Source organism: Carettochelys insculpta, chromosome 24 (assembly GCF_033958435.1).
Source record: "Carettochelys insculpta isolate YL-2023 chromosome 24, ASM3395843v1, whole genome shotgun sequence".
NCBI classification, from domain to species: domain Eukaryota; kingdom Metazoa; phylum Chordata; order Testudines; family Carettochelyidae; genus Carettochelys; species Carettochelys insculpta.
In genome coordinates, this window is record NC_134160.1 from 9,479,702 (window position 1) to 9,541,282 (window position 61,581).

Here is a 61,581-nt window from a genome sequence, read left to right on the forward strand (position 1 = left end):
ACAAGGAACCCTGGATTTTATTTTTTACTTGTTTTGTCATCCTTGGCCAATTACTTAACTTCATTGTCTCTCAAATGAGTGTATTTCCATGTCTCAAAGATGTGTTTTATGGCTTACTGTTTCTAAAATATCTGGAAATTTCTGAAGATGCAACACATTTCCGGAAAAGGTGTACTGTTGTGTGGTGATAACGCATTGGGCCAAAACCTTAGCTAGGATAAATTGGCATAAATTCAAGGGTGCTTTGCTGATTTATACCAACTGGAAATAGCCCCCTGGTCATCTTGAGCAGGCTTACAGTGATGTCACTGTCTTTCTTGCATGTATTAGTAACATTCCAACACTGAAAAGTTGATGATGCTTTTTTGGGGGTTTATGTAAGAAAAAAGATCATCGTGCCCTGCTAGAACTACAGACTCCAGAACACTTTAAAATGTTTGCATACCAAAGCAGGAGTACTACTCTGTTCACTAATGTGTACCCTAAAATGTTAGTCTGTTTTGGAATAATATTTAGCATTTACCTTCTTTGTGAATCACTTAATTGTCTCTGAAGAGTTTTTCAAGGGATAAAAGTTGAGAAATCAACTTAAAGCATGAGTTAATAGATCATACACTTGAACTGTTGATTTCACAAAGTTTCTTTGCACTGATTGCCACTTTAAAGGCTTGGGGTACCTATAAGATCCCCACATGGTGCTTAGCCTTGTGGTGGGGAAGCTGAGTGTTTTATTGGTTAACACTGAATGATAGTTCTTGAGGTCTGTGGTTTTTGTGTGACTTTTTTTTTGTCTGTGTTATTTTGGATCTCTGTCGTGAAACCTTTGATAAATTGAACTATTGTAACAGCTACAAAATAATTCACCAGCATGACACAAAGGTCAAGATATTCATCAGCACTTCAGAAAGAAAAAAACTTTCTAATCTTTCTTTAAAATTGTAAAATATATTTTATGAAGAATTTATAAAGGGAGAAAATTATTGTGTAATTTATTAAGTTCATGACTGTTTTGAAATAAAATATGAATTTAAATTAAACCTTTGGAGACTTTCTAGAGATTTTTCTTCCTGGTCAGTGTCATTGGGTCATATCTTTAACTATTAGCTAAGCTACAGACTTCTTTGCCAGTTCAGTCACTTGAGTGCCAGAAACGGACTATTTAATGGTATCAGTTTCTTAGTATATAAAATTTTCTTAAATAAATTAGTGCTTATGTGATGTGCTAGATTGTCTTTGAGGCCCTGAAGTCTCTTCTCTATTTAGTATTGACACATAATATCAATGTTTATTTTAAACCATTTAAGATTCTGTGGTCTTACTGGTCACAGCTGTGCAAAACGATGGAGGGCTCAAATAATGGATCTTGAGATTTGTGTTTCCACAGGTACAAAGCTTTAACTTTTTTTTTTTTTTCAAATTGTCACTGTCAAAGTGTGCAAAGTAAAGTGCTTTAAAACTCTAGTCACATCTTAAGCAACATTTCTTATCTTTACCTATGGATAATGTTTCATTATTGAAGGTAACAATTTTTTCATGGGCTTGTGTATGTATGGTGAAATGATTGTCTACTGAGATGTACTGATTAAAAATGCAATCCTTCCAAACCATCTCCATTCATGGAGGAATAGCAGCAATAGTAACAATACACATTTCATTTTGGTTCCCTTCAATGTGCCATAAATCTGACAGCAAGGATTGATGAGACATAAAAATCAAGAGCCACTTTTCTTACCTGTAGAGAGGGGTCATGTGTGTTCAGTTCTGGCACTCTGGTGAATCTGTTTATGAAAATCTAAGTTAGGATGGTCTTATGCATATTTTTTTAACCACTAAGAAGTGGTCTGAAATCCCCCAAAATATTCTTGCCACTCAATGCCTTCAAGGCACAGTATAATCATTGCCACCCTGGGCTGTCTTTGGAGTCTCTGGTAACAAGTGTGTCTGTCAGTCTTTTATTAGGCTTTTGAGCTTGTCCCAGCAAACTCTCTTGACAGAGATGGCTCATTCCTTTTGGGTTGCTGACATCTATCCCATTAGAACAGTGGCTCTCAAACTGGAGGTTCATGACCTGTCAGGCTGGTAAGATTATTACAGGGGGTTAAGCTCCTCTTCATCTCAGCTTTTGTAAGTGTTAAATATGAAAGGGGCTATCACCACAAAAACTTGAGACCCTCTGTGTAAAAATGACCATTGTACTGTTAACTTAGTCACATACACACCAGGGTGGGGAGAGGGCTCATCCAAGGGGGATGCTGCACTGAAATAGTCAGGATTCAGCCAGGAAGACACTACTCACTGTTCTGAGCATGTGCGCAAAGGGTCACTAGCCTAGCAATGACTTCTTATAATATGAACCTCAGCGCAGAGGATTGGAGGAAAGCATTGAAGAAAGCTGCTAACTGGCATGTCTCCTTTCTCAAGTATAAAGTGTGTGCACAATGTCCAGATAGAACCTTATTTCTTAAACTAGCCTGGTTTTAAGTGGGGAGGCTTTATTTCTGGGTCCAAATCAGAAGGCAACATAGGTTGCTTAGACAGATCCTGGAGCCTGTTAGATGTAATTGCTTGTTTGTTTGTTTTTCCCGAAAAGGGTTTGAAATGAAACTGACTTCATAGCACACTGTGATCATTAGTTAGGGCTTCTAGACATGACAGTAATGCTAATAATTATGCAAAATCTTAGTAGTGATGAGTGAACATACCATATAAAACACTCCATGATTAACTTTAAAAAATTAAAGAAAAACTAAAATTAAATTCACTCCCCTTCCACACGCACTGTACATTGACTGTTTGTTAGTACAAAGTCCATCTTTGAGCTTGTGCAGTCTGTGTAATGAACATGGGAGACTTGACTTTTGAACTGTTTTTTTCCTCTTTCCTACCAGGGACTGGTGTTTTATGCTTGTTTGTCCCACAAAAAGGGGAAGTACAACTGGAACGACATGAGTAATATATAGAATAGCACAAGCAGTAAACTTTAAATTCTCCTTACTTGACTTAATTCCCCATCCCTCCAGCAAAGAAATCTTTCATCTTTGCTAATGCACTTAAATCGCAACCTATGGTTCCTCATCTATTCCAGTGGGGAAAAAGACCAGGTTCCCTGCTGTGGAAGACTAACATCAGTAAGCTAGCTCCCCATCCCTGCCCCTTTTAAAATATACATTTTACTACAGGCTAAAATTGATATAATTCAAGGCAAAAGTGTCACCGTTCCTTGACAGACTTTTATGTATACACATTTATTTTCAGAGTGGTAATTTTAAACTAAATTCCTATCTCGCAAATGAAATACAATGCTAAATATACATCAATCCCAGATACACATTACGGGTTAATATTTTTAAAACAAATTAGAGGACAGATCTCTCCGGCCTAGCAACTAGCCACAATGAGGGCCACACTTTCAATAAGTCAACGCAACTGCTTTATTTCTCTCGTGCTGCAATGTGTTGAGCTGTCGTCTCATCTCGCTCGGATAGCATTTGTTGCCCGGGTGCTGCCCTTTTGGGTTGTGACCTTTGCTTGTTTTTGTTTTGCTTCCTGTGTTTGTTTTAAAGAATGCTCTTGTCTGTGCCCCAGCCAATTGGCGCTTCTCCCGAAACTGCAGCGTAATGATAGACGTTTCTTTTGTGGTTTAGATAAAATCCTGTTGGAGGAAACCTGCAGTAACTCGGCCCCGCCTCTTGGAACAGTGCCCTCTCTTTTAAAGACAGCAACGAAGGGTCCTGGGGCACCTTATAGGCTAACAGAAAAGTTTTGAGCATGAGCTTTCGTGAGCACAGACTCACTTCATCAGATGCATCCGATGAAGTGAGTCTGTGCTCATGAAAGCTCATGCTCAAAACTTTTCTGTTAGCCTATAAGGTGCCCCAGGACCCTTCGTTGCTGTTGCAGATCCAGACTAACACAGCTACCCCTCCGATACTCTCTTTTAAAGTGCTTCATTTCCCCTCCACACGCACTTTACATTGACTGTTTGTTAGTCCAAGGTCTGTTTGAGCTTGTGCAGTCTGCGTAATGAATATGAGAGATGACTTTTGAACTGTTTTTTTTTTTTCTCTTTCCTACTAAGGACTGGTGTTTTATGCTTGTTCATGCTAATTAACTTCTTTCTAAACTCCTCCTGAAGAGATGTCAGAGGGTAATGAACAAGTTCTAGAATACAAAGGACACTGTTTCAAGGTAAACTAGCAAGAGATGTTTAAACACAAACATTTTTAACAGGGCCCCACAGCTCGTGGGTGTTGCTGGCAAATTTCCTTTTCAGTCATTGAGTGAGCAGCTGATGCCAAGTACTTGTTAGTCATATAGGTACAGTCCCACCTGTTAAAGGGGATTTGTTATATTGGATGTCAAAAGAATGCCTGTGGGTGAATATGAAGAAAATATATTAGAATATTAATACACAGCTCGTACAAAGCTTTCCACCTGTAAACCTCAAAGTGCTTTATGAAAGAGATCAAGGTCATTATCCCCATTTTAGAGATGGGTAAATCAAGGTAAAGAGGTGAAGTTGCTTGCCCAAGGTCATCCAGCTGGCCAGTGCTCGAGACCAGAATAAGAACACTGATCTTCAGAATTGCAGTTGTCTGTCCTGTGGACCTGGGGTGTGCAAACTGGTGTGTGCACCCCCTCACGGGGGTGTGAAATTTTGTAAGGGGGCCCAGCATGATCAGCTGCTGAGTCCCAGGCTCATCTATCTCGTTAAGATGTTGAAATATATTACTGTTTTTATATCTGTGTAGTAGTCAGCGTAGTAGCATCCTTCAGTCTACGTAGACTATGGATTGCGCCCTTCGTAGTTCCATTTGGGATCATCATTTGCAGCGTCAACTGTGACTGTGAAGACCCACACGAGAGTGACAGTCCTTGCTGCATCTGTTGCATGCGTAATGGGTGTCTGGCAGGTCCTTACTGTGCTTTCTGTGGGCTTGCTTCTCCTCTGCTAGCTGTCTGATCCTCATCTCGCCCTTCTGAAGGCCCTTGTGTACTTCCTGCCTCCATCTGCTGCAATCGTCTGCCAGCTCCTCCCAACTGTCCGGCTCCATGTCTACCTCCCTGAGGTCCCTCTTGCAAACATCTTTGTAGCACAACTGGGGGCGTCCGGGAGGTCTTTTGCCAGAGGCTAGCTCTCCATACAGGACGTCTTTTGGGATCCTTCCATCATTCATCCTGTGTACGTGGCCAAGCCAGCGGAGCCGCCGCTGCCTGAGAACGGTGTGCATGGTTGGGATTCCAGCTTGCTCAAGTACGTCAGCATTGGACTCTCTCTGTCCTTCCATGATATTCCAAGGATGCGCCTGAGGCAGCGCAAGTGGAAGACGTTCAGCCTCTTTTCCTGGCGGGCGTACAGGGTCCAAGACTCGCTGCCATAAAGGAGGGTGCTGAGGATGCAGGCTCTGTAGACTTGCATTTTGGTGTGGGTGTACAACTTGGTGTTATTCCACACTCTCTTGCTGAGTCTGGACAGAATTGTGGCTGCTTTTCCAATCCTCCTATTTAGCTCAGTCTCTAATGACAGGGTGTCAGTGATGGTGGACCCGAGGTAAATGAACTCATGGATGATCTCTAACGAATAGTTGTCAATGCTGATTGATGGAGGGTCAGCAACGTCCTGAGCAAGTACATTTGTCTTCTTTAGGCTGATGGTAAGCCCGAAGTCCTTGCACACTTTGGAGAACCAATCCAGCAGTTTCTGAAGCTGGTCTTCTGTGTGTGACACAACAGCAGTGTCATCTGCGAACAGCAAATCTCTGAGGACTTCCCGCACCTTGGATTTAGCTTTCAGCCTTGCAAGATTAAACAGTTTCCCATCAGATCTTGTGTGCAAAAAGATGCCCTCTGTTGAGGATCCAAAGGTGTGCTTCAGGAGGAGCGCGAAGAAGATCCTGAACGATGTCGGAGCAAGCACACATCCTTGTTTGACGCCACTCCTGGTGCTGAAAACATCCAATAATGTGCCATCATATTGGATGGTTCCTCTCATGTCTTCGTGGAAAGACTGGATCATCTTGAGTAACTGTGGCGGACAGCCTATCTTGTGGAGCATTTTGAACAGTCCATCCCTGCTGACCAAGTTGAAGGCCTTGGTCAGGTCGATGAAGGCTATGTAGAGTGGCTTCCTCTGCTCCCTGCATTTCTCCTGCAGCTGCCTTAGAGAGAAGACCATGTCAACAGTAGATCTCTCTGCGCAGAATCCGCACTGTGATTTGGGGTACACCCTCTCAGCAATCTTCTGGAGGCTGCCAGGGATGACGCGAGCGAACAGTTTACCAGTGATGCTTAGGAGGGAGATTCCATGGTAATTGTTGCAGTCTCTTCAGTCTCCTTTGTTCTTATACAAGGTTACGATGTTAGCGTCGTGCATATCCTGTGGAACCTCTCCCTCTCTCCAGCACAGGCACAATAGCTCATGTAGGGGTTCCAGGAGTGTGTCCGCGGCACACTTGATTACCTCTGGTGGTAGACCATCCTGGCCCAGGGCCTTTCCTACTGCAATGCTGTCGATGGATTTCTTCAGTTCATCCACAGTTGGTTCCTCGTCCAGTTTGTCCATTCCTGGTAGGAGCTTGACGGCATTGAGGGCTGTATCGGCCACAATGTTCTCGCGTGAGTACAGCTTGGAGTAGTGCTCGACCCAGCACTCCATCTGTTTGGCTTTGTCAGTGATGACTTCACCAGATTTGGATTTCAGAGGTGCCATCTTGTTCTGGGTGGGTCCTAATGCCTTCTTGATGCTCTCGTACATTCCCCTGAGATTACCACAGTCAGCACTGGTCTGGATGCTGCTGCATAGCTCGAGCCAGTAGTTGTTGGCACAGCGCCTGGCCATCTGCTGTACTGTTTTTCTGACCGTCCTGAGTGCTTGCAGGGTACTCTGGCTCGGCGAGTGTTTGTATTCCAGGAGTGCAGCGCACTTCTTTTCGATGGCTGGGATCATCTCATTGGAGTTATCTGTGTATTCACATTGATACACCAGTTCATAAAAAAACTATATTCTGCAGACTTTTCTTACATGTGCCAAAAGATTTTTTTTCCCCTATGAACATAATTGAAATTTCCATCGGTTTGAATTCCACTAGACAGGTAGAGGAGGGGGATGCTAATTGGAGAGATGAAAAGCGGGGCCTGCAGGAAAAAGTTTGCTCGCCCCTGCTTTAGACTGCATTGCCTCGGACTGGCTAGCAAAGTGCTGACTAAAACAGAAGGTAACTGTAAGGAATATTATGCATGACAAACAGTTGTGCCAGCTTTCATATTTACCCAGTTCAACTAACATGCTCTGTTGGTTGTAACTTGGACCTTTCAAATCCTGTGCTATGGGGAATGGCCACCAGGTGGCACATTAGAATCAGGATTTTTGCTAGAAGCTGCCTGGGTTTGAAATTGCTTCAGTGTTTAGTATTGGTGGGGGTGAGATCTCGTGATTTTCCCCCTATATGTCGCTTTATCTGGCCTCACTCCTTCTCCTTGCTAACTCCACCCTGACCCCTGGCTCTCTCCCTGACCAGCCTGGGCCAGGATTACCTGGGCAGCGGATGGGAGGCAGATAGCAGTGGCCGCCCGAGGGGATCACCTTCCCCCTACACCCTGCTGCACAGCTCTCTGCCGTGCCCTCCTGATCCACTGCACCCTGCTTCCCTGTGGGGCTCAGCAGGCCAGGAGGGAGCACTGTAGCACTGGGGGGGAAGTTGAGCCCCTGTGGCTGTTGCTGCTGTCATCTGCCCCTGCCACCTGCCCAGGTAACCCTCCCCATCCTATCCACAGCATGGGTGGGGTGACTGCTGCTGGGCCCCCAAAAGCACTGGGCTTGGGGAGGTCACCCCACCTCATGCTACGGCTCTATCTGGGGCGGTGGTTTATTGAAGTGGAGTCCTGTTCAGGGGGAGTTCCAGGGAGATCTCCCAGCAGAAGGGACTTTCATGGATTAAAAGACACAGGCGGAACTGCGCTTAGAAACAGACAACGTGTTAGACGCCGGCTGGCCACTCGCTGCGGCTTCGGAACGCTCTTGAAAACACTTAATCCAGAGGAGCGGTTTTGTCCCCCCAGCCCGGAGCTCTGGCTTCGCCCTCTTTCCAGCAGCCGGTGGCTTCGTGTCACTCTCCTGCCGGTCTTATCGGGCTCACTACAGGCAGAGTCAGCAGTGGTTTTGTTCTCTCTCTTGCAATTTGATGCATACTGTATTCGGGGTGCTGGGGCAATTTTTAGGGTGGGGGATGCTGAGCTGTGCCCCCCTTTGCCGCTGCACACACCCCTCACCACCCTAGGCTGAGGCCACAGCTGAGAGTGGCTCCAGAGCCCCAGCTGGTGGCCAGGAGTGGAGACTGGAGCCTGCGGGTGGGCCAGGACTGCAGGTGGCAGCCTGCAGCTTGGGCATACTGCAGCACAGCCTGCACCTATAACTGTATTCTACAAGCCATTCTACCAGCGGGCAAAAATCTGATGTGGCCTTCTCCAGTGGAAAACATGTTGAATAGGCAGGAGTCCTTGTGATCGTCATCCAGCTCTGGTCAGGAAGGACTAGGAAGAACATAGCAATAAAAACACTGGAGCTCTGGTTGTGTACCAAGCCAGGGGGTTGTGTACCCCTGGGCTATGCAGAGGTCTTTCAGGGGGTAGATCAAGTCATCTAGTTGAGTGTTGCTCAATCTGGTGATAGCAGCTCCCGGTGGGATGTCAATCGGGGGATTGCCGGTGCAGGGTCGTCATTAGGGGCTGGCAGCAGGACAGTTGCCTGGGACCCCACAAAGCTCTGTTTCCAAGCTTCAGCCCTGTTCCCTGAGACGCTGTTGACAGACAAGGCTCACAGGCTGTAGGGCGACCATAGCTCCCTGTCCAAATACACAGGAAGATATAGGGGAGGGGGAGGTCTCCCAAGCCCTGGGGAGCCGGGAAGGAGGCAATAGCTGCTGGTGCTCCCCAAGCCCTGGGAAAGCAGCAGCAGCAGCAGATGTTGCCCCCCAGCCCCAGGGAAGCCACGGCCACCTGGAGCCCCTGGGAAGCTGCAGCCACTGGGATACCCTCCCCCTCCAGCCCCGGGGAAGCTGCAGCTGCCGGCACTCCCCAAGGCCCAGGAAAGCTGCAGCAGCTGCCCCCTCACCCCAGCCCCCAGGGAACCAGGGGCCCCATGGACACTGCAGCTGCTGGCACCCACCCAAGCCCTGGGGAAGCCACAGCTGAGAACTCTTGGAAAAGGTCCCTTTTAAAAAAAAGTCAGGATGCCTTTTGGTGTCCCAAATACAGGACCATCTTGCCTAATACAGGTGGGATGGTCACCCTACTCCCAGGTGAGCAGCAGGCTGAAGTATCTCCCGGAAAGGCCAGCACAATATTTATATTCCAATTGGTTTATTTTATAATCTTATGGTAAACAGGAGAAAGTCAGCAGGGCGTCAGTCCTACTGCACTGGGACATTGTATTTTCACAATTGGTTTGGAAAGCAAAGTTGTTTTAAGTCAGGTGAAACTTGGGGCAGCAAGACAAATGAGACTCCTGAAAGGGTTACAGTTATCTGAAAAGATTCAGAGCCAAGTGTTCCTTGCACAGTTGCTCAGACTGGTGGAGACTTACAGGCCAGGAGTTTGCCAGTATAGCTGCAGCCCTGAAAAGTCACCTCCCCATGGCCCTTGCGCGACATCGCTCTGAACACAAATGACAGACGTGGATGTCTATTTTAAGGGCACATGTTGTAAAATGACAAAATCGTCCACTCAGATGTTATAAGCGTGTCCTCTTCTGATCTCTAGGGCAAAAATGCTGTTGCCTTAGAAGTGCCAGCTCTCTCTCTGGGCAAGAGAAAGTTTGAAAGCTTTTCTTAAGTGTAGTGTGTTAATTAAGCTACAGGAAGAAAAGTTGTGTTCATTTTCATCAATGCAGCAAGCTGAGAACTCCTAAGAGATCCCATCCTTGGGAACTGGAAGAGAATGGGTCAATTCAGTTGCCGGCGATCTTCCAGGAAGGACCAATTGTCTCATTTTCACAGAATTGCAGGATGCCGGGGCTGGAAGGGACCTCAGAGGGTGATTGAGTCCAGCCCCCCCGCCCGAAGCAGGATCAACCCCAACTAACTCATTCCAGCCAGGGCTTGGTCAAGCTAGGACTTAGCAACCTCGTGGGATGGAGATTCCACCACCTCTCTAGGCAACGCATTCCAGTGCTTCACTCCATTGCTAATGAAATAGTTTTTCCTAATATCCACCCAGACTTCCCGCACTGTAACTTTGGGTACATCCGCCCTGTCATTGGCCGTGACTGCAGCCCACAGAGATCGACTTGTACTATTTTCACCCACACTACCAGGGTTTACAATAGCAGTGTGGAGGCGGCAGCATGGGCTGGCTACATGAGCACGTACCGGGGGGTGCTGGGGCCCTTGGACCGCCTGCTCCGAAGCCCAGGCAACTGCATCTACGCAGCTTTTTACCTATGCTCCTGGGTCTGCCCCACAAAAGCGCATTGCCTCATAAATGAATTTGTTAGTCTCTAAGGAGCTACGCACTAACACAGCTCCACCCCTCTGCTACTGGGAGTCTGTGAACACACGCTGCAGACACAACTCCTGCCGTGGAGAGGTTGCCTTTGCGGCGAGGGTCTGCTGTGCTGCTGGAGGTGCCGGCAGGCCAGGCAGCAGGATTGTTTCTGAGCAGGAAAGATTTCCCTTTTTGCAGGAGCTGGCGGGTAGGTCCAGGTACAATTCTCTCTCTCTAGTAAACACATTCTGCTGCCCTTCCCTGCAGTCTTGACTGGATGTTATACTCTGCAGTTCCTACCCCGCATGCTTCCAGAGGGTAGCCCAGGGATCAGCAACCCCCGGCACGGGTGCCAAGAGCATCACGTGAGCTGATTGTCATCAGCACATGATGTGGGAGCTCAGCCTCGCCCCTCCTCCCCCATGCAGCTGGCAGCTGGCTCAAAGCCAGGCCACGTGTGGATTACCAAAAGACCAGCCAACGCTACCACCCACCACCTCAATGGGAAAGCTCTGCATATTCATTTATGTATTAATGAAGCTGTTGTAAGTAGGACTATTCGTGACCTTAGAAAGTATCACTGGCACTCAGCATTGGCCTGCTAAACCCACGGTTGTGAGCTCAGTCCTTGAGGGGGCCATTTAGGGATGGGGGGGCCGAAAAAAAAAAAAAAAGGGATGGTGCTTGGTCCTGCCAACAGGCCAGGGACTGGACTTGATGACCTCCCAAGGTCCCATCCAGCTTTATGAAATTTCTATCTCCATATTTGTATCACTCAGACTGGACATAGAGGTCAAAAGGTCAAGTTTCGGCTCTCCGCCTTGGAAAGGTTGCTGACCCTGGTGTAGCCGTTCAAATTATTTCTTTCCTGATCATCTGGGGTACACTAGAACTGCTTCAAGTCCCTAATGGTCTTGTTGGACTTTTCCATTCTTCTTCCTTTCCAGATAATAAGATGCTTTGCTTTAGGGTTATAGGCATGTGGATATTTGTGTTTACATTTACGTACAAATGTTCGGATGTATAATTGTCAGCACTGCCAACCACAAGTGTTTCTTGTGTTGGGCCCACCAAAAATCATAATCTTCCAGTATAACAAAGGTTGAAGTCTTCTGATTTACTCCCTCACTTTTCAGTCTTTAGCATCCACATTTGGAAGCATTTTTCCTGCAAATGTGAAGCCTGGTGAGCTTTTTTAAGCCTCCATTCTCCTGAGATTCTCATGTGATCACCTGACTCCAGGAGCTGGGGCTTTAAGGTAAACCATCAAATAGCATGAGCCACAAGATAAAACTGCAGGAACTGGCAACACCAAGTACGAGGAGATACTTTGTGATGGGAGCTTGCTACCCAAAAAGGTGGTCTCTTGCGCAAGTTTCACAATCATTCTGTGATTTTATGATCCAAGTTACCTTTGCTTTACAAGAACAAAGCAGGTGGGGGGAGGTGAGAGAGAGCCTATGCACAGTAAGCCTGAAATGCTGTTACTCTGGGCTGGAAAAAAAGATATTCTATTTCTTTGGTGCCCACCTGAGCTGAGAACAGAGGCACCACTTAGGGATTTCATGTAGTACCACGGCAAAAGTAGACTCTCTTCCAAGACTCCAGTCTCCTGTTCTATTCCAGTCTGCTTAGGGAAGCTGGAGCTGGCTGGACTATTGCCGGCATAGGAAACCTCAGAAGTCTTCACTGTTGCACCTGGAAACGAATGATGGCTTCCCTGGCAGCAGCTGAGCTGCTGGCTGTTAGATCAGGGGCCGGCAACCAAAATAGCTAGAAGAGACTTTTTTTTCTAATTTAGTAAAAAAAAAAATGAATAATTCCAGAGTCACAATGCACGGGAATACGAGATGGTCCTTAATAAATAACATCAAACCAGACTTTTTGTAGCCCCTATTTTAAGAATGGCGTGCACACCATGATTTGTAATGCGATACACTTCCACTGCAGGATGTTCACAAACTTTCCACATATTCTCTCAAGGTTGCATTTTTTGTTGTTGGCGAATTTCTCATTGCAAATGAGACGTGCAGGGCACCCAGCCGAACTCGACATGAACGCGAAGGATTGGGTCCGTTCAGTTTGCAATTCTCTGGTTTCCACCTCGATTTTCCTCCTTTTTGAAGCCATTTCAACCCCATTTTAATTCTGCCTTTTATTTAGTTTCACATTTCGTTTCAGTTTTCCTTCTTGAAGTGCATGTTTGCCCTTCGCAGCAGGAACGCTGCATGCTTCCCTTTCCTTTTCAAAATCAAGACTTTCTTCACAATATGTTCAAAACACGGGGCAGTATCACATCCCACAATGCACTGCATGTATGAGAGGAGGATTGATCCAACGCTTAGAGATCACTCACCATTTGCCGGTTAGATCGGAGTTGTTCATTTTTGGGCTTTTGGATGTTCAAAATTTATCGAAAATAATCAGGACTTTTTTTTTTTTAAACTTTGGAATTGTAGCATCAGGTGCTCCAAAGAGGTCCTCAAAGAGCTTGGGAGCTGCAGGTAGTAGACCCCTGTTTTAGATCACGACCAAGCCTCTACGGCATGATCCACTTCCTCATGCTTGGGAGCCACTGGGGACTGTTTCTCTGGATGCTTTTGTGTATGGGCCTGCCAGGAAGGTGCCGGCTGCCATCAAAGGACCAGACACTAACAGGAACAATCCCATCCGCTTGGCGGGGGGATGGATCTGCTGTGGCTATTACTCACCACTGGCTTTACCAGAAGAGCTGGTTGAACTCCAGCACTAAACAAACAGTCTGTAGTAAACTGTGATTCATGATGGTGGGGGTCGGGGCTGTTGAGCTAAAAATAAGAGAGAGGATGTTTTTCCCACTGTTTGTTCTCTCCCAGCTCGGCATTTCCAGCATGGGACCCTCAGGTCCCAGAAAGTTGGTGGAGAGATTCCTCAGTTTCCCCTCACGGTCACTCTCCCTCCCTCCCTCTTTCTCACGCTTCCCACAACGGCTGCTGGAGAAGGACCAAGCGTGTGGGCCTGGCGCTCCAGTGTGACGTGGCTCGCTGGGCTTTTCACACCTCGTTGCATACAACCAGCACACACAGTGCTGGGATCCGCGGTGGCTGATATTGGCAATGGGGGCTCTTTGCTCTGTGCACAGCCCCTTCCGCACGTGTCCCATCCCAGAAGCACCGAGAGCGCGGCAGTCTGGTATTTTTCAGAGGTGCTGAGAGCCTTCGGCTCTGGCTGCAGTCAACAGGGACGCTGTGTAATCACCCACAGACTGGCTGGAACTTGGGAGCTTAGTTCATGAGCCTCCACAGCAGGGGTCAGTAACCCCGGCACGGGTGCCAAGAGTGATTCTCATCAGCAAGCGAGGCAGGAGCTCAGCTCTGCCCCAATGCAGCCGGGAGCTGGCTCAAAGCTGGGCTGCCTCAATTAACAAAAGGTCACTTTTCGGCCCTCCACCTTGGAAAGGTTGCTGACCCTGGCTGTACAGTTTGAGCTGTCAGCTATGGCTGCAGAGGACTCATTCTCTAAGTGCTCTGGGGGCCTCTACACGGGCCAGTGAACCACACTCAGAAGGTGTGTGGGTTACAGCTGTGCCTTTGGAAACCAGCCCAGGTGAGGCTTAACCTCCGCGCAGGGCACAGTGACTGTGTGGCAGACTCCGCCACGCTGGAGAACCGCCCAAGTGAGGGGCTAGTTAGTGTTATCTGTGTCGGTGCTTGGGCAGTGCGGCCTAGCAGTTACAGCAGGGTGCTAAAACAACCTCTCTGGTTTCTGCCACTGATTTCCTGATTGCCCTGGGCCAGAGCTGTTGCTCTGGGGGGCGGAGGGGGGGGGCAGCTCCCCAGGAGCTGGGTCAGGTTCAGTTCCTGACTTGCAAAATGCTGCCAACTCCTTTGCTGGAAGGTGCCAAAGAAGACCAGAAAGCTTCTCTGCAGATCAGCCCTTTGTCTCCTGCTGCTACATGAGCAGCAGTAAAAAGCCCTTTGGAAGGCACACGCATGCGGTGTTTCCGCAGTCCATAATGGGGCGGCCTCATTAGCAGGAAAAGCAATAGCCAAGCACAGCCATTGTTAGTCACTGTGTGCCTCTCCCGCTGGCCTTCCTGTCCCCTGGAGCCGAGCTGCTGACACCACGCCTGCTGCTGCCTGTCACTTTCCCTGCCGGAAGCGAAGGTCTGACCGTAAATGTGTTTTTCACCCCACATTGCTCGTTTATTATTTCAGACGGGCCCATTGACTCCCACCCTCGTGATGATGCACCAGGAAAAGCCAAAGTGAAACATGTCTCCTGAGTGTTTCCTAAGGCCCCCGTGTGAAATCCAGCAGGTGACTCATCCCATTGGCTTCAGTGGAACTAATCCTCAATGTTCCCTCTAATGTCCCACCCTCCATCTGTGTATGGAATAAGTTTTGTTATGTGCACCAAAGAATAGGCAGACGTGCACCACTCATTGAAACACAGGCTGCAGGCTGGGGGCGATCTGCTAATCAGCTGGGGGGCACCTGACTGTCTCTGGGGTGGCCACCCAAGCGCTCAGCTCACAGGGAACACTGCTAATCCTGTCCTTAAAGCTGCACACATGCATAAACCTCAGGCGGCGTTGGGGCCCAACACACCGGAAGGGCCCCTGGATCATTGCAGGGGTTGCCTGCTGACATGGGAGGTTGTCTTTGATCAGTGCTGGGAGTCTGAACCATCGCCAAGCCCGTGAAGTCCTCAAGAACAAAATGCCGGTGGCTCCGAGGGGGCAGGGGCAGGACTGGAACAAGCAGGACGCTAGCTGCCTTCCCTTGTGCGGTGTCGGCTGGGCAGCTGCACTGCCGGTCCGCACTGCAGGGGGTGATGGAGTTGGCAACGCGTGGTTCCCAGAAGCCACCGCCGCCCTCCCTCGGCAGACCAAACTCTGCTAGCGACACCGGGCGTTCTGGGCTTGTAAGGTGTCTTGCTGGCTTCGAGTACTGCCCCTCTGAGTAGCAGAGCACCCACAGTGACACACGGCGGGCAGCATGGGGAGCGGGGGAAGAGTCTACTGGTGGTGCACATCTACACATGCCTTGGTGCACGTAACAAAATTTATTCTACCTCTGGCAGAGAAAACGTAGAGGGGTCACTGGCCCTGATCTCACACGCCCAGCCCGCGCGTCCACAACGGCCGTGCACCACGCCAGCACAGCCCCCTCGCGTAAGTGCAGCCTGCAGCCACCGGAGCATTTGTAGGTGTAGGGACACCTCTTCCGAGGCAGCTGTTAGCTCTGCCCTCTGCTGCTGACCTACCCGCAGCTACAGCACAGGTGTGCTGGTACAGCTATGTCAGCCAGGCACAGCAGCGCCGACTGCCACCGCCCACCTTGGGGCCAGGCGGGAGGGTGAGAGTTGGTGCTGCATCTTGGAAGGGGCGGGGCCAATCGAATAAGGGGTGGGGGCTAACTGAGGAGGGGCGTGGCCAGTCACATAAGGGGCGGGGCCAGGAGCAGTCAGCTCCCTCCCACTCACAGACTCCTACAGTTCAAAGCGACTGTGGCAACTGCCCCCTTTGCCCCGATCCCACCAGTGGGCCTGGCCAGGGGCGGCTTTTTCATGGCCGTGCCCGAAGTGGAGCTGCTGGGCCTCGCCAGTGCTGCCCAGGCCTAACGGGACACGAAAGGCACCGGGGAGTGCAGCAAACAGCAAGGAGGAGCACAAGACAAGGATGGGGCGATGCTACGGGCTGGGCAGATCCCAGCTCTGCGCCCTGCCAGGCCGGGGGGAGCAGGGCTGGTGCTTGTTCTGGGCCTGGCTCCCTGCGGCAGCGTGGGGCGGCCGGCGCTGGAAGGAACAGGCTGTGCTGGCGAAAGGTGATTGCGGAGCTCCAGACGCTGCGAAACAAACAAACCCATCTGAGCTGCCTCCTGAGGGATTTCCCTTCCCTTCGCGTCGCCCTTCCTTTCGGCGGCGGCACTTCCGTCAGTTGGGCCCCTGGAACCTGGGGGCGGTTGCCAGCTCCCGGAGCTGCCGCAGCAGGGCCTCCGTTTAAAGAGCCCACTCTGCGGTGCAACCGGGGACAGGCGGCCAGCCTGGGCAGAGGCCCAGAGGAGATTCAGGTGCCACCCAGCTGATTAGCAGAGCACCCCCAGCCGGCAGCGTGTGTTTCTCCCGGTGGTGCACAGACGTTGGTGCATGTAACAAAATTTATTCTGCCCGTGGATGGAAAAAGAGGAAACACTGGGGGAGGGTTAGGGTTAGGGTTAGCATCCATGGGAGCAGAGCGCTACCAGCAGCTGTGCCAGGGCCCAGCTGCAGCCCTGGAAGTGCCAGGAGCTAAACACATCCCCCAGGGAGGACGAGCAGCGGGGTCGTGAGCTCTCAGGCCCTTCCCCATCTCGCACATCTGTGCCCCTGCCTCTCAGGATGGGGCCTGGCGCATGCAGAACTGGGCGCAGACGGAACAAGCTGCCCCGTGGTGGTCCCAGCCCCCGCTGGCTGCCCCAGGAAGCGTTCAGCGGGTTGTTTGCAGATCCGGGCTGCCTCCCTGCCCGGGTGGGGGAAGGAGAGGGCCTTTCCCTGCAGAACGAGTGAGCAGCCCTCCGGCAGGTCAAAGGGCAGATGTGAAAATAACCACCCGCACTCACTGCACCTTCCGGCCATTTCGAACTCCCCTGGAGAGGCTCGAACCTTCCACCAGCTGGGGAGGGCTCAACCTGCCTTAACCCTTTCACTGCCAGGGAACAGCCCCAGCAGGGCTCGTGCGCCTCCCCCTCTCCTGGTTCCGAGTCTCGTGTCGCCAAAGGCTCTCGCGACGGCAGGACCCGCGAGGGGGAGGGGACGCGAGAGCGGTTGGGCTCAGGGCTGGTGGGTGCTAATGGGCAGAATTCACCCACAAGGGTGCAGCTGCTCAAATCCAGCCCCCTTATTGAAGTGCAGCTGACCCCTCCGGCTGAGGCTGGGAGCAGAGCCCTGGTGCCTGCAGCCATGACCATGAGTGTGGGGCTGGATGCAGAGTCCCCCCTCACGTGAGGCAGCAGCCAGGAAGCAGGGTGTGGGGCCAGCAGCAGAGCACCCCCCCCCAACACATGGGGCCAGCAGCTGGGACCCCGCTTGCAATGCCAGGCGCTCAGGAGTGCCAGTGTACCTCCCCCACACTTGTACTTCTCATACCTATGAATTCAGCTCCTATGTGGCTTCACTGCACTGAGTGCTGGGGATGGATCTGGGCCAGGGAGAAAACCCAGCAGCTGCAGAGAGGTTCAGGGAACTCCCCCATCTGTCCTCCTTGCGCTCCCTGCCTGGTGCCAGCCAGTCCCAAGGGCCAGTGGGACACTACCGCATGCCAGCCCAGCAGCACTCAGGCTATGTTTTCCTGCTCTGCAGGGCTTCCCTGGGGAGGTGAATTGCAGCTGTGCTCCTTCTGCCCAGCTGCACCCCAGGCCTCTGAGTAACGAGGTGTAAAACGAGAGGCAGCTGGGCCTGGGTAGGACTCTGTCTCCTTCCAGCCCAGCCCAAGGAAAAGCAGCGTTTGCCGGGACCTGCTGAGCATTCTATCCTGCAGAGATGCCCGCTCCCTGGGTGCATCCCCTTCCCTGTGCCCCAAGCTGCCAGCAAGCTGCAAACGCATAGACCAGCTGAGCAGGGAGGGTGGTGCTCAGATGCCATGGTGGAGGATGCACTGCGCCAGGGGAGGGAAGCAGGTGGGGAGAAGGGTGGGCCACTGACTCTAGGACTTAGAAAAGTTCTCCACTTCCTGGGGTGTGATGGGAATTAGGTTCCTACAAACCTTGTAGGATTTGGGGAGTAATGATTGCTGGGGTTTGTTTGGGGGAGCTGGGTTGGTAAAATCAGCCCCCCGCACCCTGAGCATGGTTTAAACAGCAATGACTGCAGTGCAGGGTTTGTATGTTACCATTTGTGGTACAGTCGCAAACGGCACCCCCAGCTATGATGGGGTGTTTGTCATATAATGCGCTCGGTCTGCTGCACATATGCTCAGGGAGTCCCGTCTAAATGGCTCAGAGTCTGCATGGACAAGACAGGAAGGATCCTTGCCCCCATTTTACAGAAAGGGAAAACTGAGGCCCAGATTGATGACCTGACTTGTCCAAGGTCACCCACAGAGCATGGCATAGAATCTGTGTCCAGGGCCGTGAGACCAGCCTTCCCCTGCAGCCCCTTAATAGGGCAGAAGTTTGCTGTCCATGTCAGTCAGACAGCCTATGCCGCTCCAGGCAGCCCCACCAGTGTGACATCAGAGCCCCTGCCAGTGAGCTCAACCATGGCCACTGGCCTCGTGTGCAGGGAGCTGCCCTTCACCGCGGACTAGTGATTGAGGCTGGAGGAGGAGGGAAGGCAGAGGCACCAGGATCATTGCAGGAAAATCCAGGCAAGGGAAGGGTTGTCTGGTTCCTGCAGTGCCTGGGGGGCTGGAATAGAGGACACAATGGAGCCGACCGGTGGTGGGTAACATGCGACCCATGGGGTGAACCATTGGGGTTCTGTATGTGGCTCGCGAGAAGGTTTGTTCCCTGTTGGCCCTGGCAAGGCTGCCAGGTGCTACTGGTTTCTGTCGGTGGCACTTCTGCCCCTCCTGGTATTGCTCCAGTGACATGGGAAGTGAGGTGCGGACCAGGGGAGTCTTTGCAGGTGGTCACAGCGCTGCAACGGTTCCATCGTCCCTCCCCCCCCGCCCCCCCGCAAATCCTAGAGATTGCACCAGTGTGACCAGCAGTACCGGGACAGCGTCCTGGTTACGACAGTTTTGCAGCCCATGGATGTGGAGAACAGCTGCTCCTGTGGCCCACTCATTAGCCTTGGTTGCCTGGCGCTGATACGGCCCCATGAAAAGCCTGGGGTGCAGGGGACCCATAACGGATGATGTACCTGGAAGGAGGGGGCAGATTGTATGTGACGGAGCATGAGGCAGGTGGAAGGAGAAAGGAGGGGGAGATACACATGGGGGAAGAGAGAGCGACACAGGTTTCCAGGGAGCGGGCAATGGGGTAGGTGTTGCAGCGGTGCAGAGAAAGGGAACGTGGGCTTGACCTGGGGGTGGTGGCAGGGGTTAATGCTGGGTGTGAGTGGTACGGAAAGGGTTAATGGTGGGTGTGAGTGGTAGGGAAAGGGTTAATGGTGGGTGTGAGTGGTACGGAAAGGGTTAATGGTGGGTGTGAGTGGTAGGGAAGGGGCTAATAGTGGGTGGGATCAGGGCTGGAAAGTGTCAGTGCATTAGGTGTGAGCTGGAGGTCAGGGGTTAATCCTGGGGGAAGGGAGGACAAGGGTTAATGCACTGGGAGTGGGCAGGAGTTATTGCGGAGGCAGTGGGTGGGAGGGAAGAGGTTAATCCTCGCGGGTGAGTGGGACGGCAGGGGCTAATGCTCTGGCATGGGTGAGAGGGAAAGGGTTAAAGCTCTGGAGGTCACTGGGAAGGTAGGGGTTAATGCTTGGGTGGGGGTTAATCCTCTGGGAGTGAGCAGAGGGGAAGGGGTTAATGATCTGGGGATCAGTGGGAGGGAAGGGGTTAATGCAGGCTGGGGATGGCAGGGAAGGGGTTAATGCAGCCTGGGAGTGGGAGGGAAGGGGTTAATGCACAGGGAGGGGGTGGCTCTCCCCTGGCAGTGTACAGCCAGCACTGCAGGGGCTGAGCTCAGTTCCCCGGGAGCTCTTGGCAAGGCAGGACCAGCTGGCGCTGCCTGGAGATGCCTTAGCCGGCTGGGTGAGTCCCCTCTGCCCCACTGCCCTGCGCCAAGGGGTCACAGGGCACCTGGCCCTGGCCTGCCTTATGGCCCCGACGCTCAGCTCACAGAACTGCTGTGGCAAGGCTGGGGTGATCCTGGGGCTGGCCGGGGGGGGAGCAAGACAGGCAGTTTCCCAGGACCCCTAAGTTGCTTGGGCTTCGGCTCCATCCCTAGGCAATGGGGCTCAGGCTTGTGCTTCCTTCCCCTGGCCCGTTTCAGACCAGTGCCAAGGGGGCGTGTGCCAGTGCCTGGCTCTGTGGCCTGAGAGTGGGCTCCTGTCCCTGGGAACAGGCCAGGCCCTGCTATGGGCTCCTCGGGGACCCCTGCTTGTGCACCCCTGGCTTTCCCGAGCGAGGCTGGAGGCCTGTGCTGGTTCTTCTGGGAGCTGAGATCTGGGCTGCTGGTGTTCAAGAGCTCTCTCCCTCTCCCCCTCTCTTTCTCTCTGCAGGGCATGTGCCTGGGACGTGGGTGAGAGTCCGCCCTGGAACTGCTTATTTATAGCGCTGTGTTTCAGAGGCAGAAGTTCAACTCTTTGGGCTTTTTATAGCAAGGTGGCGGCTGTTGTTTTTTCCTTGAATTCTATGGCCCTGGGATAACACAGGGTGGGATCTCAGCTCCCAGGGGAGAAACTTTGGTTTAGCCTCAGTGCTGTGTTAAGATCCACAGGGGAAACATCCCCTGCCCAGGAGCCACCTTCCTGCAGTCTTTGCAAACAAGCTCTCCTTGGGAGTGATCTTTTGAGGTGCACAGACCTCCCTGGGAGCCCCAGGGCCGGAGCCAGGTGTCTGATGCTGCAACAGTGGCCAATGGGCCATCTCAGCCTGGGCCACTCGGGTGCTGCTGTCCCAGTTCAGTGGCCTTTGTGTCTGGGTACCACAGTGAGTTTCTTCTCTTGGGGCTGGATCGTCAATCTCGAGAGCTCAAGGCCAGGTTTTCAAGAGCTCATCTCCTGTTTATAGCCAGTTTTTCGAGGTCATTCAGTCATCAACAAGCTGAGCTCTTCTGAAATTCTGACCTTTGGGGTCCTGGCCAAATTCTAACTCTGGAACTGCCTCTCTACCTTGTATAGCTTTCTTCTTCCTTTCCTACACCGTGCCGTGGGGTAGTGTTGCTGTGTGCTGTTCAAGACAGGCTGTGTTCCACCCCAGAAGTGGGTGCAGTGTTCCTTATCTGTCTTTACTTCCAGGACTGTTGTGAAGCTTATTGTGCGTTTAATGGCTTAAGGAGCCTCAAAAGGGGCTCTACCCATGCATCATGCTGTTGTAGTGGTAGGAATAAGGTGCCCATCCCCTGGTTTTCCTGGGACAGTCCCATATTTACGCCATCTCACAGGTGTCCTGACTTTTTTAAAGAAAATAGACAAACCGTCCCATTTTTTGTGGGGCTGCAGTTCCCTGGCACCCTGTGTCTTGGGCTGGCAGCCCCTCCTGCCAGGGAGCTACTCCACTGGGTGGCTGCCCTGTTCCCTGGAGCTCTGCGCCTTGTGGCAGCAGCTTCTGCTGCAGGGGAGCTCCTCTGTGGGGCAGCTGCCTCATTCCCTGGCCTCCCACACCTTGGGGGGCGGGGGGCAGCTCCTGCTTCATTCCCTGCTCCCCCCTTCAGGCGGCTTTGGAACATCCCCCACCCTCCACTCCCCTTCATCCCTGGGGCCTCCCCGTTGGAGGCTGCAGGGCCCCCATCCCTGGTGCCTCACCCTGGAGCAGCAGCCCCCCTTGCCAAGGAGCCCTGACAAGGGACAGCAGCCCCACCCCTGTCCCCAGAGGCCGGTTGGTCAGTGTCCCATATTTACCATAGGGCAATGTGGTCCCCCTAGGTAGGCATGATTGCATTTTGATTCAGATCAGCTGGGGGGATTCTATTTAGAGTATACTGGGGTGAGCTGAGAGAGAATTTTCAACTGAAATCTTTTCCTGGCAAAATATGGAGTTGTGCTGAAGCAAAATTTCCCTGTTGGGGGATGGAAATCCTATACTATATATATGTATTATGACAGCGTATCGGGGTCAATCAATGCACCTCGACCTCTTTATATTAGGTGCTGTGCAAACCTAGAGCAAACAAACAGTTCCCCACTCTCAAAATCTGACCATCTAAGTCCAAGACCAGAGAGAACAAACAGATGCCGGCAGCCAGGGCAGCACAAGGGAACCAAAAATGTTGATTTGGTTTTTTTACTACATTTTTTTAACTTGGAACACTCTAAAGCAGATTGTTTGCAGGGGCGTTTCGGTTGGCCAGAACGTGTTTCCTCCCCCAGTTTCTCAACTTTCCAAAGTTTTGCTTCATGAAAAGTCTCACCGGTTTGATATTTTCCTCCTCCTGCAGGGTGAAAGCAGAGCTGGAAATAGGGGGTTTTCCTGCCCGCTGGAAATTCCATTTTCCCAATGGCTGTAATCGCAGCTCAGGAGCTGGGCTATCAGCTCCCCTGCTGACTTGATCTCTGCCCTGAGCTGAAATTCCTGCACTCAGGCAGTGAACCTTTTCTTCGGAAATCCCCCTTGGGAAGGTGGCAGAGATGTGATGCCCTTACATCACGCAACCCTTCTTTGCGTGACCAACCTGGGAACTGCCAGGCTCTGTGCAGCCTTTCCCTGGGTGGCCTGGAGTCTCCATGTGAAGCTCTTACTGATCTCTGGCCTGTGACAGTGGAGGTCAGAGATGCGTGGTGGGATTAAAGGGAAGGAAAGATAGACAGAAGGGAGGCTCATCTTGTGGAGGGTTTGGCTGCTGGGTTCAGCATCTCAGGGGAGCAGTGTTCCCTCTAACTTTTTACTACCTCATGGGTGGAATAAATTTTGTTATGTACACTGAGGCATGCGCGGAAGTGCACCACCAGTAGAAACACAGGCTGCCAGCTATGGGCGCTCTGCCAATCAGCTGAGCGGCACCTGACTCTCTCCTGGGTAGATGCCCAAGCGCTCCACTTACAGGGAACCCTGCAGGGGACTCTGATCCTTTCTTAAGCCCACAGAACCAAACTCCAGCTGCGGCCTCTTTGTCTGTCCAGGCTCTGTCTCCTCATCTTTGGGTCTCTGCTAGTCTGGGTCTAGGGTGCCGTGATTCCTGTGAGACCTCGGGCAAATTGCTTCACTGCTTCCCCGCCTGCACAATGGGAATAAGCGATGTGCCACTGAGGATGTGGAGAAACTGATTTTGTTCTCATTCGTCGAGCGCTTGGAGATCCTAAGCTGAGACAGGCCAAGTGTCCATGTGACAAGGTAGCTGGGTGGGCGTTTGTCCTGAGTGTTCCCTCTCACCCCAGGCGGCAGGAGGGCAATTGGGAGGAAGAGTGAGAGAATGCATCTCAGAGCACAGAGGGGCTTTTCTCCAGCAATAGGCCCCGTCTGCCTTGAGCTGCCCTTCCTAGAAGAGGCAGACGGGTTAACCATTAGCTCCCCTGCCTGGAGGGGCTCTATGGAGCCACTTACATTAAAGGAAACCATTTGCTTGGGGCATTCACAGCTTGTGTGTGACTCCAGGTCCCCTGGGCTAGTGGCTGTAAACTTCAGCCCCAGATTTACTGCCCTGGTCCCACCTCTGGCCCCTCATGAGCCAGCCCCTTAGGCTCAGGCCTGGCTTTGTCCTAGTCCTGCCCTGGACAGAGGGTCTCTCAGGAGGTGAATAAGACCTATTGTACCTAGTGGGCTAATAAAGGCTGTGTGGTGGCCACTGGGGACCTCTGGCAGCTCATTCAGGGCCTCCCATGAATTAGGGATTAGTCACGGAGCACAGCCAGCGCAGATCGGGCCCTTTCTGAGCCTGGAGGGAGCTGGCTTGTTCCATCTGGTTGGGAACTGAGTCTGCCAAGTTTAATGGTTCTGGGATTGGCCCAGCAGTTCCAGGAGGTGGTTCTCTGGCTGTGGAAACCTTTATCCCAGGCGACTAGATGGCTGCTGGTTGGTATTACAGGAGCACACAGAGAATCTGCACAGTGGGCACTGCGCACACGCCTGCCAGAGCCAGTCCCGGCCCCACAGAGCTGACAATCTAAGATGGAGATGGGGAAACTGAGGCAGAGGCACACGGCAGAAGTCACTTGCCTAAGGTCACCCAGCAGAGGAGAGCGGGGAATAGAACCCACATCTCCTGGTTCGGCGCTGTAGCCACTAGGACGTGCTGCCTCCTTGGGGACATCCCCTCTTGGCCAGCCACAGTGGAGTTACTGTGTCAGTTGACTGAGCCTTGAATGGGCTAAAAAAAGCCCCTCTGTTTTCCTTTCTGAACAGGGAAGCCCAGAAGGGAGCCTGTCCCAACCCAGGGCCGCTCACACACTGTGATTATTCTGAGCCACACGGGAAGACAAACGGAGCCAGAAACGCCCCTGTGGCTTTTCCACCTCCTGCCTTCTAGTTCCTCCCCTCCCAGCAGCTCTAGCCTGGTTCCCCCTCTGCCTCTGCCGGCAGCCCTGGCCGTGCTGGGGGCTGCCAGGAACGGGTGGCTCCCCAGCTCTTGATGGCCGGATTGTCTTTGTTCTCCTGCGGTTGGGGATGTAAAGATAAGGCCGCCAGCTTTCCTGTTCCAGTTGCTCTTGGAAACTGCAACAACCCAGGTGACTTCACAGGCTCCTAAGTGCTTTCCCTTTGCTGCAGCGAATGTTCCCACGGGGGAGTCAGCTGCTCTCTAGGAAAAGGCCATCTCCTGTCCCTGTTGCTGTGCCCAATGGCCAGCCAGTCAGCTGGGAGCAGCGAGGCTGTTGTGCCAGTGGCCCCGTGCTCTCCTTGACTCCTGCTGGAGCAGGGCGGCAGCCAGTGGGCGCTCTGATTGTCTTCTGTCCATGGGCAGAATAAATTTTGTTATGCGCACCCAGGCATTTGGGGGTGTGCACCACCCATAGAAAGACAGCCTGACACCTGTGGGCGCTCTGTTAATCAGCTGGGCAGCACCTGGATTTCACCATGGGTGGCTGCCCAGGTGCTCAGCTGACAGGGAACGCTGGGGCAGCCTAGCAGAGCTCAGTGCGAAATTTCTCCTTTTCTAGCATCCTCTCTGCTATGATGCACCAGAGGAGCTGCTGCTGCCACCGTGGGGAGAGGGGGGATCTCGCGAGCACCCCAGGCTGAAAAATCACCTCGCCCACCGCACGCTCCTCTCAATCACGTGCTGTCCACAATGCCTCGCTCTGGAAGTGCCGCCAAAACCCTCCCTGCATCTGCAGCCCCATCTGGGGGGGGGAGGGATTCTCCCTGTCAGGCTGCACATGCACCCCCCCCCGCCCCGGTGTCTCACTTGCAGGGTGGCCCTGGGTGGTAGTTATGTTCCACCCAGAGTGTTGAATGCAGCCATGGGGGCGGGAGAAGAACTCAAGCTCCTTCCCCGCTGCTCACTGCTCCCTCTCCCCTGCTCTGGGTCGCCCCTTCACCAATGCGTGCTCCTCTTTCTCTCCCACCCGCCCTCGCGAGGGTAGATTTCCCCCCACGCAGCATCTGGGGTTCCAGGCTGTCCAGCTGTCCATCTCTGCCACCATGAAGCTGGTGGGTGGAGGGAGGGAAAGACTCCTACACCCCTTTTGTGGGGGAGGTGTGGCCCAAACGTACCCGCCCCCCGGCTGTCGTCTTCCCTTAGTTCCTGAACCCTTGATGGATTTCCCATGGTACGGGCCAATGTTCCCTCCAATGTTTTCCATCCATGCGCGGAATAAATTTTATGATGTGCGCTGAGGCATGTGCACCACCAGTTGACGCACACGCTGATGTCTGTGGGCGCTCTGCTAATCAGCTGGGCGGCGCCTGAATCTCTCCTGGGTGGCTGCCCAAGCGCTCAGCTTACAGGGAGTACTGGACTACGGGGCCTTCCTGATTGCAGGAAGTGCTGCATTCTCCACAGCTGTGGACTCTGTGTCCTTCAGAGCCATGTGGGGCAGCCGGCACAGTGCAGTTGTGGGGCTGCAGCCCAGGTGCCAGATTACAGGAGCAGGAGGCAGGGCCCTGCTCTGTGCCAACAGTGGTATTGCATCAGAGAAGGGGAGAAGACCTGTATGTGGGGCAATGACCCAGCTGGAGGGTGGCTTCTCCTTGAGATGATGGTACCTGCTCCAAATGGTCCTTCTCCTGTGGGGGGGGGAAGCTTGGGTTTATCCATGTGCCCTTCTCCCCGCAAACTGGGACCTCAGAACTCCTCCTGGCGTGGGACAAGTTCCTTTACCAACCTGGGGACGGGAGGCAGCTGCCCATGACCCAGGCAGGGCCCCTCGCCGGTGGTGGCTGCATTAACAGGAGTGTTGAGAGCAAGAGAGGAGAAGTCATTCTTTTGTTCTGCTCAGCGCTGATTACTCAGTTGGACTATGGTGTTCAGTTCTGGCCCCCCCTCCCCCTTTCCAGAAAGATGTGGAGAAACTGGAGAAGGTCCAGAGAAGAGCCACAAGAATGACCAAAGATCTAGAGAACAAGAGCTGTGAGGGGAGACTGACAGAACTGGGCTTGTTTAGTTTAGAGAAGAGAAGACTGAGAGGGGACGTGATAACGGTTTTCAAGTACTTGAAAGTGTTACAAGGAGGGGGGAAGAAAATTGTTCTCCTTGGTCACTGAGGATTGGACAAGAAGCAATGGGCTTAAACTGCAGCAAGGGAGGTTTAGGTTGGACATTAGGAAAAACTTCTTACCTGTCTGGGTGGTTAAATGCTGGAATCAATTGCCTGGGGAGGTTGTGGAATCTCCCTCGCTGGAGATATTTAAGAGCAGGTTAGAAAGACACCGATCGGGGAAGGTCTCTAAGGTGCTTGGCCTTGCCATGAGGGCAGGGGATTGGATCTGATGACCTCTCGCAGTCCCTTCCAGTTCGAGTGTTTTACGATTCTATGGCTTTCCCATCACTAACCACTTCCCTCCTCTCCTTCCAGGGTGAGAGCTGAGCGCACCTTCCCCACGCCACGGAGGGCTGCTTCCTGCGGGGAGTGAGGCGCAGAGGTTTCCAGGGCTCCCCGTGGACACAGGAGCAGGTGCCAGAGTCCCTCTTGCCGTCCTGTCTGGATCCAGGCTTGGGCTTGTGGGTGAAGAGCCACGCCAGCGTCTCGGGGCCGGTTTGGGTGCACTGGAGGGGCTGCCCTTAGAGCCCATCTCAGCTGCTCTTTGCTCAGGGCTTTTGCACGATGATCCCCCCAGGGGAGCCCCCCTTGCAGGTGGCCACACCCTGTCCCTGAGAGCTGTGCTGGAAGCAGCCGAGACCATGAGGCCTGTGTCTCCCAGAAGCAGCACGTCGCCCCTGGGGCTGCTGAAGCGGGGCCCGGAGTTTCTCCGCCGACAGATGGAGGTGGGCAGCAGGGGCCGCACCCCGAGTGCCGTGGAGAGGCTGGAAGCCGACAAAGCCAAGTACGTCAAAACCCAGCAAGTGATCGACAGCCGGCAGGAGCCAGTGCTGCGCAGCTGCCCCCCCCGGCCTTCCCCCCGCAGCAGGAGGCCCCTGACTCTTCACCAGTGCCACGAGCTCTGTCAGAGCTCAGATCTGGGCCAAGACGGCCCCAGGCAGACCGGCCCCAGGAAGCTGCTGCCTGCCCCACAGTCTCCGGTGGCGCACCGGGGCAGCAGCAAACGCCTGCTGCGGCCCGACTCGCTCATCATCTACCGGCAGAAACGGGACTGCACGGCCATCAACAACGAGAACGCCAAGGGCTACGGCCTGGTCCGGCGGCTCTTCCAGGGGCCGCTCCGAGACAAAGAGCCCAGTTCCCCCCCCTCCCGCAGCCTGGGCGCGCAGCGGGGCCCGGAGAGAGACGAGACCCCCATGGCCTGGCAGCCGGCAGGGAAGGAGGCTGCTCCAACGCTGGGCCCACAGGGCTGCACCTTCAGCCCGAGCGCAAGCCCCCTGGTGCAGCCCGTTCCCGGCAGCCGGGTGCCCCCGGCCAGCGCTGCAGTGGGGCCTGGCCCCACGGAGGCCAAGAGGGAGCTGAGCCGCGGCTGCTCGCTGCCGCTCTCGGAGAAGGAGAGGTTTTTCAACTACTGCGGCTTGGACCGGGACCTGGTGGAGGTGCTGGGACAGGAGCGGTTCAGGCCTGCTGGCTGGGACACCGCCTCCTCCCGGCTGCTGGGCAGCGGAGGCTGCGCCAGCTCAGAGAGCAGCGGGACGGGCTGCTCCAGCGGCTGCGAAGCAGGGCCCAGCGCGGGGGAACCGGGCGCCCGGCTGCCCTCCAGCGTCTCGATTGTAGAGCGCAACGCCCGGGTGATCAAGTGGCTGTACGGCTGCCAGCGAGCCTGGGCCGTGGCAAGGGAGTCCACTGTCTAAAGGCCAGGCCCCGGCCGACAGCGATGGGCAAGTGATCCCCACTCCAGCTCAGGGGCCTTTCCGGTCCTGCCTCCAGGGAAGGCGATGGCAGCCCCCTCTTGCCTCAGCGTGGGTGGGAAGAGGCCCTGGGGGTGAACCGGACAGATCACTGTGCCCCAGAGTGAAAGAGACACTGGGCAGGTGAAGATGCCCTAAGCCAGGGTGGCCAACCTGAGCCTGAGAAGGGGCCTGAACTTACCAGTGTACGTTACCATAGAGCCGTGGTCATAAGGCACCAGCCCCCATCGGCTCCCAGCTCCTGTGGATCAGCGCTTCCCCCTCCCGCCTCCCCAGCATGCAGGGGTTCGAGAGAAGGAGGCAGGAGAGAGGATGTGGCAGGCTCCGAGGTGGGGTCGGGAAGGGGCAGGACTCGGGGAATCCTTAGAGGCTTTTAAATCCCGGCTTGACTAAGCCCTGGCTGGGATGACTTACTTGCGGCTGGTCCTGTTCTAGGCAGGGGGCTGGACTCGACGACCTCCTGAGGTCCCTCCCGGCCCTGGATCCTAGCGTGGTACGAATTTCCGAGTCGTAGAACTGGAAGGAACCGCGCGATCCATCGAGTCCAGGCCCCTGCCCTCACGACAAGGCCAAGCACCCTCTAGCCGCGCGGCGTCCAACTAGCTCTGAAGCAGCGACCGCTCCGGCGGCTGCTGCTGGCGGCAAGTAGCCCCATTAGACTGAACATTCATTTCTTGGTCCAGCCAACTGGCCGAAGAGCCACTGCGGATCTAGGCCCTCGGCAGCAGGGCAGGGAGTTAAACACCAAGCGCCCCCCAGCCCGGGGGAAAGCTGGGGCCTGTAGCTCCAGCCCCAGAGTGGGCACCCACGCAAGGAGCCACGTGCTAACTTCTGCAGAGCCACAGGTTGGCCACCCCAGCCCTAAGCCATCCCCGCCCGGCCGCCCTGTGTGTGCAGCTACCCTGTGCAGGGCCCACAGGCGCCTCTCTGTGCTGGTGCTGCCAACAGTGTAGATGCCGGTGGGGGGAATCTGTCCAGCACCGCATGGCCTAATCCTGCTGAGCAGGAGAGGGGCGCAGGTGATGCTCCGCTCCTGGGGCCAGCAGAGCCTTTCCCCTTTGAAATGGCATTTGCAAATGTGCCTGGGGAAGGAACTCCGCTGTGGGGCTGGGAGCAACTCCCCCTGGGCTGCCTCCTGCTTTGGTCCCCCTTGGCTGAGCCTCGTCTCCTTGCTGAGCATGTGAACAATGGGGCCGGACCGGGAGGCAGCCCCCTGAGACTGTCCCTTTAACTCCTCCTCTGCTGCTGTGCTCCTGGCCTGGCCCCTTGGGGGATGCAGCCGGCTCTGTAACTGCTGACGAAATGGGCCCCCTGGCTCATCCCTCACTGATGGATCCAGTCGTGGTTGGAGGTGCTGCCGGGATGCTGCCAGGCCGGGTGGGGCGTGTGTAGGGCTGCCCCACCCGCACAGTGGGTGGGCAGGCGTGGGCCTGGCTGCGCCAGCCCTGGGAGCCCCCTCCTTGCTGCAACGCTTTCGTTTTTCCCAGGAGAAATGGTTTCATTTGGGCTGGGGCTGAAAACTCCTGAATAAAGCCAGCTGGGGCTGAAACCTGCTGGGTGTGGTCTCTGCCTGCTGTCGAGGGGCTGCGCGGCGAGGTTGTGGCGGGTCCCAGCTGCTTCTCTCTGGACTCTGCATCCCCCGCCGGCGTGGGAGTGGGCGGCAGAGTGGAACGATGAGGTCTCTGAGCGGTTGCCTCGCCTCTCGCCGTGGGATAGACAGAGGGGAAGCCACTGGCTCCTTCCCATCGGCAGAGTTCAGCGTTGTCTGAAGAATCTGTCTGTCCAGGCCAGTTCCCTGGTGGGGCCAGCAGGGAGATGCCAGCTGGCTCTGGCTCTCTGGGGGCCCCATCCTGGCAATAGCAGCCTTGTCTTCCTCTTCTGCTGGTCACGACCCCGGTCTTGCTTCGCTCTCCCAGCCCCCACCGGGCTAAGCTGCGCTCCCAGGCATGGAATGAGCCTTCCCAGCCTGGGCAGATGGCGGCCGAACAAGAACCTGCCCGACTCTGTGCCAAGGGTGAATTCCTCCTCCCATCAGGAGCCCCGCTGGCCCCCTCCAGGTGCAGGCGGGCTCTGGCATCTGCCAGGCTCTGGAAGCTCTGCTCTGATGAATGGCTCCCTTTAATCTTGACAGGCTGTTTGCAGGGGAAGAGGAGTCAGGTTATCTCAGTGGGGCGCTGAACCCACCGACTCCTTTCATGTCCTGGGCGGTGGCCACTGCCTCTGCCCCGCTGAGGGTGGGGCTCGTGCGTCTAGGACAGCCCTGCAACTGGATCCAGCAGCAGCCAGCCCTGTAATATGCCAGGAGGAATAACTAACAGGAGAGTGGTTCTCACTAATGGACCATGGAAAAGGGAGGGCAGCTCAGAGGCAAGATGGCTCTTCAATGGAGCAGTTCTCAGCCGGAGCCTCTGCCTCTGGGGCAGCTGCTTGAAAGCAGTGTTCCCTCTAATTTGTTCCCAACCAGTGCAGAATAAATTTTGTTTTGTGCGCCAAGGCATGTACAGATGTGCACCACCATAGAAACACACGCTGCTGGGTGCAGGTGCTCTGCTAATCAGCTGGGTGGCACCTAAATTTCTCCTGAGCTGACAGGGAACACTGTCTGAAAGCCTCCTTTTATGACTGACTGAAAACTGGAACAGTCCAAAACCTGCTCGGTGTCTTGCCTGTCATGAGTTTGTTGGCTCTCAGACCAGTTCCAGGTGCACACATTTATCCTAAACACTGCCACAACAAGCTCCCAGAGTGGCAGGCCGAGCTGGGAAGCCAAGCACTCAACAGCACTAGCCACTCACACTTCTGGCTTGGCACTGCGCTTCCTGAAGTGCTGTGCACATGACCCATGGTCAGGGGGTATTGCCACCTCTCAGCGCCGCTCGGCTGCAGTGACTGTGGGGTCACAGCACTTAATCAACACATTGCTTGAGCTGCCCTTTCAAACAGCCAGGTGCTTCTGCTGCACAACGCGCTGTTAGCAAGTGACACCTGGATTTACCGGTGAGAAGTCTGAATCTTGCTGCTCTAGGGAACACAATACGCTCTACACCTGGGACAGTCCCTGTCTGTTTGAACGCCTTTCTGCTTCGTGTCTGGGAGCTGGGAGTCCTCAGTCTGAAATCTTCTATATAGCAGTGCCACAGCTCCCTCTCCACGAGAAGGTTATGGGAAAGTGATGCCCCACCTGCTGCAGGGAAGAGGATGGGGTGATGCTTCAAGTTAATCTGCTGGAACTGGGCAGCTCTTGTGCTTTTACTGGTGTTTTAGCTACAGAGGTTACCAAGGCCTCCTTTGGTCGGGGGACCACGGGCCTGGCTCCACTGGACATTAAAATCGATTGTGGAGATGCAATTCCAGCTATGGCAGTCGTGTAGCTGGAATCCACTTATCTACACTCGACTTACCTGGCTGTCCCCGCAGAGGGAGGCGCACGGGAGAAACTCCCCCATTGACTTGCCTCACTCCTCAGGAGATTGAGGAGGACAGGGGCTGACCCCAGAGAGTTGGATTTCGTATGTCCCTTCTAGGGGCAATTGAACCTGGAAAATCAACCCTGATCCGGTCGATCTTCTGTGTAGTGAAGACACACCCTTAGACCTGTGGTGCCGCTGGCCATATGTGGCTACTTGGCAGGTTGAGTGTGGCTAGTTGGCTTATACCATAATATGCATCAGAACTGGTTGGTCATCTCGGCCTTCCACCCGCCCAATGAAAACTGAAGAATTAACAGACTTCTTCTCAGGGTTCTTTTCTAGCATTGTTGATTGACTGACACCAAGTGGTTGCTCTAGGACCAATCAGCATCTCAGGATGAGTTTAATTAACATTTATGGGTTTTTTTTAAAAAAAAAAAGCAGTCATGTCGCACTTTAAAGACTAACAAATAATTTATTAGGTGATGAGCTTTTGTGGGACAGACTCACTTCTACAGCCCTAGGAGAAGGTCTCCCCTTCAGGTCCCCTAGGGCTGGAGCAGCTCCCCAACTTCAGCATCATGGTGCTGGATTGGCCATGTCCCTCCTTCTTCAGATCTACAGCCCTGTCCCCCGGAAGCTCGTCACCTAATTGGTTATTTTGTTAGCCTTTGAAGTGCTACATGACTGCTGGGTTGTTTGGATAGGTTACAGGCTAACACGGTGAACTCTCTGGTACTATTTACGGTGGCAAGGCGCCTTCCTGTTTCACAGAAGGTTTGATACTGGAGCTCTCATTGACACTCAAGTTGATAAATGCTAAACTCATCTCAGTTGCACTCAGAGGGAGGGCTAGATCCTCTGGGGCTGTAAATGACCAGGGCTCCATTGACGTCACTAGTGCAATACCAATTTAGACCAGCTGAGGATCATCTTGTCCAGCTTGTTTTGCCTTCCAGGCTGTTTCCCACTAGACTGTGGAGGAGAGCTGGGAGCCGCTTGGCTCCATTGCTCCCTTCCGATTCCTGTGGCTCGGACACCCTGCAAACACGCTGGACGGGCAGGCACGGACCTGCTTGCTCGCTGGTATGAATGTCCTTTGCTGTGTAGCCCCTACTTTGACACTGAGCACCTACAGCCGGGACTACCCTAGACATTAAAGTCGATTGCAGAGACAATTTCCAGCTGCGGCGATTGCGTAGCTAGAATCGATTTATTTACAATCGACTTACCTGGCTGTCTGCACAGAGGGGAGGTTGATGGGAGAAACTTTCCCGTCAACCCCCCTCACTCCCCATGAGATTGCAAAGTACAGGGGTCGACTGTCGACTCCCGATGGGTCAATTTCGTGCCTCCCCGCTGGGCGTGTGAAATTCAACCCCATGACCGGGTAGTGAAGACGCACCCTACGTAGAGAGGACACAAAGAAATAACCCTAAGCTGTGCAGTGTCCTCAGGTTGTGAAAACAGGAGCTGAGGGAAGGGGTCAAGTTCTCTACCTTTATACGTGTCTAAATAGGATAAAGATCAGCTGAAACTCACTGCAAACAACACCGGCCGCGTGAAACAAGCGCGGCGGCAGGGAAATGCCTCCCTTGCGTGTGCTGCCAATGCCCCAGCCAGTCAGACTGCATCCCCCGTTCACGTGCAATCGGGGTCCGAGTAGCAGATGCGGTTCCAAGCAGGGAAGCTGGGCTGGGTCTGTTGCCTGTGGCTGGGTGAACAAGGCCTCAGCGGGCCTCAACCCTGGGGATGAGTCATTCACAAGCCTCCCGAACTTTAGAGTTTCTTCTGTGGGAGGGGGAGTTCTTAGCACACCAGGAAGGGGGCCTTGATCCACCCAAGGACCTGCTCTTTCTTCTCCAGGCTTTGGCCAAAGAATGTGCCTGCAAGCCGGGCTGCCACGGATCGGTCTGTTCTTAAGGAAGTCACCATGTCCAAGCTTTTTAAAGTGCCCAATAACCTTTGATTCCTCGTTTTCAGGGTGTCCCACTGCAGATGCCTTTAAGGGTGCTTTCCCAAGGTGCATGCTGGTCTTGGAGCAAACCAGGCATCCGCAGTCTCGGCTCTCCCAAAAGCCCTGGCCTGCCAGGCTTATGAATCCTCAGTACACAGAACTGCAGCTCCTCAGGCTCTGGGCTTTCACGGCTCTGGCTATGCGAGGATTGCAAAGCGCTCTAGGTGCATCAGTTGCTCAGTCCAGAGGCAGGTTGAGCCAACAGCCTCACACGTACCCTGGAGGTAGTAGATAGTTGCTGCCGAGTTTTCCAATGACGTGCAAAGACATTTGCCCACGGTCACTCCACTCAAGTCAATAGCAGAGCAGGGATGAAAACCTGGCTTCCCAGTGCCCTGCTCTGACCGCTAGGCTGCAAGAACATTGTGCCATACAAGCAGGGAAGGCTTAGACCAGGGAGACGTGTTCCGCACCAGGGTGGTCCCAGATTCTCTCCCTGACGGTGCAAACAGCACAACACAAGGGGGCCGTTCTCTAGAGACCTTGCTCTTAAGTACCTTCCTCTGCGTTCTGCTGCCTGGCAGTGGGAACCACATCCATCGCGTGCAAAGAGGCCAGAGCAGCACCAGGGCGAGCCAGGGCTGTTTTCAGTTGAGTTTCAAATGCTTTACCTACTTGTGAATCTTCAAGACATGTTTGCTGGCTAGACCGCCGCCACAGCCCCGAGATGCCCGTGTGACACGTTACCCTGAGCTCTGCATTCCCAACACAAAGGCCATTGTTAGCCCAAGGTAAGGGGAGCGAAGCTCCTGGACAGGTCCCTGCAGGTCCCCCCTTCAGCATCACTGTGCTAGATGCGCCATGCCCAGCCTCCTTCTTGGGCCTGGGGGGGTTTCACGTTGAGCAAAGATCCTGGAGACCAAGGTCCACATGTGAACCACAGAACTGGAGCCAGAGAGAGCCAGTGAGATGCGCTGGTCTCTCCTCCTCAGGGCAGGTTGAGGCGAGAACAGATCAGACACTGAACAGTCCACCCCGTAGCTCCTGGGGACAGGCCTTGGCAGGGAAGACGGAGAACAGGGCAGCCGCACTGGGTGTTCGCAGGGGATGGTTCTGCTGCATCCTTTGCAGTGACTGAAAGGGTTAAAACGCTGGGGGTTCTCCTCCCACAGGAGGGAGGGAGGGAGTGCGCCGAGCTGGGGCTGAGGGGAGGGTCCTTCTGCTCTAGTTATCTTTGGGGGCGTTTTTATTCCGTATTTCAGCCAGTTTGCTGACCAAGAAGCCCCACTTGAAGGCTCCCTCTTCTGCCTCGTGAAAGTCGCTGCCACGGCTCGAGCAGTTGGGCTCCTCTCCCCGGGGCTCCCCAGGGGCCCCGCTGAACTCGGCCGCCGGCTCGCCAGCCTCGGGCTGAGCTGTCGTCTTGTCCAGGGCAGAGGCCTGCTGCCACTTGGTGGCGAACGCGTCCCAGAACCCCGACATTGGCTTCTCCGCAGAGGGCAGCTCTGCTGGCTTTGGGGCCAGGGGGCTGGAAGCAAGAGATGGGGCAATTAGTGGGGCGGGGGGGGGCGGACCTGGATGGCAAGAGCCTGACACACCCAGGAGAGAAAAACAGACTCAGTCTGCAGGGAGAGCGTCACACAGAGGAGAGGAGTCGCGCTATTTGAGTACTGGGAAGAGGGTGGGCTTTGCTAAGGCCCCGCCTCCCCAGCCAAGGGGGTGGGGCTACTGGACCCAGGACCCATCTGATTGCTTGGGCCAACAGATGAAACAACAGGGGCTGCGGGGGTGGGGGTGTAAAACAAGGGAACCAGAGGGAGACACTGAGCCGAGGAGCCGGGAGGGCCCCCGCTGTTCCTCGCAGCCAGCTAGGGAGCCGGCGGACACTGCCCAGAGGAACTCTGCCTGGATGCACGACACAGGGAAGGCCTGGAAATAGGCCCCATGGTCGCAGAGCATGCCCCCTCCCCCGGCCAGGACCCTGCTCCTGGGACTGTGGATGGCCACGTTAGCCAGGGCCAGGAGGAGGCTGCCAAGGAGGTCCTGCGACTTTGTGGGGCCAAGCGGCCGTATGGCAAGGGAGGGTACTGAGCCTGTGTGGGAAAGGCAGAACCAGCCAGAATGATCCAGGGGGAGGCAGAGATGGGATGCTGAGTCTTGGGGTCTGGCAGGCTGCTGGGCACAGATGTGCCTGTAATTGAATGAGAAGCCCCAACTCCCAGGCTCCCCTTGCACAGACATTGTTGGCCAGGATGGGTGGAAGGGCCTGGCTCTTCGTAAGGTACCAGAGCTACCCAAACACTAGCCCCGCTCCCAGGTGCAGGGCAGACTGCGGGCACCGGCCTCTCTCTGGATTTGAACCACACAGCTGCAGCCGTGTGAGCTTTGGATGACCAGCTGGCTGCTGGTCTCAGACTCACTGTGCATACATGACTGGAGGGCGGTTTGAATGGGGGCCTTGAACTCTCCTGGCTGAGAGGGTCTGCATGTCCTGCCCCATGGTGTGGTGTAGGGTCTCACTGGTAGTGTCTTATTGCAAAGCTGAGGGGAGGCAGCTGCGGCGGGAGGCTGGGACGGTCTCCCCACAGGCCAACGAGCACAGGGGAACTGCGTAACTTTTCTACAGTGTGACTGAGGGAACTGCCGCCTCATTTAGTCTCTTCTCCTATGCCAGATCCTACGGCAGGAAGCACCTCTAGCTCTAAACCAAAGGTTCCCTCTGATTTTTTCTATCCGGGCAGAATAAATTTTGTTATGTGCACCAAGGCATGTGCAGAGTGCACCACCAGTAAAAACACTGGCAGGGCACCCACAGCCAGCAGCCTATCGGTGAGAGGCACCTGACTCTCTCCTGGGCAGCCACCCAAGGGCTCAGCTTACAGGGAACACGGCTTGCCCTCAGCCTTCCCTGCAGCCTTCGGCGTGGCTGGTGCATTGTGTCCCCTGGCTAGCAGAGCAGGCAGCTGTCGGACAGTGTCAGGTTCAGGTTCAGCCGTGGGGGAAGCTGATGTAGCTCTCGCTGATGTCGGAGGGAGCCGGGCCCACAGACAGCAGGGCTGAATTCAGGCCTAAGCCCGATCAACTCCAGCATTGCTGTGATCCTGGAGGTCGGAGGGCCCCTGGCCTGGCTGAGAGCTGTGTTACGGGGCCGTGGGCTCGCCCTCGCTCTGGGGGCTGCAACCCAGGTGCGCTTGTACCTCTCTGCCTGCGGTTTCACCCCATCCTCCTATCCTCAGGCCTACCACAGACCCTCAGCCCTGGGCCGGGGCCAGCTGGGCACCGCTCAGGCAGACAGGTTCCCGACGCAGCTGCGAGCAGCAGTCTTACTGGTCAGTGCAGGGCTCAGAGGTCAGCAGCTTGTGCTCGTCCTCTCTGTTGAACAGAGCCGACATGGTCCGCCAGCCTCTGGCGCCAGCCCCCTGGACCTGCAAAGCAGAGGGGAAGTGCCGGTGAGGGGCCTGCCAGGTGGGGCAGAGCCAGGGCAGTTGGGCTGAGCTCTTGGGGGCTCTGGGAATGCCAGCAGCCCCCGGTGCTTTGCTCTATGGGACGGCTGCCGCAGCAAGTGATTTCCTGGTTGCCCCCTCTTCCGCATACGAGAACTAGACACCCCACGAAAGGGCAGCCTCACCTATCACCCCGGCCCCAGGCTAGGCAGGGCACGGCCACCAGAGACTCAGGGCAGGGGGTTAGGTGGGTGGAGCTCTAGGCTGGGAGTACAGCCACTGTGCCCAGGATAGGCAGGGTGATGATTACACTGCCTGAGCCCTGGCGCCTGAGGGTGCTGTGGCTGTTCTGCCCAGGGGCTGTGGGTGCTGGCTCCAGCCCCGCAGGGCTGGGACCTCAGCACCCCTGTCCCCAGCTATCTGGTGTTGGGGCAATGAGGGGGAGGCCAGGATTAGCAGGTGATGGGTGAGCGACTCCACGCCCAGCACCAGCACAGAAACCTTTGCTGGCACATCCTGAGCCCTGCCCCTAGCCAGTACCGGGGTGCACCAGCTTACTTTGTCCGCACTGAGCAGCAGCGCGGACAAAGCCCTGCTGCGTGGGGCCAGGCAGCCGACCTCTGGCGCTGGCAGAGAGCCAGCCAAATCTAAGAGAGGCCTGAAAACCACCCCGGGAGCAAAGAGAATCCCCCGTCTGGCTGGACTGGCGTGGGATGGCTGTGCTGAGAGCTCTGGGGCGCCAGTGGAGAGCCCGGGGCGGACGTCTTACCCTTCGTGCCAGCTGGGAGATGGGGTTCGACCCCTCCTCCGTCAGAACCGGCGCATCTGCCGTTTCCACCAGCTTGGGGTGATCCCTCTGAAAGAGACTCACAGCATCAGTTGCGGGCTGGGGCGTGTGGAAGGGAAGGCAGCGTGAGTGGCTGCAGGGCCCAGAGCGACCTGTTTGCTCTGCCCCTGGGAAGTGTATTAGTGACAGGATGTTGTTTATTACTCTTCCCCCTCCTCTGGCTGCTGCTTCTGGACTCAGGCTGGTCCAGGCACAATTCCCTGGGCAAGGAGCTTCCATCACAGCTCCTCAGCCCTGACCTAGCTGAGTCCCATGCCGGGGGGCGTGGCCAGCCTGAGTCGGAGCCAGACTTTACCATGGTATTTTGCCAAAGAGCCACATCCTGCGTCAGCAGCTCCTGCCTACCTGCCGCTAGCAGCTGCCCCTGTCAGAACTGCCTCCTCCCTCCCTGCACCTCCTGCCCTCCGGGGAGGCTCTGTGGGGTGCGGGGGGAGGAAACAAGGGCAGAGCAGGCTCAGAGGTGGGGCTTGGGGGGAAGGAGTGGTGCTGGGGGTGGAGCAGTGAGCGCGCACACACACACACACACACACACTAGAAAGTTGGTGCTTATAGCTCCAGCCCTGGAGCAGGGCCCTCTCTAATTTTTTCCATCTGTGAGTGGAGTAAATTTTGTTACATGCGCCCAGGTAGGAGTGGATGTGCACCACCTGTAGAAACACAGGCCACCATCTGTGGGCACTCTGCTAATCAGCTGAGCCGCGCCTGACTCTCTGGGGTGGCCACCCAAGTGCGCAGCTTACAGGGAACCCTGTGCTGGACTTGGCACCTATGCAAGGAGCTGCAGATTGGCTACCTGCCCGGGCCTTGTGTTTGCCCCCAGCTCAGGTTGTGGCATCTCCTGTCTGTTCCCTAGTGAGCAGAGGCTCCCTTCTGCAGCTCGTCTTTTGCAAAGCATCAGGTCAGATCCCTCAGCCTGGGCCGGCTCAGAGAATGTTGGGACCTTGTGCACTTTGGACATAGGTTCCCCACCTGACTTAACTGAGACAGCTCAGCTAGCTTCAGACTGGCTGTAAGCAAAGGAGGCAGCTGCCTGGGGCTGCAGGTCTGCCGGGCGGGAGGGGTGATTGGGCCAAACCCGAGTGGGCATCACAGCAACCTGGTGCCTGACCCCCACATGCCCACCTCCACCACAGCCATTTACTCCAGGGGTCAGTGGCCTTCCTGAGATTGGGCCTCTGCCTGAGTTCCCACTGGGCTTGCCTCAAACCATCCTTCGTGACTAGAGCGGAGCAGAGAGTCTCATCATCACCTGACTCTGGGAGCTGGGGCTTTAAGGAAAACACGATTTGGTAACACTGCGGCTGCTACGACCGGGCGAGGTCTTGCCATGCTGCAAGGCTGAAAGAATTAGCCTCTCTGGTCCTAGCTCAGCAACCCCCAGCAACGGGGTCATTTCAGGACAGCACGGACCAGTAGTACCCATCCTTCCACTCCGGTCCCTCCACCCACCCATCTCTGTGCTCTGTACCGTGCAGTGCTGAGCTCACCAGGCCTGAGCCTGTTCCCAGGGCAGTCAATGGGAGCGGACGCTCCAAACAGCTCTGAGCTGATTCTTCCAGTCGAATGACTTGGCAGTGCCCAGACATGGATTCCAGCAGCCCTGCCAAAAGCCACAGCAGGGCCCGGGCAGGCCAGCCTAGAAGAGCTGTCAAACTAGCTGGCGGATGCTGGGGCACAAACGCTGGGCACCAGAGAGTGATGGGCTAGACTACCAGAGCGGGTGGAGCTGGGTAGGCGCAGGGTATCAGAGCGGGTGGAGCCAGGGCTGGGGGGATCCCAGGGCACAGGACTGAAAAGCTGGGAACCCCCAGTGCCTCCCCCCGTGACCAGCGACAGAGAAAGAGGACCCCTGCCAGGCCAATCCCTACCTCCTCCTCCAGCTCCTCCTCCTCCTCCGGCCCCTCACCGCCCAGGCTCTGCAGCACTTTAGACTTGTAGGTTCTCCAGAACCCCTGCGTCATGGTGGTGGCAGGGGGTTGGTGCCAGGTTCCAGGGGTGGCTCTGCTCCTACAGCCACTAGCTGGAGAAGCCCCTCTGGGGCTGGCAGTTCCCTCTGCGTGGTACCTGGGGCTCAGCTCCTGGGTCCTGTGTGCCTAGGGCAGTGGTGCGGTGCCATTGTATAGCTGCAGCTGGCGGCTCTGCGGGGACTTGGAAAGAGGCTGGAGAGTCCTGCAAACCCACCCTGGGCACGGCGAGCGCCTGCTGGGATCTGGTGTCTTCATTAAAATTGCAGGGGCCTCCTTCGAGCTGCAGTTCAGACTACAAAGAGGAACTTGATCTGGGAGAGACCCATAACGCCAGGGGGCTCCGAGCCATAAGGCTGGTGGGCCTGCTGGGAGAAGCAGCCTGGTCCTGCAGGGGCTATCCCCTTCCACTGCCACCTTATCTTGCTCCCACAAAAAGGCCCTCTCTAGCCTCTCATCCAACTGTGTTCCCAAAAGGGGCTCTCTCCTGGGCCACAGCCCAGCTCCCCTCTCCACCCCACGCCCAGAGGTCTATGCCTGGCCAGTCAACAGCTATGTTCCTTTGGAACACAGGTCTGTCTCCTCCCCACTATCTGTTCCCCTGCCGGCTCCTGCAGACGGTTTCATCTCAGCTCGGCTGAGCTCTAGCGTTACACTTCATTGTTTGTGGCTTGCAACCGATCCCCTCTGAGAATGGGCACCTGGACCCAGTATCTCGGCAACCAGCTGAAAATAGCATCCAGCAGCTAAATTATTCCTGAGGAGTCGCTGGCCCTGCAGACCTGTCTCTTCTCATTCAGAATTTAGTTTCCGTTCAGTGACAGAAAGGAGCTGGGTCTGTGCAGATTGCAAAGAGCAGAGAACTCAAAGCTGGAGAGGAGTGGCTGCTGCCTGTCAGGGGGGTGGGCTTCCTGCCTGCCGGCCGAGATGAAGGGGGCAGAAGGCCTGTGATGTTCTAGAGTGGCAAGCCCCTGAGGTATGGGAGGGAGATGTTTTTTGTTCTGCCACCCCAGCTGAGCTGCACTGTGTTTAGCGAACTGTCTGCCGTTGTTACGCAGCTGGACGTATTATTGACGTGTAAGAAGAGAGGTAATGTGATTGCAGGGAGTGAGCAGATTGACAGGTGTATCCCAAATGAACGATGCCATGTTAGCTACACTTCATGCCAGCAAGACACACTTCCAGTGGAGTTTAGTTATGCTGAGAACCCCCCAGCTCAGGGCAGCAATGACCTCCCCCAAAGTGGCAGCTTTGCTGTTCCAAAGGTCACCCTTGGGTTAAAACCCTTTCACTGTCTGTGGCATTTACCTTTTGGCCCCTACTCTGCTTGGGCAGAGAGGGCAGAACAGGCGGGGGGCTGCTTTTCTAGTCAGTATCAGATTCTTCTGGGGAGGCAAAAGTAGAAAGTTGCAACAGTTGGGCCCCAGATGCTGCAGGAGATTTTACACATCCCAGTCAAATGCTCTTACCTAAGCAAATCAAAACCCACAGCCAGGGTTCCCTCTATTTTACCCTTCCATGGGTGGAATAAATTTTGTTATGTGCACCAAGACACACGCAGATGCGCCCTGCCAAGAAAAAGACAAAACTAGCCGTGGACGCCTGAATCTCTTCTGGGCATTAGCCCCAGCAGTCAGCTTACAAGGAACACGGCCCCCAATTGCATTTCTAGGTCTGTTATTTCCTGCCAAACTTCTTAAACACGTCAGACAACACCCAGCCACGGCCCGTTAAGCTGCCATATCACAAAAACCCGCTTCCAATTTCATTGTAATGGAAATCCAAAGTTAGACACACTAAGCGTACTTAGCTTGTCCATGGTTTTCTCTTCAGGCTTTCAAAAACATTCAGTACAAGGGAGAAATACTACTTTGAACTGCACCCCCGGGCACACCTTTCACTGTCACAGGGCCGGGTCTCTTAACCCGTTTGAGACCATGGAACTCCAACACGTATCTTTTTATGCGGAACACCTTTGAAAAACTTCGTGGATGGAAACCAGAAGAATCTGGCAGCTCCGCGCCTGGGCAGCGGTGAATAAAATGTCTCATGGGGCACACCTAGAGAACCCAGCTGAGCTGCAGGTTGCCCACCACTCGTGTAATCAAACCTCTGACTGCAGCACCAGTATACCTGGAAAGAAGTATTCCTGTACCGCAGCAGGCAGGGTTCCTCCATGGTCAGCCTTGCATCAGGGGAGACTCAAGAGCAGTGGCAGGTGGCCGGGTGCAGTTCAGGTATATCCTTCAAAGGAGACCACTGCAGTGTTAGCTTAAGGGTTGCCCGGCCTGACTCCTGTTCCCACACACACAGTCTCTAGCTGAAGTTCGTTGGCACTTTCAACTCTAGCTAGCTGGACGTCAGTGCTGGTGGGTTAATGCTTCAGCTAGTGATGCACAGGGGGAGACAGCTGAGCTGTGCTACTCCTACCATCACGTTGTGTGGGTTGCAAGTTGTTTTAGAATCATAGAATCCTAGGGCTGGAAGGGGCTTCAGAACGTCATCTAGTCCAGCCCCCTGCTTCAAGCAAGATCAACCCCAAATAAGTCATCCCAGCCAGGACGTTGTCAAGCCAGGACGTAAAAACCTCAAGGGATGGAGAATCCACCACCTGTCTAGGTAACCCATTCCAGTGCTTCACCACCCTCCTGGGGAAGTAGTTTTTGATACTATCCAACCTACACCTCTCCCTCTTCAACTTCAGACCATTGCTCCTTGTTCTGCTATCCGACACCACTGAGAACAGTTTCTCACTATCCTCTTTAGAGCTCCCCTTCAGGAAGTTGAAGGCTGCTATTAAATCACCCCTGAGGTCAGAGCTAATGCAAGCGTAGCAAACTCAAGCTAACACTGTGGTGATGGTACATCCAAAGCTGAGCCGCTGGTCACACAGTACCATAGACCAGTGTTTCCCAAATGTATCAGAGAGGTAGCCTTGTTAGTCTGTATCTTCAAAAATAACAAGAAGTTCTGTGGCACCTTATAGACTAACAGATATTTTGGATGAAGTGGGTCTTTGCCCACAAAAGCTTACGCTCCAAAATATCTGCTAATCTATAAGGTGCCACAGGACTTCTTGTTGTTTCCCAAATGATGTTTCATGGTACCCTGTGGTTCTGCGAAGTGAAAATAAGGGTTCTGCGAGAAAATGCCATTACAATGGCTGACTCCTCTGTGGCTCCCTGCCCTGGCGCTGCTGGAACAGTAGAACTAAATTTCATTCGTTTAACGACTGGCCAGGCAGCGGGAGGGATCTGGCCGTTAAACCAACACCCGTAATCTCTCGTTGCCCTGATTAACATGCCCCCTTTGAAGCTGGGGGCAAGTGTAGACCAGCTCAGTCACAGATTCAGACCTTTATTAGACAAAACAGTTTTAACAGAGTAAAGCAAATCACCTGCCATGAGATGGGTGTGCCATATAAGGGACAACAAATCCTATACAACTTTCTCTGCATAAAAAAAAGCAATGGCTATATGGTGCTACCTGCCCTGTGAGCCCTATATTACAAGATTCCTGCACTGCCATGGAAAATTTCCCATTTTCAGTTTCTCACACAACTGCTCGAAAATGTTTTGTGCCACCATCTGAGTGCGCCTAAAAGCTGTTGTGTCTAAGAGTTGCAGTAATCTGAATGTGTCAACAATGTCTTTCTTCTCTGCAAAAAGCATTGCAGGGGTGGTAACCATACACTGACTGCTTATTAACATCCACAGCTGAAAAATTACAAGCAGTCATGTAGCACCTTAAAGACTAACAAATGTATTGGGTCATGACCTTTCGTGGGTAAGAGCCACTTCTCCAGTCACTTGTTAGTCTCTAAGGTGCTATTGACTGCTTGATATTTGTGAAGCTACAGACTAACTTGGCTCCCCCTCTGAGACATCTGTAAAAAGGTCGCCTATATTTTACTGTTACCCACACCCACTTCACTGAAGCTTCAGGTGTCTTTTCCTGACCTCCAGCAAACTTAGAAATAACATTTCTGCCCTGAAAACATGTATCCTTTAATGAAGCAATCTTGTCTGATCTTAAATGGAAGCCCAGTGGATACCTGTAGTCAAAATCCACGTTTCATTTCGTAGTGCTGCTTGAGGTCTCCACATTTATCAACGGCCACTGTCTCTGCATAAACTAAAACAGTCTGGTCGACCCTTTGCAGGTTGCAGCAAAAAAATGCTGTATGCCTCTGTCCACTCTGCTTGGAACGGATTGTTTTTGGTATCAGCTTTCCTTTTCTAAACACAGCACCATTAGATGTCAGAAGCGCTGGAGGTGGGACAACCTGGATACACCTTTCCACCTCCTGCAGTTCAACCCCTCACGCACGCAGGGAGAAGGGGTGCAGGGAGGGAGAGCAGTAGGCACAGCACAGGATTCTCCCCTTGACACAGGCGCACAGTCTCTGCAGGCCCTTGGGCAAGTGGCTAGCTCCATGCTCCTGGAAAGGGCAGGGCCTTTGGACCGAAGACGTGGGCCAAGGCAGCCGGCCCCCCACGCCACCTAGTCTGCCCTCAGAGCTGCACGGAGTACGTGGTGTTCCAGCGAGGATTTAAAGGGCCCTGGGCTCTGGTCAGGATCACCAGGCCCTTTTGAATTGCCAGTTCCTGGGGCAACTGCCCCCTTTGCCCACTCCCCGTCGGCAGGGAGCCTGCACAGCAGTAGGAAAGGGGAAGCTGGGGCAGGGCCCAGAGCACCCATAGCTGGTTGGCAGCAAGGGCAAATCAGCCAATCAGGGGAGGCTTCTCCAGGGCACACAGGGGCAAGTGTGGACACTTCACATGCAGGTGGGTGAACCACGGGAGCCACTTCAGATTTTGATAGGGGAGAGGGGAGCATTGCAGGGAGCCAAGGGGGCGTGGCCCAGCCTTGCCCCGCCCCTGGCTGCTCTGCGCTCTGCTTCCCGCATGCGCTCGGCAGGAGGCGGTCGCTCATTGATGATGTCACGAGCCGGCGCCGGCCGGAAGCGGAAGTAAGGAAGAACAGGTGGTTCCGTTTCTCTGCCCGTCTCGTGCCCCAGCCTCGCCATGGCGCCGCGGAGCTCCCGTCGGACGGGCTCGCACAAGGCGCACTCCCTGGCCCGCCAGTGGAAAGCGAAGCGGCGGCGCCGGGACCTGGACCAGATCCACGGCGACCTGCGGCCGGACAACGCGGCCAGGCTGCTGCACCAGGAGCCGGACCCCGACCTGCCCGGCAACGCGCAGCACTACTGCCTGCACTGCGCGTGCGTGAGAGCGGGGGGTGGGGCGGGTAAGGGGCCCCTCGGGGGACAAGGACACCCCCCCCTTCCGAGCCCTTCGGCTCCTGCCACCGCCCGGGATCGTGAGCCCGCACCCTGCCCCCGAGCGCGGGCCAGGGGATCCCGGCTGCGATGCACCCCCTACAGTGGGCCCCGGCAGCCCGCGGGCGGCGGTGCGTGAGGGGAGCGTTCCCAGCCTCCCCCAACCGAAGTCGGGGTCTCAGTCCCTGGGGTGGTGGGCGGGAGGCTCCCGAGCGAGTCTGCCTTCCCGCCCCGTTTGTCGAGCGACGGCCCCAGGCAGTCCGTGAACTCCTGAGCGGGTGGTTTTTTTTTCCCCAGGCTTATCCGTTGCACTGCGGGTGTGCTGACCCCTGTGATTTCCCCAGATGTGGGGCGCTCACCTGCATAATTTGTGGTAGTGGGAGACTGCCTTCGTGCTCTCTCCTGGAGCACAAAATAAAAAAAAGCCCACCCCAAAAACTGCTGAACCGGGGTCCATGTGCAGCTGCAACCTGAGCAGTAGCTGCAAAGTACTGGCACTCCATGGGCTGCAATCGCTAGAGAGCAGTATTGCCCCATTTCTGCTCATCTGAGCAGGGCTGAGATCTATAGGGAAAATCTGAAGTATTCTGAGCTCCCATGTGCCTGTTGTCCACACGTTGTGGCTGAGAGCTTTATGGGATGGAGTGTCTGAATTTTCTGCTGGTGAAAGATTCTGATCTGTTTTCCCTTCATGGGAGAGGTTAGGGTTCATGGAGTGATGTTTTCTGTCCTCCACAACAGATAAGCTGTGAGTCGCTCACAATTTTCTGAGGCCACTGTGCCACAGCCTTGCTCTGAAGGGACTTTTTAGGGCTTAGAGTTGTATTAAAACACAATTGATCCTAGACCTTCTGTTTGTACCTGTCATACATATGGGTGATGTGGACACCTTTCTTTAGGGACTGACTTGAGGCAGAATATTAACATCGTATATAGACCTTCCCCACTTCTTTGTAGAAACAATGTTTGGTTAGTAATGACATTTGGTGTCTTACACATTCAGTGCTCTCCAATCTGAGGGTATGTCTACACTTGTGCTTAATCCACAAATCTTTTGTTGTTCAGGTGCGCTTAGCTCTTCCCAAAGCCCCCGTTAACAGCAAAGTTTTACCATGGCAAGTGCTCTCCAGCAGAGAAAGCAAAACTTGCTTGTTGAGGGGTGCAACTATTTTGTCAGCAAAAGTGCCAGTAAGCAGTGTTCCTAATGCCCTGCAGGTGTTGACACAGCCTTCTTGCTAAAAGCTGTAGATGTGGCTGCAGTCGCCAAAGCCTCCTGTTTCATTCTTGACTGGATTCTTGAATGGAAAGGGTAGGATTGTTTTCTACTGCCTGAACTTTTCTTTTCTCCCAACAGGAGATACTTTGTAGATTTGAATAGCATGAAGGAGCATTTCAAATCTAAAGTTCACAAAAGAAGGTAATGTAAATTCTGTTACGAGGGTGTATTTTTCTTAGAAACCTATTAGTCTGAAAGAGAACTTCTGATTTAGGGTTCTTACGAATAAGAAATCCTCTACTCTTTTCAAAAATTACACCTCTTCTCCTGACTCTACCAGTTTTTGTGTCTCCTTGAGACAGCTAAAGTTAATTTAATTCTGCTGGTGACTGAAAGCATCCATCATGTCCAGAGGGGGGCAGACTACAATCCCCAGACCACATCCAGCCCACCAGACCCTTCAGTCTGCCCCCACCCCAGCTTCCACTGGGGAGCAGGGTCCAAACAGCCTCATTGGCAGAAGCCAGCCAACTTCTAGGCAATGTGGCATGCAGGGCCAGCTAGGTCCTGGCCCCCCTCCTCTCCCCCTGCCCCGCAGCTTACCTTCTCCCAGCACCTGGTGGCGAGGTCACTGCAGTGCCAGCTCCAATGACACAGATGGCATGAGTGGGGAGTGGGGTTGCTGGATAGGGGATGGAAGTCTGGGGGGGGCATAGGTCATGAGGGCAGTCAGGGGGCAGGGATTGAGCCACACCTGGCTGTTTTGAGAGGCACAGAATCCACTAGCCTTCCCTACCCCATCCTTCATAGAATTTCTGTAGCCAGTGTGGTCTTCAGGCCAAAAGGTTTGTTCGTCCAGTTTAGTCACAGAACAGGTGGTGGAGCAATGATAGCTCTGGTGCTGCTGCTGCTTTTCAGTCCTGCTCTGAAATTTGAGCACCTGAGATTTAGTCTGGGTACACCCGAGCAATGTCAAGCGTGGCTTTAACAGGTTTGGGTTTGCGCTAGTGCTCAGGTTACAGGGAGAACATTAAACATCACAACCCATGTGCTTTTCTTGGGTTTCTTCTTTCTCTGTTAGACTGAAGCAGCTGAGTGAGGAGCCTTATACCCAGGAGGAAGCAGAGAGAGCAGCTGGGATGGGCTCCTACATTCCTCCAAAGAAGATAGACGTACAGACTCAACCGCTTGAGATGGAACAATGTGGCTAAATGAGGCAGTCCAGAGACTGTTGTCTGATCTCTTAGAGAGCAGCTTAACTAAAGCCCTGCTTTATGGCAGCTTCTTTTCTGAGTTCAGCAAGGCTGTAAACACGCTCCCCCTGTGACCAGACATAAAAACTAGCTCAGCTGTTCTCATTGATTCTTCAGCAAGGAGTAGTTGACCGGTTGAAACCTTAGAAGCCTTTTGCCTTGGAAGAGATTGTGCATTATGTTCTCATTGGCACTGTGGACATTCACTACAGCCAGAGATCCAAGGATGTCCTGCTGCGATATTGACCTCAGTGTTGCAGTCTTTTCTCTTTGGTGTTTTAAGCAGTGGGCACAGCTCAGAGTGTGACTTCTGTATTCATCCCTCAAACTATTTTAATACATGCTGCCAAATGAGCTGCAAAAATGTCATGGAATTGGTGTCAAATGTGACTTATTCAGCAGGGAGAACAGAAGGGTCATTAGTCTCCAGGGACACAGTGCAGATCAGACTGGTCAGCACAGAAACAGTAGCAGTGAGTATAATCCATTCTGGGGAGAGGGGGTCCCTGAGCTGGGGCCTGGGTCGCCTTCCTCCCTCTGCAGCCACACACGAGTGCCCCACCCATCAGCCCAGTTCCAGTTCAAACTGTCCAAGCCCCGCCTCCTGCCTTTCTTCTGTTCCCTGGGAAGAAAGGTGTTACTTGCCTGCATTGGCTACAAAGAACCTGGAGCCCCATTGTCTATGGGTGTGAAGTCATTACACTGAACCTCCCATTTCTACAATGCCCTGATGCCTTGCCTAGGGAAACTGAGGCACCCACCTCAGGTTACTAAACACGTGTGGACTACAAGGGGAATAAAACCCTCAGACACTCCACTACATCACGTCAATGTTCCTTGCCAGTTTGATCCAGGCAGAGTATGAGAACTCAGTTTGGAAAATGAGCTGAGCCAAATCATTAGCAAAAGCAGCCCTTTCACCATCTAGTTACCTGGACTGGGGCTAATTCCACTAATTTGATCTTGCATTCTGTCTGATTTTAGGCAGTTGAGGAATCCTGTCATTGTTTGTGAGGCGTTTAGAAAACAGGTCCAAGCAGATTCCAGTTTAGTCATTGCCAAATGTGCACTCTGTTTATTCTTGAGATATTTCCTTTGGCAAATGTTCTTAACATTTCAGACAATTTCCTTTCTACCCTCTTCATGCATGTAGTTAACTTCTCAGATATTTGAGGCTGACTTATTGATTAAGCTCCCTCCCTTCTATCAAGAGGAGTCTGCTGAAAGATTGCACCAACCCAGCCGATCCCAACGTCTTACCTTGTATGGGCTGGTTCCAAATTGCATATGAAACTGCTTAAAACCCACTGACAGTCTGTTGATTGTGAAAAATCTCCTTCCAACCAGAGAGTTGTTTTCAGTGAGATCAAATGCCTAAGAGGAGGGACATATTGCTCATACAGAGCATAGGTAGACTCAGCCCTGACCCACTTTACGAATAGGAGAAGTGACACATTCAGCCCTGTTCCACCAGATGTGGAGTAATAACACATGTCCGGTGCTTCTGCTCTTACTCTGCGAGCTCTGGCCTGGCACATGTCAACATCCTGCTGTAGTGTAGTTGGGTACTTGCCTTGAGCCTCTGTGCTGCATTCTTACTGAGCCCCAACACCAGTGAGTTGCTTTCTAGAAGACACATCACCCATGATAGGATAGCCTCTGGCTCTGCACTGTGGAATGTGGAGGACGCCATTGGCTGTTGTAAGCCTCTGAAAAGCAAATTCAGCTGACACCGGCTGCTGCAATGCACCAGTGGAAATTAAATATCTTCTGTCCTCCTTTGGAAGGGTGGGGAACCTGCTTTTCCTGCCCCCGCCCCCTCAGGCATGTGTAGTGTTTTTAGCAGCTGCCAGTGTATATTCCATTGACCACATGGAGCTGGGGCAAAAAAGTAAGACAAGGCAGGCCACTTAATATAAAGGGCTTTATTTGACACGAACCAAATGATTTCCACAATTCCTGCCTTGCCTCCAAGGTCTAAGGGAGGCGGAGGTTATCAGAATGTAGAAATATCTGGTATTAATCCCTAGTCTTCACTATTAGCAGCTGCAATCTAGCAGGCAGGCTGCGGCCATAAAACATTTTAGAGAAGCAGTAGGGTTTGAAGATTAGCCTGGTGCTGTCCGAGAAGGTGAAGTACGTCTCTCTCGGGGGGCAGGTTGGAGGGACATGTCCTATTCTCTCCAGGAAAGTGCCCTTGTGCAATCAATTAGTTAACATTGTGAAGTCTGGACTGCTTGAAAATCCCCCTTTCTAATCCGTAGTTTAAAAGCATGATATAGCTCCCTGCCATTTCATTGTGCATGCGGTTATGTAACAGCCATCAGCAATGACCTCGTTCCAGTTTGTTTTGCTATCCTGTGATGCGCCGCTACTGCCTGGGCTGAGCTGGGCGGCAGGAGGAGATGATGGTAAAAGGAATCAGCCAGCCATGTGTAAGATTCTGTCTCGCAGGCTATCAATGCAACGCATTCCGCTTGTCATACCCCATCGCATTGGTTTAACAAGGGATACACAAGTGCAACCAGTGAGGTGGAAATCGCTGTCTGGGAACCTCTTCTCAGTAGTCTCATAAGCCAGGGTAACTAGTAAGCAGCCCAGGTGAACTCCTATCTCTGGCCCAGGAGGGTGCCTTTCAGCATCACTGCCGGCTGATCCTACCTTACATGTCTGTCCAATCTGTGGGAAGGGGTCTTACCTTCTGTCTCCCCCTGGCTCTGAGGTGGATCTCACTTCAGTGTAAAGTCAGTGTCATCCCACTGGTTTGAATCCAGCCCACCCTGTGGAAGGAGGTTCCCCACCCTTCTGCCATGAACTCTGATAGAGTGGCAGGGAGGGGGCAGCTCATTGAGCAGCTCTGATACACGTAGTGGAAGGTTACGTGTGGACAGCTGCTGGGATAGGACTTTACAATTAAAACCCATGATCCCAAATTGGCGAAACGCCACAGGATGCTCTGGAGGGGGCGAGGCAGGTGGGTTTGCTTCACCCGCCTACCCAAGGTCCCTGCAGAGCAACAGGGAGTGAGAGGCCAGGAAAAGCGAGTCAGGCCAGAGAGCGCCAAGTGATCCCTTGCAAGCCAGCACAAAGCTACGTTGGGAGATGTTCTTGCTATGCTTTTAACATGGATCCAGGAGAGCAGTTGCGAGGGAAGCCCAGGCCTGCCCTCCACGACAGACCAAGGAAGAAGGCTGTAGCTGACTACAGTAGGAGAGAACAGGACTGAAGCATGATGCTGTTTGTACCTAGTGGATGTCCCATATGCCACAGAGTGGACCCCAGAGTTCAAGAGTTGGTCTCCACCACCACAGTGCTGCTGGAATCTCCTTAGCTCTGGAGCACTCCATCCCTGCGGCTGAGCCTCACTGCTCTGATGGGGTTTTAACAGGGCCGGTCATTTGGCGTACACTGTAATAGGACAGGCTTAGCCCCATGATGGCCAGGAAGAGAGACAAGTGATTCACCAGACGGTCTTTAGGGTCAGCCTCCAGCCCCTCAGCCAGCTGCATCTGCGAGAGGAGAAAAGGCAGCTTTTTAGAACCCCCTGAGGCAGACTAGGCCGGGGGGACACAGGCCGAGGGGAGAGGATCTTGTCCCTCCAGCACTGAGATGATCCAGGGAAGCCCGTATCCCGTCAGTCCCAGTGTGCTGTGAATGTGAAGAGACCCCATATTCCTGGTGATGGCAGGAGTCTGTCTCCAGTCATCAGTGGCAATTAGAAATGACTTGTTATATCCTTTTGCTAGGGCCTGTCATAGGGGATGCCTCTGGAGCGCAGGTAATGGAAAAACCCCAGCTGACCACTCCTGGCTCGTACCCAGGTGTGTCAACTGGGAGCCACCTCAAAAACCTCAGTGTTCGTGCACAGCTCTGCGTGACTGGGCTAAGCATGCGAGCTCAGTTGCTGTCACTTCTGAGTAAGAGGCTGTCAGTAAATTCTTCAACTTGCTACACTCCAGCAGAGTGAACCCTGTCGCTGAATGTACCAAGAGGTCAATGCCCTTTGGGATGGAACCATTGTTAGTGACTGTGCCCTGAATTAACAGCAGAGCCTGGTCTCTCTGACTTAGGGGTAATGGGAAGGGTCAGTGCTCAGTGGTGTTCTCATTGGGATGGGGAGTGCAGGGCCCCCCTTGCCCTGAGAAGAGAGTCTGGGTCTGAAATGCAGCCTGCGCGTCTTGACAGCCGAAAAACCAATGCGATGCAGCGTCCTAGGTGGCAAAGTGGAGAACAGAGAGACAAAGCCGTCGCCTGTTTTCCCACGAGCGGTTCTGACCCCTTCCAAACTGGGATGATAGGAGCAATACCCAGCTGCTCGGCAGGGAGGCCAGGGAAGCCAGAACACTGCCTGTGGGGAAGGCGGCATCCTGCCTTTGAAACGCTGACTTGTGGAAAGAATCAGCCTGGCTCCTTACATGGAATCCTTTAGGCCAGGGCCCCTCCATTCAGCTCCTGTGAGCACAACAGAGCACCTAGCCTGAGGCGAGTAATCTGACACCTGCCTTCTCCTGCAATCATAGAATCGTAGGGCTGGACCTCAGGAGGTTATCTTCCAGGGCAGGGCTTGCCACCCAGCCCAATGTACCCGCTGTAGCAGGTGCAGGTAGAACTCTGAGCAGCTCCTGATGCATCCCGCTGTGTCGCCGTCAGAAGCATCGCTTCCTGGAAGTGGAAAGCTCGGTTGCTGTGAGCTGCCGGCTGCATCCATAGCCGTGAGAGTGGCTGTCACTGCCTCATACAGTCAGTCACTGGCAGAAATGGGGATGGAGCCCAGGAATTTTGACTCCTAGTCCCTGGTCTTCCCGCTTGCCCACATTTCTTGAGGTGCCCTGAGGGTTAGTCTCTCAGCGGAGCTGTGATTAGCCAGGGCAGGACAGTGACCGTGCCAGCTTGTCTGCCTAGGGCTGTGTGCATGGGATGAACTGAAGGAGAAGGAATCGGCTTATCACAGACCTTAGCGAGGGCAGCGAGCAGTTTCCTTTCTGGCGTGATGTGGCGTGATCAGAGCTGCAGGGGCATGTGCTGCACGTGGTGTCCTGTGTGGGGCACCACTGCTCAGGCGGCACAGAGCATGCCTGGCATACATGGGTGCAGCACGTTGCCAGACCTGGCTTAGGATGAGCTGATGAGGCAGGGGCGGGGCAGGGCAGGGCAGCCCAGTCGCCGGGGGGAGACATGAGCCTCTAGAATTTAGATCTGTCAGTGCTGGGCTGTGATGTCGACTGGCTCTGGGCGGCTGAGGCAAAGCTGAGGGCCCCGTATGTGGAAGCACAGTTCCCAGAGCTGGGGGCAGGTCTGGGATGTGGGAAACTCCGAGGACCCAGAGGTCACATCACACCAGGCTCAAGTCAGCCCCATGAGCTCCGTCAGGGAAGTGGAGGCAGTTAGTGGGCGAGGGCCCATCGCATCCTGGCTGTTCTGCATGGACGCAACCACACCCCAGCCTCTGGCTAGAAGAGGACGAGTTGCTCCAACTTCCTCGATTAAAATTTCTGCTCCCCTAACAGTGGCAATTGGCTGCCTCCCTCTCCCCCAGAAGAGGCTCCCGGGCTTCCCAGCACAGGGTATGGACGGGGCTACGGAAGAGCCAGGTCCTGGTCCTGTACAGGGAGGACTTCAGCACTCCCAGCTTTGTGTCTAAAACCCCACGACAGACAGGAGGAGGGAAGCAAAGGGGTTGACTGCCTCACAGCCACAATTCCCAGAGCGCCCCAGGCCTGGGGGTGGCTCCGCTCGCTGGGCAAGAGGGCTCAGGACTGGGAGATGGATACAGGAAGACAGGTGAATCAATGAGGAACTGGGGAAACAGGTATCAGTGAAGGATCATGGACTGGCTGGAGCACCCCAAGGACCCAAGTCAGGGGGAGGGGTGTACCTGGAGCAGGCGGAAGTATCCCGGGGTCAAGTGCCGGAGGCGGATGATCATAGCTCCCAGGAGGCTGACGGGTGGATGTCAGTTGTGTCCTGGCAGGGCCTTAGCTGCCTCGGGCTGTAGAAGGATGATGGGCAGAGCTGAGGATCAGGACAGGTGTTCAGGATCCGGGGTAGCAGAGAACAGTCTGCACCCTGATTAACAGCCGCAAAGGCGTGTTCTTCAGCCTGTGGAAATCACTGGGAACCAGCCTGCCCTCCTCAATCCCCGTCTGCTGCAACCTGCACCCCCAGCCCGGCAGCGGAGTGCTCCATCTTTAGGCCAGGATTAGAGCCGTGCAGTCAGTTTTCCCTTAGATCCTTCGTCGCCATCCCCAGCGCTGGCATTTGTTCCCGCGCTGCAGCTAATGGCTTTTCCCGGGATGGGGTGAGGGGAGCACGTGTCTCCCCGCCGCATTTGGGGATGGGAATCCCTACCTGAGTTCCCCTTCAGACTGGGCCAGGTCTGAGAACCCAGCCTACCCTTCCCCCACTGGAAGCGATTTCCTCTCCGGGCCGTGGGGATGGGGTTAACTGTTGATCACTTACCTGTGCTGGACTCCAGTCCCTGAGTGCCAGGCAGCAGGACTCCTGGGGAGCGGTGCTGTGGAGCTTTTAAATATTACACCCCCTCCTTCCCACACACACTGCCCTGATGATGATCTCAACCACAGCCAGCCCTGGGAGCAGCTGTCACAAGAGATCAGCGCTTGCCGCTCTGCTGAGTGCGTGCGAGAGAGACGCTGGGAGGGAGAGGCATCGGCCGGGCAGGAAAGCGTTCTGTTCTGTACGGCTAGTTCTGGAATCTCCTCTGGCACCAAAAATCTCACCGGGACTGGAGGGAATGGGCGGGGGCTTCGCGTGACGCTTACCGTATTGGGAGAGAGGATAGGAACATTTTACAAGTGCCAACAGGGGGCGCCCTCACCTGCCTGGGATCCAGGTGCATTGTGGGAAAGGAACCTACCGCGCGGCAGGTGCAAGATGCAGGGTGGAGGGATGATGTGGGTAGAGCACTGGGCCCGGTCTTGGGAACAGGGCTCTGGCCTGGAGCCTACACCTCAGGTGAGCTCTTGGAAAAGGGTCTGTCCATCCAGGCCCGAGTCCATGGAAACTTCCTAATCACACCTGCAAACTTGAAACCCTTTCCGTCCCACCCCAACCCCCATCTGCTTTCCCCATCCGGTCAGACACCTGGAGTTTAGCTCCTGAAAACGATTGCCACTGTAGACTGGAGTTACATTCAGGCCAGCTGCGACCATTAATCTGAGTCGGCATGGGAAATCCCGAAGCCGTGGCAGATGCAGACAATCCAGCCTCCCTCCCTGGGGAGGAAGGGCCGACAGTTGCCATAGGACAGAAGGACCTGGGGATGGGAGGCCCGAACTGGAAGAAGGTGGAGAGAGAACATCTGCTCCAGGCCCAGGAGAGGATGGAGCCTCCAGGTCCAGGTAGAGGTAGTTGGTGATGTACTACGGAGGGAGGTGCGTGTCCAGAACAGGATGTGCAAGGAGAACGAATTCTCCCTTCAGGCTGGGTGGGAATGGAGCCTCTACAGCATCAGCATTTGTCAGTGGGGAGGGGGAAGCAGCTGAAGAGTGAATTTCTCATCCATCCCATGGCAGCTGGGGCCTTCCCCTTGGGAGGTGGCTTCTGAGAGAGGAGCAGTCAACGTCCCAGGACTGGAGGAACATGGGGCCTGAACCGGAGACCATCAAAAGGCTCCAAGGGCTCTGAGAAAGGGGGAGGACAGTGGGTACCATGGTGATGGAAGGAAGTGAGATCTAATGGGCTGGACACCATACAGGGCCCTGCCTATGTGCCACCTCAGACACAGACTTCTGGGTGACTGTGGGTGAGTCATGCCATCTCCAGACCACACAGGGTAGTGCCATGATCCCTCCTCACGTCGGACGGTGTTAGGGTTTTCACTCACCCTGGTTGCCAGAGCTGTGCCTGGATGAGGTTTAGGTGTAGATCTCAGGCTGGGTCTATACTAGGCAGAAAAGTCAATTGCAGATAAGCAATTGTGTAACTAGAATTGACTTATCTGTGGTTGACTTACCTGGCGGTCCAGACAGAGAGAAGTTGATGAGAGAGTTTCTCCCTTTGATCTCCCTTACTCCTGGTGATGTGGCAGAATACAGAGGTCGACTGTCGACCCCTGATCATTTGATTTCACCCATCTCTACCGAACGCTTGAAACTGAGCTCCAGAAGATTGACCCTGAGCAGGTTGATCTTCCCCATAGTATAGACAATATCAGCTGCCTGGCCCTGTCTGTACTGCACCTCCCACCAGCATTGTCTTCAGTGGGGGGCAGCTTTTGATACAATCTAGAGCTTTTTAGCAAAGAAGGTCAGTCTCATTAGCCACCTACTGCAGATGGGGAAACTGAGGCACAGAAAGGCACTTGAGATTACCCAGCAGTAGAGCCTGGCATAGACTTCACCTCTCTGGAGTCCCGGGCTAATGTTTTAGCTTCTCTGTGAGGAGAAACCTATGGATGGAGCCAAAGCCTCCCCTCTGATTGGAAAGGGTTGGAAAACTCCCCGGTGAATGCTGGTGTGCAGAGCTGGACAATCAGCCAGATGCAGCCCAGCCCCTTCTCTCCATGGCTGATCCTCTCTGGATTTACAGAAGCAGCATAAAGTGCCACCCAATACAAAACCTGAGCTCAGAACAATTGCCGGTGGCCAGTTCTCCGACAGGGCGCCCCGCCTGCTGTGAAGTGCAGGGAAAGCTCCCCACCTGTAGTCAGCGTGGGGAGAAATGCAGGCGTTTGTCTCCCTGTCGCCCATCAAGGAACGTGCCAGCTCAGACAGCCAATAGCAAAGTGCCTGTGTGCACATCCTTGGTGGGCTCTGGAGCTGGGATTCCCAGGTAGTGCTGCCCTGTAACGATGGGCTGTGTTGTCAGGGTATTCTGTCCCAGGGCTCATTCGGAACTGGGTTGTTAAAGGTGTTTTGGTGCATAATGATCTGGCCCGAAGGGGCTCAGAGACACCATTCGAAAGCATTTGTTGAATCAGGCTCCTTTGCTTGTGCTCGGGGCTTCTCTGTGCTACAACAAAGGATGAGAGCGTCCTGCGCTGAAGATTTGGCGTTGCGATAGACAAAGGGCAGAAGGGAGCGTTGTTAGCCCCATTGGACAGGTGGGGAGCTGAAGAACGATGGGCTGAGGTCATGCAGGGGAGTTTGTGGCAGAGCCGGGGACTAAAATCCCAGCCCGGGGGTCCCTACACAACTGTTCTTGTCTGGGGAACGCAGGCTTTCTAGCAATGAGAAACCCCCTGCACAGGAGGATGTTTATAGCAATTTCTCTCTCTTCCCCATTGCCATGCCAGACTGCAAACCTCACCACCTCCCTTAGGGATCTCAGATGTGAAATATGTCACGTGCGTGTGTAAACACTGACAGGCAGACTTGAACATGGGACCACTGGAGCTTCGCACAGGAGCCTCTGCAGCTTGAGCTAAAAGCCAACTTCTTGGCTTAGGCTGTGGAGCAGCCTCAGTCTTTCGCTTTGTAAATGGTCCAAGTGCCACTACATGGGCCGGTGAATCACACCCAGTAGGTGTTACAAACAGCCATGCTCTGCCCTGCAGGGTGACCAGGAGGGACACTGCCAACCTCATGGCTGGAGCAAAGATATTGCTGGGTAAGCACTTGTAGGTCTGCCCGCCCTAGAACCTGAAGAGGCTCAAGGGACTGCAGATGACCTCTTAGAGGAGTCATGTGGCTCTTCCTGCCTGGATCCAGTGAGCGAGCAGAGTTGGCTGCAACAGCTTCAGCCTGCAAAATCCTTGGGGGACTGAGCTGACTTCAGGGAGGTGAAGAAGGTCAACTTACCTGGGACAGGCTTTGCAGGGTCAGGGACATCTCTGCTGGTGCAGTTGCCAGCCGACCTTCCCCTTCTCAGCACAGCAGCGATGTTCTCCGAAAGGAAAAAGAACAGAAAAGTGTGCAACCCTGCTTTCCCCGGCAGGACTATGGAGGCCTGAACAGGACTGTGGCGCTGCTAAGGGGAAAAGCCCTCCCCTCTGCTCTGTGTACTGAAGAGAGCTGGAGACCTTTACCGGGGCAAAGAGCAGAGTGGGTGGGTGGAGAGGTCCAGGGGACAGGGAACTCAGTGGGAGGCTGTGTGCCTGTAGGAGGGGGCGTGACAAGACTGGGGAGGAGAGGGAGTGTGGGCTCATATGGGAGAAAGTTATGTGGGGGCAGGGGAGGAGAAAGAGAACAGAGTTGAGAATGTTGAAGATCTCATCTAGGGACTGTCATTGACTGGCACAGCCAGGCCTAACATGGACGAAAGGAAGGCCTGGGAAGTAGGCAAGCATTATCTCCATGTCATGCGTGGGTAAACTGAGGCGGGGGGGAGTGATTTTCCCACAGTCGAGGAGGAGCTCATTGTCAGTGTAGGATTAGAGTTCCTGGCTCCCAGCCTGATGCTCGGATCATGTCTCTTTGCTGAGTGGAGGTCCTGCCTTGGAGGGGGCTGACGAACAAAGATCACAGTGGGGTGACTAACAGGGGTGGCTGCGCACGCTGCTGAGGAGCATGTGTCTCGGGGGGGCTGCACAGCTACCGGGTTCCAAGACAGAGGTAACTCTCCCATCCTCCAAACTGGTGCTGCAGACAGAAGGTTAGTCCAAGTGTCACATCTCAGCTCCGTGCTGCAGGGAAGAGAGAGGCCTGGCTCCTGCCGCCCTGCACTCGGAAATCCTAATGCAATTAGGAGAATTGGACTCCAGGGGACACTGCTTCCACAGATCCGAATAAGGACCATGGAGCTTATTGGAGGTATTCTCCAAGTTTCAGCTGGGGCCTGGATCTAACACTTCACATTGTCCGTCACTGTCACGCTTCAGCAGGACTGCAAAGCACTTTTCATGCAGATACGAACATCTCACAGTGCCATTTGAGGCGGGTAAGTATCATTATCCCAGGTGTCTCGATGGGGAAACTGAGGCACGGAGCAGCCATTTGGACAAATTTATATTGATCCTGGGAATAGAATCCAGATCTCCTAACTGCCTGGTCCTCCTACCCTAACCACTAAACCAGGCTACCTCCCTTTTCCTCCTTGGTGTTTTTACTTTTTGATAACATGACATTTTAAAATGCACCAGCCCCAGGATACTCGCAACTGGCCCCCTCCTGCCCTTGGGCAGAGAATAACAGCAGGTTATACTCATTTTCTTTGGAATCAAGAGTTTGATTTTAGGAGATTGTCTATACTGTTCTTATTTTCTTCTCTTTCTTCATAAAAAAAAAAATCCCTTTTTCTGAAAAAAATCCAAAGCATTCCCGCAGCCCAGGAGGGTAGTTAGAGAGAAGAGGGCTTTTCCCTCGAAAGTATTACTCCAGCTCTACAAAGGACTTTTGCCAACTCCACCTGCCTTTCACGGTGGAAGAGGAATGTGTGTGAACAGAGCACAGCTATTATCCGCCCATGTGACAGCTCCTTTTGCGACACTGTGGCTGTAAATGAGAACACACCGTTTTGCAAGGCTGCAGCTGCGTGAGTGCGATTTTCCGACACTACTTATTTAGACATTAGAATGTCGGAATAAGTAACAGCGCAAAAAACCTATGGTGAGACCTAGCTGAAGCGTGAGCAAAATGACTGCAAGCCAGGGCATAAGTTAGTCCATCCGCTCTCACTCCACACAGCTGCAAAGGGGAATCTGGAACGCTCACTCCAAGAATCCTAGGGTCTGGGTCATCCTTGGGCTTGTCCAACTCAAACCTGTTCTTTTCACCAGCCGTCTCAGGACAGCTTTTGCCCACTGAGCGATGAGTTTCTTTTGTGCCTGGAAGATCTGGGCCAAATTCTGTGAAGGGTGGGTGTTGAAGGACTGGAATGTGTTACCAAGAGGGGTGGTAGAGTCTCCATCCCTAGAGGTTTTTAAATCCCGGCTTGACAAAGCCCCGGCTGGGATGACTTAGCTGGGGTTGATCCTGCTTTAGGCAGTGGGCTGGACCAGTTAACCTCCTGAGGTCCCTTTCAGCCCTAGAATTCTATGATTCTATGAAGTGGCCTCTGATTTTGGATGCCCAATGGAGACATGTTCCTCTCACCTTGTGCAGCTTGGTTCATGGCAGCAGAGAAAGCAGGGCTGGGTGCATCACTGAGAAGGTGAACGTGTATTTGCTGCATGGCTGACTCTCAGGAGAAAGGGATGTCATGAGTAACAGCAGAAGGAGTAACCTGGATAACTGCACTGAGCAGGTGTGGAGAAGACTTACTTGACTTAAACCCTTGTACTCCGAGTGGAGCACAGGTCATCTACAAATCTCCTCCACTTCACTCTGTCTCAAGACAAAACTTCTAGCTGACTCCAGGAGTACCCCGGTTGTTGTCCTTCAATCTCAGTAGATCTCCACATTGTCCGAGGTCTTTCTCTTGTGCGTTTTCCTTGCAGGTTCCATGTGAGAGCTTGACAGACTATGCTGGATGGGGGGTTTCTGCATGTGGCCTAGTCATCCCCACTTTCTTCTCTTGACTTGAATGTCAAGCGGTTCTTGTCCTGCTGTGTTCCAAAGCTTCTCATTGGTGAAGAAGGCAGTTCTGCATTAAGGAGACTAGTTTATTGTAGCTGACTGTTGTGCAGAGGGTGGGAGTAGGTCTGGGAAGCTGTTGCCTTGAGAAGAGAAGGTGGGGGGTGTTCTGCCAAAGTCAGGAAGGGGAAGTCTGGTGCATGGCTGGCTGCAGTGAGGGCAAAATATGAGAGTAGCTCTGCCTGGGAGCAGGACTGATGGGTCAATTTTTGGCCCCTTTTGCATAACGCGACACTCAAGCAGTGGCTGCAGAGAGCTGACCCTCGCCGTGTGTGGCACAAGGGCTGGATTGTTTCAGAGAACAAGAAAAACAAGCCCCTAGTGTAGGAGTGAATCACTGGTACAAAACGCGGCGTGTTCTAGTGCAGCTCATCTCTTCTGCAAAAAAAACCCCTTGACTTCCCTAGAAAGCGCTTAATACTAACTGGAGAGGATTTATATACAAGACCACAGATGCTCCCCTGTGAAACTCTTCCCCTCCAGAGATCCAGGAGAACTGGCCCATGCAGCGCTGCTGTGTGTACCACTGTAACCAAGGAGAAGCTGCCTTCAGCACCTTGGATTCCCAGATGCTAGCGAGTTTGAGAACAGACGGGGAGGCAGTTTTTCAGGAGACGTCAGCAGCTTCTGAAGACCCACAGTGAGGGTGGGAACAACAATGGGACAATGTTCAGCTATTCCTGGAATTTCTAGGAGGTAGTTCAATAAGGACAAATGCAAAGTACTCCACTTAGGAATGAAGAATCCCTTTCACACACACAAAATAGGAACAGAGAGGAAGCCGTGCTAGTCTATACACTATCAAAACAAAAAGCAGTCAAGTAGCACTTTAAAGACTAGCAAAATAGTTTATTAGGTGAGTTTTCGTGGGACAGACCCACTTCTTCAGACCATAGCCAGACCAGAACAGACTCAGGTCTGAAGTGGGTCTGTCCCATGAAAGCTCACCTAATAAACTATTTTGCTAGTCTTTAAAGTGCTACTTGACTGCTTTTTGTTTTGACAAAATAGGAAGTGACTGTCTAGGAAGGAGTACTGCAGAAAGGGATTGAGGGATCATAGAGGACCGCAAGCTCAATGTGAGTCAACAGTGTTGACACTGTCCTAAAAAAGCAAACGTGATTCTGGGATGTATGAACAGGAGTATTGTGAGAAAGATACAAGAAGTTGTTCTTCCGCTCTACTCTGCACTCAGTTGGAGTATTGTGTCCAGTTCTGGGCACTGCATTTCAAGAAGGACATGGAGAAATTGGAGAGGGTCCAGAGAAGAGCAGCAAAAATGATTAAAGGTCAAGAAAACATGACCTATTTGG

At 53.9% G+C, this 61,581-nt stretch overlaps 4 protein-coding genes across 7 annotated transcripts in view; 3 read left to right on the plus strand and 1 right to left on the minus strand.

Annotated features, from left to right (window-relative positions):
* PDIK1L (PDLIM1 interacting kinase 1 like) overlaps positions 1–992 on the plus strand; it is a 10,146-nt gene extending 9,154 nt beyond the window's left edge. The window contains exon 3 of the mRNA XM_074976254.1: positions 1–992. This exon is cut by the window's left edge and continues 2,601 nt beyond it. The gene's annotated coding sequence lies outside the window, so the exon portion shown is untranslated.
* A 15,167-nt stretch (positions 993–16,159) lies between these two features.
* FAM110D (family with sequence similarity 110 member D) lies at positions 16,160–29,974 on the plus strand. 4 transcript variants are annotated; one of them, XM_074976313.1, is made up of 2 exons: positions 16,160–16,286; positions 26,992–29,974. In XM_074976313.1, the coding sequence occupies exon 2, from the start codon at positions 27,318–27,320 to the stop codon at positions 28,368–28,370; it is 1,053 nt and encodes a 350-aa protein (XP_074832414.1). In that variant the 5' UTR covers positions 16,160–16,286; positions 26,992–27,317; the 3' UTR covers positions 28,371–29,974. The 4 variants fall into 4 exon arrangements, 3 of the variants coding, with proteins under 3 accessions (XP_074832414.1, XP_074832413.1, XP_074832415.1); XR_012642425.1 differs by lacking the exons at positions 16,160–16,286; positions 26,992–29,974 and adding exons at positions 20,081–20,134; positions 20,605–20,707; XM_074976312.1 differs by lacking the exon at positions 16,160–16,286 and adding an exon at positions 20,083–20,134.
* Positions 29,975–35,018: 5,044 nt separating this feature from the next.
* Positions 35,019–40,042, minus strand: C24H1orf232 (chromosome 24 C1orf232 homolog). Its single transcript, XM_074976059.1, has 4 exons — positions 39,950–40,042; positions 38,004–38,090; positions 37,119–37,216; positions 35,019–35,319 (listed from the first exon to the last, which is right to left on the minus strand). The coding sequence occupies exons 1-4, from the start codon at positions 40,040–40,042 to the stop codon at positions 35,019–35,021; spliced, it is 579 nt and encodes a 192-aa protein (XP_074832160.1).
* A 4,972-nt stretch (positions 40,043–45,014) lies between these two features.
* Positions 45,015–48,149, plus strand: ZNF593 (zinc finger protein 593). Its single transcript, XM_074976368.1, has 3 exons — positions 45,015–45,269; positions 46,681–46,743; positions 47,624–48,149. The coding sequence occupies exons 1-3, from the start codon at positions 45,073–45,075 to the stop codon at positions 47,751–47,753; spliced, it is 390 nt and encodes a 129-aa protein (XP_074832469.1). The 5' UTR covers positions 45,015–45,072; the 3' UTR covers positions 47,754–48,149.
* Positions 48,150–61,581: the final 13,432 nt, after the last annotated feature.

Coding starts and splice junctions, on each gene's coding strand:
- FAM110D (XM_074976313.1), top strand. CDS start 27,318: ATGAGGCCTGTGTCTCCCAGAAGCAGCACGTCGCCCCTGGGGCTGCTG.
- C24H1orf232 (XM_074976059.1), bottom strand. CDS start 40,042: ATGACGCAGGGGTTCTGGAGAACCTACAAGTCTAAAGTGCTGCAGAGC. Junction 38,091..39,949: donor AGGAGGAGCTGGAGGAGGAG/GTAGGGATTGGC, acceptor AGTCTCTTTCAG/AGGGATCACCCCAAGCTGGT. Junction 35,320..37,118: donor TCTGAGCCCTGCACTGACCA/GTAAGACTGCTG, acceptor TCTTGCTTCCAG/CCCCCTGGCCCCAAAGCCAG.
- ZNF593 (XM_074976368.1), top strand. CDS start 45,073: ATGGCGCCGCGGAGCTCCCGTCGGACGGGCTCGCACAAGGCGCACTCC. Junction 45,270..46,680: donor CACTACTGCCTGCACTGCGC/GTGCGTGAGAGC, acceptor TTCTCCCAACAG/GAGATACTTTGTAGATTTGA. Junction 46,744..47,623: donor TCTAAAGTTCACAAAAGAAG/GTAATGTAAATT, acceptor TTTCTCTGTTAG/ACTGAAGCAGCTGAGTGAGG.